This window comes from Carex rostrata, chromosome 2 (assembly GCF_964058835.1).
Source record: "Carex rostrata chromosome 2, lpCarRost1.2, whole genome shotgun sequence".
Classification (NCBI taxonomy): domain Eukaryota; kingdom Viridiplantae; phylum Streptophyta; class Magnoliopsida; order Poales; family Cyperaceae; genus Carex; species Carex rostrata.
In genome coordinates, this window is record NC_135919.1 from 8189363 (window position 1) to 8261451 (window position 72089).

A 72089-nucleotide genomic window follows, 5' to 3' on the forward strand; every position below is an offset into this window, starting at 1 on the left:
ATACTTTTATAATCGGCAACAAATACCAAAATAGATAAATACCAAGTTTGATTATTTAGGGTTCTGCAACAAGTATGGCTGAAATGGCTTAATTTACCCTTGCATTCATTCTACAAACTTCAGTGCTGATTTGGTGGTAAAAGAGACATGAAAATATGTAGGCACAGCTTCTGAATTTTGATATAATATGAAAGTACACGTGACTTGCTTTCAGTGTTCTCAATTCTTACTGGACCTAGTTAATTGCAACATTCCACAGCAGCAGCTTGTAAATACGGCTCAATTGGTTGCAATATCCTTAGAACTTGTCTAGGTATTTGATAAAGTTTCAATCTACAAAAAATTCTATAACTTACCATGCCTTTTGTGTCGGCGACTTGGCGCTAGCTACCAGTGTAATTTCGTTTCCGAGACCCAAGAAGTAAAAGAACCACAAACGTCGATCCCGAGCAGGACCTGCTTTGACCTCTCCTTCAAATCTCTTCCTCCTCAATGCCCCTGCAAAAGTTAATTCTTCACTTGTTCTCCTGGCTCTTTTCACTGGCTTATCACCAAGTATAAATTCTTGAACCAAATAAGTAAAAGAAAAGAACATTATTTAATTATCTTCATAAATGTAGTACAAAAGATTCCACTCCTTACCCAAACTTACACACAGGGTCCATAGTTAACCTCCAGTGGTACAATGAAGATATATTATTCCTTTTCCCCTCTCCTACCTTTAAAATATTAAATATTTGCAGAATTGATTAATAATTATAAATTATCAATTGAGCTGATTGAATTGATATATTGTTGAGCATCATTGATACTATACAGGCTCTACTTATCATGCTTAAATCAGGTCAGGTACTGGGAAGGTCTGATAAAGACTGTTAAACCTTGGTTCCAACTTTTGCATGGTACAGAAGAAAATCCTGCAAATTCTAACACATACCTAATGGTATATACAAATACTGGCAGAAATTAGTATAGTTGCTACAAATTGGAGGGCATATATGCAAAAAAAAGATATTTGCTAGGTTATGGGTGAAAGAACAAAGTACAGTATATACAAAAAGAGACGGAGGCAACAGATATACAAAAAGAAATGCAAATTAACTATAAAAAATGCAAACTTATTAGAAAACAAAAAAGATATACAAAAAGAAATGTATGCATTGCCAAATAGAAAAATTGTGCGAAAAAAGGTGAAATTGAGAAGGTAACAGATTTTCTACATGACTTATAACACTCTGATTATGCAAGAATGATGAAATTGTGAAATTTTCTACATGATTGGAACTTATATATGGGCTGTGCAAGAAAGGTGAAATTGAGAAGGCAACAGATTTTTGAAATAGCGAAGGCAATGGATTTTCTACATGACATGATTTCTAAAGCGCATCAGCGTGATGTTGTGACCATAACACATTTTTATTGCAAATTATTTGATATCTACTACAAGTTGAACCTGACACGACTTGATGGCAATCAGAATTTTGTTTCATATTAGATTATGAATTCGTCATTTCTTCGATCACCTTGAGTGCATCAGAATATGTTGTTTTTAACAACTTACAAGAAACTATTATTGTTATACCAATTTCTTGACAAAACAGAAATTAAAAGCAGCAAAAATATGGAATTAAATAAGTAATTTATACTGACAAATCAATAAATAAGGAATATAACTTGGGAGGATAACTTACAAAGCGACTGGAGAGATATCTCAGACCGACGGGAGAGGAAGATATAGAGCAAAGGAGGGGCCGACCGACGGGAGGGAGGGAGAGATCTCAGAGGATGCGAATTTGTCAGGGCGATCCATGAGAGGAAGAGACGATGGGAGGGAGGTATCGCAGAGATGCGAATTCGCCAAAGGAGGGGTGATCTGCGTGAGGAAGAGACGGGAGCGAAGAGACGGAGATCTAACAGAAAAGTTAACGGAAAGATATTATATATGATGCTATTCCAATTTTACCCTTTTGAAATTAACGGCTGTGATTAATTCGGACAAAAATCTGAAAAAAAATTCCGATCCATGACAGCATCACTCAATACATAATATTGAAATTTTTGAGAGGGATACATGAAATTCCCCCATTTTAATTTATGTATCAAGATACACTTTATGAATTGATTCTGGTATAATCCGCATTTAAAGATTTATGTTTTGAATTTACTTTAATATATGTCGATCTTAAGTTAGATGCAGACTATTTCTCTTCTTTGGGTGTAATGGTTTGACTCTAATACTGTTCGATAACAAATTTGAATAGTTAACCTTCTTTGCTCAATTAGTCAATTGTAGACACCTTTAACTTTTTATTAAGCTTAAATCAAATTATTCTAGTGTGTAGTTTGTAATAAATTTTCTACACTCTGGTCATATATGATAATAATACGAACTAATAAAGAATTTTGTAATGTAACATTTAATTTCTTGAGTAAATTAAGATCAATAAATAGGAAAAAAAATTGTAATTGGAAGTCAATATAATGGAATTTTTAAGTTAAATTCACAACCCCTTTCGATGAACTTATAATCATCGGGGAAATTATGGTTTATAATTTTTTTTTTCCGTAGGCCTTTACCAAAGAAACAATAAAAAACATATTCATGGGCCGGATAAACCCATACAATGTGATTTTAGCATCATATAATCTGCGACATGGGCTCACGGGTGGCGCTTTCTTCAATCCAATAATCATTTTCTTCCCCGTCTCAGGTCAAGTGATCGGCGAGCGGCGGAGCAACGAGAAGAGCATGAACCGGATGGCGGGAATAAGCACGAAGGTGTACCACGGTGAGACGTACCTCGGGGAGGCGGAGATGTTCGTCCCCCCTTGGAAGGATCAGACCCAGAACCCGAATCAGAATTTGCCATTAGGGAACAGTAGGGAGATTCGAATCAGCCACCTGTCGCCACATAGCGAGAGGTGTCCTCCTCTCGCCATCCTTCAAACCATCTCTCCCTTCTCCGTGCGCTTCAAGCTTCAGGCTAAATCCATCACCACCCATCCCCTTCTCCATCGTTTCTACCTCTCCTGCTTCCAAGAATTCAAGGTTCGTTCACCTCCCCATTCTCTTTTCTATCTTTTAAGTTTAGTATATAATTTTGTAGTTAAAAATTCTAGCAAGATAATGAACTGAGTGAAAAATTAGAGTGCGGTGTTGACTGGAGGAGATGAGGAGCTGCATCTGGTGGCAATGCCCAGTAAAGTGGAGAAGGTTTCTTGCTTCTGGTGCTGTTCTTTGCAGCAGCGGGGGCTCTACACGTCGTGCATGTCTATGCTAAATTTGAGGTGCCTTTCCATTGTGTTCGACCTTGACGAGACCCTGATTGTAGCAAACACAATGAAGTCATTTGATGACAAGATCGACGTGCTTTCCCGCAAGATCGACGCTGAGGTTGATTCTCTCAGGGTCTCCGGCATGTCTGCTGAGCTCAAGCGGTACGTTGAGGATAAAAACCTTCTCAAGCAGTTTGTTGACTCTGACGCTGTTGTTCTTGAAGGAAGCAAGGTTCTCACCGTTCAACACGAAGAGGTCTTGTCAGCAACACAAGACCAGCAGCGCATCCTTCGTCCTGTAATTAGGCTTCCAGACAAGAATGTTGTTCTCACTCGAATCAATCCTGAGGTTTTTTTTACTTCTTATCACCTCTTTTTGAACCCTTTCATTGAAGCATTGTTGATCATCATTACTGATCTTTTGTAGATTCGCGACACTAGTGTGTTCGTAAGGCTTCGTCCTGCTTGGGAGGATTTGAGAAGCTACTTAACAGCAAAGGGGCGTAAAAGATTTGAGGTGTATGTGTGTACAATGGCCGAAAGAGATTATGCTCTGGAGATGTGGAGGCTTCTTGATCCAGAATTGCGTCTCATCAGTTCCAAGCAACTCGGAGACCGTGTTGTGTGTGTAAAACCAGGCAAGTAGTAAGATTAGTTTACTTGTTGTCAACTTTTAAGAAATATCAATGATTAAATCAGCTGCATAATAAAATTCAGGGGCAAAAAAGTCATTGCAAACTGTTTTTCAAGAGGGAGGTTGCCATCCAAAGATGGCAATGGTGATAGATGATCGCCTTCAGGTCTGGGATGAAAAGGACCAACCCCGTGTCCATGTTGTACCGCCCTTTGCTCCTTACTATGCACCTCAAGCTGAGGTCGGTTTTTTTCTTCTTCTCATCTTGCTTCATGTTTAACTCCATTTTTACTTCTCAACATATTATATGATCGTAAATTGATATTTGCTTGCATTCGTTGTCATGTTTACTGTTTCATACTGTTACTATGTGTTTTCACTTTTCAGACTGCCAGTGCTGTTCCTGTTCTCTGTGTGGCGAGGAATGTTGCATGCAATGTCAGAGGTGGTTTCTTTAGGTCCGTCAAACAAAACAACACCCTTTGTTAGAATAACTTCTCTTATTTTCAATTATGGACATCATGTATCTAGTTTATTTTTGCAGAGAGTTTGATGAGAATTTAATGAGGAAGATTTTTGAGGTTTACTATGAGAATGATGTTATGGATCTGCCGTATTCCCCTGATGTCAGTGATTACTTGCTGTCAGAGGTATGTTTAGTTATATTTTATTCGTTTTCAGCATTTTAGTGTTTCAAAAACTAATATTCTTAAAAATGTTCACTCTGGAATATCTGTAATTGATTTTTAGGAATATAACAAAGATGCTATACCAGAGGGCATAAATGGAGCTGAGGTGGACCGCAGGATGAATGGACTGGTCTGATTTTTTTTTTCCTTCTACTGCCTTTTCTCCTTGCACCAATTTTAGATCTATTTTGTTTCTCTACTAGTTTTGCAACCCTTCTGTAGATTGAATGGTTGTGTGCTTGCACCAAATGCAGCTTACTAGATTATTCTCTATTTTCAATATCACTCTGCTTTTCATTTTGATGTCATTGCACTTTATCTAACTGTTGCTACCCCTCCTTCCACATTTAATCAATTGCTTTTACCAGGCAAATTATGGAGATGATCGCCAAATGCAACCAACTACAGCAAGTTTTTCCCCAGGTATCTCATTTCCTCTGTAAATCTGGCATTAATCTTAGGCTATGCAGAAAATGATTAGGTTTTTGTCTGTGCCATTTACATTTTACAGAAGTGCCGAATTGTTGCATATCTACATCAGTGTCCTTCTCATATTTCATATTATTTGTACCTTGAACAATGAAAAAAATGTTCTTTTAAGGATACTTTTACGTTGTTCCATGAGCTAGCGAGGAATATGTCTGTTCATCTCTGGGTAAATACATATTGACTTGAAACCTTAAATAATTCCTTGAAATAAGTGAACAATTTGTTTCTTCCAGATGATGAAGTAGCAACCAATCGAGCATCAACTGGGAATAGGAATACACAATCCGAAGGCGGATCGCATGCTAGTGCAGCTCCTTCTGTATATATCGCTGTATTACAAGAAATAGGGCGCCGCTGTGAAGCTAAGGTAATAATAAGGGATTATACCAGGCAAATATTTTTTCATCTTTTGTTTTGCTATCAAACCAAATTTAGTTTAGAGCTATGTCCATCATATTAAGTGTCATCCCATGTGCTTTTCTTATGTAGGTGGACTTCAGGTCTACTGTTAAAAACTTGCAGTTCTCTGTCGAGGTTTGAGTTTTATTTGTAGTCAATTTATATATTCTTCTCCTCTTTTTATGCTATAAACATAAGGAAATGTGTATTCTTGTAGGTTTTATTCAGCAGCGAAAAGGTTGGCATAGGGATGGGGAAGACAAGGGAAGAAGCTCAGCTCCAAGCTGCTGAAAATGCACTTCGTAATTTGGCCAGTAAGCACCCGCCCTACCCAAAAAAGAAAAGAATAATTCAATAAAGAAATAATTAAAAAAAAAAAACACAAAGATTGCTGGGTGACAAAAAATGAAGAGCGAGGTTATGGTAATATGCATATTACAAAGCAGTCCGCACTATGGACTTGTATATTCTTTCTCGAAGTCAAAACAGTCGATCTGAACAGCTCAACATGATCTGCATATGAAAATGTACTTGCAAACCAAATTTTATATTTTTCAGAATTTTTTTTTTTTTTTTTAGATAGGTAGAAAGTCACTTGATCTAAAAATTCTGAACCATCTGAAAGTAATGATTTTTTACCTAGTAAAATTAGTCTCCATACACATTTTCATATGGAGATCATGTTTAACGGTTCAGATTGACTATGTGAACCTTGAAAATAGAATGCGTTGATTCGTAATATGCACATTACCATAGCCTCACTAAAAAATGAATAAAAAGAAAGGCACAGGGGCTTAATTAATTCAATTGTGATGTGGTTGCAGGCAGTTACTTGTCTTTTGTTGGACCAATTTCTGGAGGGCTGCCCAATGATCTTAACAAGTCTTCTAATGGTTTTCTGGAAGATACCACCTCATAGAGGATCTGCGTACAAAACATTTCTACAAACACCTAAAGGCCAATCTACAGAAAAACATGTCATCAGCTGTTCTATTACCTGCACCACTTTAAGTCCCCACACAAGCATTTGGTCATAATTAATACCCAGTTAAGCAATGATGGGAGATAGGCTAACTTTCTTTCTCATTGAATTTTGCATCTCTTTGACTACCATGGCAAGTACAAACAGCACGTAGAATTGCGGTTCTTCTTCTGAAAAGATTAACACCCATAGAATTGTAACCAATTTGTAGAGTTCGAATAGTTTTGTGAATGTAACTCCAGTTTCTTACATACCCTCTGACTTCGGAGTAATTGCTATTTTTCACTTTTGAATATGTACGATTACTTAAACTAGGGATATTTGTTTCAAATAAACTGATGTGCTTTAAATCAATAACATGCTCAATTCTGAACGAAAATGTTGAGAATGATGTAAAACATGGATATTGTAACAATAAATTAAAGATGACACTGTCACTGCATGGTGTTTAATTTATCAACATTCTCCTACGATGATATCAATTTTTGTTTTTCCTGACAAAAGCAGCATCATCAGTAAGAAGTTAATAAAACACTTTACCAAAAATAATTAGAATTGCTCTTTTGTCATTTATTTTATTAGAATAGTCAAATTCAACTTTTTATAAGAATAAACTATTCTAATAAGACAAAAAAATTGAATTCACTATTCTAACTATTCAATCTCATCCAAACATAAAACAAACTATTCCGAATAGCCTTATTCTAAAAATAGCCAATTCTTACTTCAACCAAACATAAAACATACCCTAAGAAGTTAATAAAAATTCGTTGTCAATACAAAATTTATCTTCATATGCAATAAGAAATGTAATGTGAAATGAACTGCACAAAAGCCTCTCATTTACATGGTCTCTCATCTGCCTATTTTCCAAGGCAAATTTATGTTTGGTTAAAATCAAATCCCAAACTAGAAAAGAAACCCTGCAGTGCTCTCAAACCCGATTGCAAGTCATTTATTAGAATGCTGGCAGTTGTAGGTTCCACAATCACTTCTTCGGACGAGGTGTTCTTCAAGCTTGCTTCATCTTTCCCTTTGTAGCTCCTATCTTCATATTCATCTATGGTTATCTAATTACGAGACAATTAGATTAGAAACAAACAAAGAGCACAAATATCACAGCAAGAAGCATGGACAATTTACAACCCAGTTGCAAACCTTTTTCTTTTTAAAACAATCTGCTTGCACAAACTGCCTATAAAGGAATAATGCAAAATAGAAATCAGACAAGTTTTAGCATGTTAAAGTACCTCCTTGACTAAGCTGTAATTTATATCTCCAGTTTCAAGTGGATCAATCAAATCATCTTCCTGGGTAACAGCTTTTACAGGATTCAAACCCGGAACCACAATCATTTCTCCCAAATTGCTTTCACTGTCGGACTCGCTGCCCTCTGGCCCAGTGCTTGAAATAATCCCAGAGTCAACATCTCCTTGCACTAACTCGGGCTGGGTAACAGCTTTTACAGGATTCGAACCCGGAACCGCAATCATTCCTCCCAAATTGCTTTCACTGTCGGACTCGCTGTCCTCTTGCCCAGTGCTTGAAATAATCCCAGAGTCAACATCTCGTTGCACTAACTCGGGCTGGGTAACAGCTTTTACAGGATTTAAACCCGGAACCGCAATCATTCCTCCCAAATTGCTTTCACTGTCGGACTCGCTGCCCTCTGTCCCAGTGCTTGAAATAATACCAGAGTCAACATCTCCTTGCACTAACTCAGGCTGGGTAACAGCTTTTACAGGATCCAAACCCGGAACCAAAATCATTCCTCCCGAGTTGCTTTCACTGTCAGACTCGTCCTCTTGCCCACTGCTTGAAACAATCCCAGAGTCAACATCTCCTTGCACTAACTCAGGCTGGGTAACAGCTTTTACAGGATCCGAACCCGGAACCAAAATCATTCCTCCCGAGTTGCTTTCACTGTCAGACTCGCTGTCCTCTTGCCCCGTGCTTGAAATAATCCCAGAATCAACATCTCCATGCACCAACTCAGGATTATCTCCAGTTTTGTTGGATTGATCAGAAGTACCACAGTTGCAATCAGGACCCGGAACTTGAATTTCATCTTGCATTACACTGGATGCTGATGATACTGCTACTTCATCCTCCAACGATATTTTCTGGTTACCAGCAAAGTCCCAATCCTCCCACACTGTTACAGTGCTTGCCTGTGGATCCATGCTTGTAGTTACCTGGTCAAGTAACAATACTCTGTTGGGTCCTGGCTGCCAGTGTACTTCTCCTGAGAGACGTAGCAGCACAAACTTGAATTCAACCTTCTTACCCATGGGCACTTCCTGTTCATCACCAGACACCATCCTTTTCAAAGAATCCAAGCCACTTAAATATTTTATAAAATGAGTAAGGCTATGGTACTATGCATAGCGCATATTGGTCCGTACTATGGATCAATATATTTGTTTTCAAAAACCAGAAAGTTGATCCAAAATTGTTCAACATGATCTCCATATGCAAATGTACTTGCATCTAAAATTTCCATATTTACAATTTTTTCTTTTTTACTATTTTTGTGGATAGGTAGAAAATCACTACTTTTGAATGATGTAGAATTGGATTAACAGGTACATTTTCATATGGAGATCATATTGAATAGTTCAGATTTGACTAATTGGAATTTAAAAATGGAGATATTGATCCATAATACAGACCAATATGAGCTATGCATAGTATGTAGCCTCACACTTATAAAATAAAGGAAATCATCCTTTTTTTCAAACGAGAAAAGGGAAATTAAGAGAAAAGTTGTAATAAGGAGAGTAATATAGAGCTATAAATTGAGCCGGTATTTACCAGTCGAGCAGACCAGATATGACCATCAGACCAATCCAAGGGTATTCCATTGGAAGGATTCCAAAGTCCGAAAAAGGGGTCATCACCGATGAGATAAAATCTTTCCCCAAACATGCATTCCATTTGCAACACAAATCTCACATGCACTAGCATCGAGTCTGATTCTGGGAGAGCTGCATAGAAAAGTTAACTAATCATTGAACAGAACAAAATTTCTCTCTTTCACAAAAGATTTATCATTGAACAACACAAATCTGTGCTCTCACCTGTGGAGAAGATGGCAGAATCAGATTGTTCTTTATCAACCTGCAATGATCAAATTGAACCCAAAATTTTATATCGATCAAAGCTCTAGGCTTAAGCAAGAAATAGGTCTATTTGTTCCAGTTTAGAACAAGATGTATAGTACAGTTCAGAATTTCAAACAATGGTAGGCATTCAATTATCTCATATATGCCTGAACTGGGTCCTGATTCGCTTTTTATTTTTATTTTTTTTAGCACTTATTTTAATTTACTGTTTTTGTATTTCAATGAACTCAGCTGTTTTGAGCTCTTTTACTTCAAATCAATTATATATAGTAAGAAACAAAAGAACCAACAAGTGAAGCTCTAAATGAAAAAACTTGTAAATTTTACAAGATTAAAGAAAAAAAAAACCTTAGGGGATATGGAGAGGGAGCAAGAAGGTGAGACAAACGACAACGGAAGTGACATGGGTTTCTTCTTCAACTCAAAGCTGAACGTAGAGCTGGAGCATGGAAGCTGCTTCCAATGGGGGATCTTCAACCTCCCAAGAGTATCCATCCCTGAAAAGAGGAAGCTGGAAGTATATTTCCAAGTTTTTGTTTCTTGGTTTTTTATTTTTTTTGTTGCTTGTGACTCGTGTCCCCTCTTCTAAAAAGTTCCACCAAAATGGTCAGGAGGACCGCTGCTGTCACATGTCAGGAGACCCACTGCTTGTTAGTTTACTGTAAGGAGAGATCACCTGAAGAAATAACAAACAGGGGTCGGATACTCGGATGTCTGAGACTCGCTACAGGATTTGTTTGGTTTGTACCTGCCGCAGAGATACTGGGGTGCGAATTTGTGGTCTAGAATTAAAGTGTGAAAAATATGTTAATTTTGTGTTATATGAAATAATATGAATATTGAATAATAAGAATAATGCTAATGGAGCAAATTGTTGAGTTCCGCAAAATAAAGATTAGTGATATAAGAGCATTTACATCCCTGAAACTCTTGACAGTTTCTAAACCAGTTTTAGGGATGCAGATGAGTTTCTTATTTAGCAACTTTGCTTCAAAGTTTTTTAATAAGAAACCGTTTATAAACTCTGACGTGGCCAAATAATTCGCTGAAATTCTTCTCTCTTGTAATTTATTTGCTGATGTGGCAATTAAGAAACTCTAATTTTAGTTTCAGGGATGTGAGGATTTAGAAACTTTCAGAAACAAAATTTCTAAAAATTAGTTAACAGTTATTTATAAATTCCAAGAGTTTTACGGATGTAGATGCTCTAAGGTTATACGAATATTAAATTTTAATATTTTATTAAAAATATATATTTAGATTATTCTCTCCAACATAGAAACTTTTTTTTTTATATATATCCATAAGAACTTCTTGGAGATTATTATCAAAATTAACTATTTCTCATTTAAACTCACATATATATATATTTTTTTAATATAATCAATTAAAATAAAGATTAATATTAAGAATTAAGAAGACAATTATTTTTTCTTACCTTCAAACATTTGTCTTAATTTTACAAAATTAGTAAGTAGGGGAAACAATTACTAAATTGGACAATATCTTTTCCGATCAAACTGACTTTAAACTTGTTTACGTTCTCTGCTTCTCTCCATTTCCAAACTTCTCGTTCCTTTTTTAGTCGTATTTTCTTTTCTCACCCCATTATTAGTGATTTATTGTCTCTTTGTTACCGCGTGATTTATGTTATATGATGTGGCAGTCGTAAGCATAGTGACAAATGAATTATTCGGATTCGGTTCGAAGAGATCAAAAATTCGTGATTCGGGTATAATTCGGGAATGATTCAGAATTATTCGGATCAGAAATCTCAGTCCTGCAAGGGAGCAAAAAAATAATTATTCTTGGAAAAATTTTAGGAAAAATTCGTGAATAATTCGGAAAATTCGGAAAAAGTTCGTAAAATTCGGGAATTATTCGGGTTTAATTCGATCAAAATTCGGTCAACCGAATAATTCGGCGTTCGGTTCGGCATCGCCTCAAAAAAGAATTAAATGGATATAATTCGGATATCTTGTCACTATGGTCATAAGTTAAGTTTTTATATACTGTGTTACTAAAATCGTAAAGAATGATCACAATATATTGGTAACATCATGACCGATCACTTTTATTAATATCGTTAATAATGATCACGACACGTCCAATACTGTGATCAAACGTTATATGACTCGTTACTTTTGAACATGTAAGTCATATTAGTTACCTGAGGAGGGATCCCCTTACATCTTTTTGGTGACACAGAATTATATTCTTTATTTTTAAAGTTTTCAAATTTCAAACAGTCGATATAAACCATTTAACATGATGGATATATTAAAATGTGCTTGCAGATCAAATTTTATATTTTTTTGAATTTTTTTACTATTTATTAAGTATTTTACAAAATCGTTATTTTTAGATCATTGATTTTTTGTACACATCTTAATAAATATTAAAAAATTTCATCTGCAAATACATTTTAACATATCCATCATGTTGAACGGTTTGGATCGACTGTTTGGACTTTAAAAACATAGAGTGTAATCCGATATCACCATAAAAGAGTGTAATTGTATCCCTTCTATTGTTACATTGAACTATTTTTTATTTATTTTAAGTTTGTTTAAGGAAAAAAAATTGAAAAATAAAGAAAAAATGTTAACAAAAAAAAGTGTGTATATATAAATTTATTACCTAAATTTGATTTGCTGTGTAGAATAAATAATAATATAAATTTTATGTTATTTTAGTAACACATGTTGTATCATGTGCTATGTTACCCTGACACTCGTAGAAAGCCATTGTACCCGTGTCCGATATGTATTCAACACCGACACGCCTCCGACACGCGTACGATACGTATTAGACATGCCAGCTGGCGTGTCCCTACCAGTTTGATACGGTCTCCGACACCTGGTTGACCCTGCCGATATGGCTTGATACGGGCGGGACACGCCAGCTTGGTGCACCGTGAGCTGTGAACCGCGTGTAGACCAGTGAATTAATCAAAAAATGGTGCTAGCTGCAGGGATCGAACCTGGGAATGGGGTTAAATGCAACAAACTCCGAACCACAGTACCAACTTATTTTTATGTTATAATGCCGCAAGTATTGTATTTAACTAAATGTTATACGAAATTCTTTATTCATAATTTTTAATATTTAATTTATAAAGAAATTAATAATATAATTAAAATAATAAATATATAATAGCTGTGTTGTATCCTCTATTTTTGAGAATTACCGCGTCTCCGTACCCGTGTCGTATCCGACACGATACCCGTACCCGTATCCATGCAACGTAGATCATGTGCTATGCTGTAATCATATTGGTTTGCGTATCGCGTCGTATCATTTGTTGAAAGGATAATCACATTAAGTGGATAGACGGCCATTTTTTTTAATACCCAAAAAAAAAAATTATAAAAATAACCTCCGATTTTTTTATTTTTTATATATGCTCCGACCACTGGGCTCCGATTTTTTTATTTTTTAATAGCCCGGGCATGACGCGGCTTGCTTGAATTTTCGCCCGCTCCACAACCCAGCGGTCGGGGCATATATAAAAAAAAAGATAATCGGAGGTAATTTTTATAATTTTTTTTTTTTTTGGGTATTAAAAAAAATAGCCGGTGGATAGACATCACACCCAAGTTGCGACACAATGAATATACATATCGTACCGTACCGTACCGTTTTATCTTATGACGTGTCCGTCTCACTTTTTAACATCCTTATTTTAAATAAAAAAAAGTTGGAATCATTGCACAAGTCAACTTATACTTTTATTTCCCTTTTGGTTTTTACCTTATTTTTGTTATTTTATATTTAGCAAAGCTCATAAGTCATAACTATCTAGTTGTTAAATTAAGTGAGCTAATATTCTACAGAAAAATAGCTAGTTTCAAATTTGTGATGAAAAAAAAACAAATCTAAATCAATAAGCTATGATGTCTATATATATATATAAATTCCTCTTTTTCAGAGAAGCCGTCGGCTATCCTTTGGACATTCTATATATCACCTGCTTTATAATTAGCACCATGAAACCAATCTTGGAACAAGCTAATAATATCTTTTAGTCTTTTGATATTCTGAAGATCATTTCCTTTATATTTAGTTATATACCACCATCAAACTAATCAAGTTAGCAAAGAGTAATATCTTTACTCTCTTGAGATCCTGAAGATATCCGTACCATGTTTACCAAAATCTATGTTTTTTGAGAAAACTATAAGGGCTTGTTCGGTAACAACTAAATTTTGTAGGAATGAGAAATTTTAATATGGGAATGGGAATTTCAATTTATCAAAATCAAAGTTATTTAATCTATGGTAAATTTTAGAATATAGGTGTTCGGTCAATACACAGGAAATTTGTTAGGAAGTTGATTTTTTTTTTTATAGAAGATGTAATACTAAAATTAAATTATATTAAGCGTATTGATACTAATAACTGATTATGATTAATATATACACTTAACTTAAAAATTAGTCTTGTGTTTTGTTCAATTAAAAATTTCATGTACTTTTAAATTATATTTTGTTTAATTATTTTAAATTTTGTGTTTAACCAATCATTATTGTACTATTAAATGCTATTTTTGTATTTAAATGACTTTAAGCTTTGTGTTTCAATTTTTGGATTTATGTATTTAAAGTTTTAAACTAGTTGAAATGTTATTCGTATATTTAATTATGTTAAGTTTTGTGTTTCTATTTTTGAATTTATGCATTTTAAACTAGTTTAACCTTTTACTATTACAAATCATTTTATATATTTTTGCTTTTTATTTTTAAGTTAAGGTCGTGAAAATATACTTATATGCAACAATGCAAAACAGTACAAATTTATGTCTTTTCGCAATTAATGTTTTCTTGTTAGCAAAAAAAAAAAAAAAACAATACAATAGCTTCAACTCTTGGGAAAAAAAACGGAGCCTTGATATAATTTTTTTTTTCCTTACAAGTGATGAAGAAAGAGAAGGGTGAAAGAACCATGTGGGTATTGAGGATGGTATTACAACTAGCATCCGAACAGACAATGGGAAAAAAATATCGATGAAGTCATTTTTCCTCCCAAATCCAGCTACTGCCGAACATGGCCTAAGCATGTTCGGCAACAAGGGACTTTTGTGAAAATGAGAATTTTTAATATGAAAATAGGAATTTCAATTTGTCAAAATCAAAGTTATTTAACCCATCAGAAAATTTTAGAATATAGATGTTCAGCAAATATATAAGAAATTTGTTAGGATGTTGGTTTGTTTTTCTTAATCACTGATTATGATCAATATAATTGTATATATCATATTCTAAAAATAGAGATGAAATTACTAAGCTTATGTGGGATGATTATATTAGACATCAGAATAGAAACTTAACTTAAAATTAGCTTAATCTATTAAAATTAAGTGTTGTTAGTTAATTATGCTTGTTTAATAATTTCTTGTATTATTAATTGTGCTTGTTTAGGATATTAAATTTTATAAAAGATGTAATACTAAAATGCAATTTGAATTATTGTTAGTCTTGTATTTCAACTTTTGTATCTATGTATTTTAAACTATTTTAGCTTAATCACAATTTAAATACTTATTATTTTCTTCTTTTCATTAGTGTTTTTTTTTTTATTTTTCAAATTAAATATAAAAAAAGGAACACTAGACCACACTATTTTTTTTTTCCTTTTTATAGATTACACATGATAAAATAGAGGGCTAGTAGTATATGTCAAAAATTTATAAAAAAAATCATTGAAGCATCTGCCAAAATATTATTTTGGAGCGATCTGTCAAAATTATTGAAGCATCTCTCTAACCAAGATGCAGCTCTGCCAAATGGGAGAAAAAAAAACAGAGCTCTGATCAAAGTTTTTTTTTTTTCCCATGCATACACACAGTCAAAACAGTAAAGGATAGCAATTTGAAGAATTTAATTGGATAGAATACCCTTGTGCCGAACGCTTCCAAGGTAAAAATACCAATATATTACTTTTACCTTAAAAAACCCATGGGAAATGTTCTACCGAACAGGCCCTAATAGGCATAACCAAAGCCAGATAGCAATTTCAGCCTCGGAATACAAAGTTCAGCATCAATCTTACTAAAATTCGAGTAAAACACATTAATTATGGGACAATAAACTGAGAAATTTAGAATTCAATCCAGTCAGATATGAGCACAATATTAACATTCAGTCCAGTCAGATATAAGGAGCACAATATTAACAGTACTTCTCGATCGTAGCATAACCAACTCAATACCAGAAAGATTAGTATAGAAAGTAAAAGTTTGTCCTGGAAACTACAAATGCATATGCATGATAGTTAAAAACAATTATAGGCTCAACTAGTAGATATCTTACATCCAAAGAGTGTGCCCAGTAAGATGTATCATTTGTAGAGACAAGAAACAAGGATGTGAAAAACAAGACATGGACAAAACAAGGGTAGTCTATTAAGTTGCACTAAATCATGCTATCGATGGCCAGGAAACATGTTCTATTGGGTTCATCATTGAAGAATAAGCCGTTCCAGACAAGGAAAAATCATGTATGTCCAAAGATATACGGGTCCTTAAGTACTGAGTGAATAATGGCAGGTAATATTTAAAAGAGGAAGATGTATTCTAATTATGCATAGTTGAATTCAAGTCCTCAGTTAAGAACTCCCTGGTACAGCGACCTGTTAGAAGTCACCGACATGTGGATTCCATAGAATAATAAAAGCCCGTGGAGGCCATCCATTGCTGACTTGTAATTGTGACTGTGCAGGGGAGCTTGTAAGAAAGAACTGGACTTTGCCATATCCTGGAATTGACCACCTAATCCTCACATACTTATGATGAAACATAACAATAATAAATGACCAGTGAGTAGCTTCTATGTTAAAACCAGAAAAGGCCAAAGTGTCTTGGTTTGTTCTATACATACCAAAAAAAGTCTAGTTTCTGAAATGAATTATGACCATTCACAGAGACAAGAATAGGGGGCGAGCCTTAGCTGACAACAAAGAGTGAGAATTTGTTTAAACCCCCCCAACAAATGAGAATTTGAACTAATGAGGTATTACAGAGTTGCTCATCCAACAAAAAGAATCATAGGCAATGTGAAGTTCAGAATATACAAGGTTTATATTCTGAACCTCAGTAATTTCAATCAGTTGTAGTTAGGAATCATTTCAGTTGTAATCAAATATCACAACCTGACTATCTGAGAGTCTTTGTTTTTCTCAAACCTTCAATTCAATATGCATCAGAAATGTCAAACTAACACGAGCGAGTTCAGACAAGCGCGCGCGCACACACAGACATATCCACAGTCCACAAATAAAACAAATAAAATAAACTAACAGAAACAATACATACATCACCAGAAGCAATTAAATGCATGAAAGATGAAACCCGTGTGGCAAGAAATATACAATGCATCAGAACTTAAATAAGCTAGAATTAATTAACCCGAGATCTACACAAAATTATTGTAATGACAGTTGTTTTTGTAATTTCAGCATAAGAACACTCACCACAAACACACACTCACACGCACAAACACAAAGAGAGAAAAGACAGAGACCATAAACGGACCTAGGAGTTTTGGGACTGGGAAGGAGGGCGACTGTCATAATCAAGCACCTCATTGTCAGTGACAACAGATCGAGAGTGCTGCACAATGGAGCGTCCGATGGCGTTGATCCAATCCTCCTTCTCCTTCTCCGAATCAGCGATGAAGTACATGGTGTCATTCGAGGTCGAGAGTTCAAACGCGAACTGCCGATTCAGCACATCTTCAGCACCCTTCACTGTCAGACACAACGCAACCGGGATCACGCCACGTGCCACCGAAGCGCGTGTCACCACCGATTCCTTGAACCAGAAGAGCTTTCCTTGCTTCAGCACGAACCAACGGCGCCTCCACGTCTTGATGTACTCTCCTTGCTTGTTCAACCAACCTGACCGCTCTGGATTGTTCCAGAATTCTACACCTCCGCTCGCATCCTCTCCAGCGCTTGGTCCACCTACTATAGCTCTCCACAAGCTCACCGCCATGAATGAATTCTTCGTCTACTCTTTCAAACTCGATCGGATTCGATTTGGATCGATCGATTCGACCTCCTTCACTATCCAATTTTAATATCAAACTGTCTGAGCGTACGACACCAGACAAGGTCACAAGAGGAGGAAAACTAAATAGAGATCACGATTGCTGAATTTTACTTTTGTGCAGAGACGAATATAAGTACGAATTCGTATCCCCTCAAGTTATCTGCTTGAGTAGAATTGAATCGGACGGTCCGAAAATGGATTTGCACGCATTTCAAAGCACAAATAATCCTGCCCCTCTGTCATCCCGAATCCCGACCGGCTAAGAGTAAATCTGAACCGTTCATTTCAATTGTGTTGAGTCAGGTACCTGGGAGGATACGGATCCATATACGATTGGGGAATTTTATTTTTGTACGGGAGCAGGAAGAGATAACTGCAAACAGAACTTTACTGTTCAGACCGACTAGGAGAAAAAAAGGAAGTTGGGCTTTTTGGGCCATTTATGAGCACTTTCTTTTTTTCCAAAATCTAGGCCCAAATTGATTCGGTGACAACTGCTGGGGGAAGAGTTTAATAATACAGGCCCAAATAGTTCCGGTCCATCTCCTCACATCTACATATCGGACCGGGAATTTTTTTCAGTAATTGGAATTCAGATGCAGCGCAATACTGAGGAGAATGAGATCTGAGTCATCAGTTACAGTTTGATTTTGATATATATCTCAAAATGGACCCCCTTCAATATTTCAAATAGACACCAAATTAAGTGTTTTGTCCGGCCCTATTTTTGCAATTATATTATTATTATTATTATTATTATTATTATTTAATAGCATGTGGTGTCATTTTTAACAAATAAAAAATGGCACCACATTATTATTATTCAGTAAAAAAAAATCGGAATCAAATCTACTGAAATCCCCATGGAATTTAGGGAACCTGAAATTCAATATCCAACTCTCAAAGTTTTTTTATACATGAATCTCAAAGCAGACAGTTTTTTATGCACGAATTTCGAAACATATAGACGGTTAAATTGATAATTTCATAATCCTGAAATCCTGGGGATTTCAGCAGATTTGTTTCCAAAATTTTCAATCTACAAAGAAAGGGGTGGAGCCGTGGAGGGACTAGTATCGCTTTGATGAATTTTAAATTAATTTTCGGCCTGATGAATGTGAATGCCCCATGCATCGTGCGGTGCTCCCATTAGAAGTGTTTTGTGTTGGCACCTGCTTGATTATATTTCAATATTTCTATTCACTGTTTAATCAACTTCACTTCATTTTATAGGATGCATCACAATAAAATATATATGATTCACTGCACATGTGAGAAAATAATACTTTAATTTCTACAGCGGGGGAATTTGTAACATCAATATTGAAATAAAATGAATCCGACAGGAAGGCATAGAGCCGCATGGCAACCAAATTGTTCAGATTATTGTTTGTATTTTAACCTTTATTTGTGATTTATAGACTCGATTGATTATTATTTTCCGACAGATCTTGCACAATAAATGAAAAACGAATTTGATATCCCTTAAAATAATACAGCAATATAAAAACCAAGATTCAGTTAATGTCCACTTGCAATGGCAGAAAATTCAATGGATGCGTTGATAATTGATGCATGTGGAAGAAGTAAACAATAAAAAGTATGGGATTTGGAGGTTTAAGCAAATCAATGTGGTGGTCATAGTCAGGGCACATGTGCATGTGCGCCTCGTAACAAGTGGGTTTGAAACACATTTGTGAAGTGTGTTACAGTGTCCATTCTGTAGTAACATCACACACCATACATGTAGTGTACCACGTTGTTTAGGTTCAACACTTCAACAGCACATGGATTATATATTGACCTTTTGAGGAATCAATACATGATTTTGTTCGTAGCCATGCAAGCAATAATGACAAGAACCGACCCACTCACACACACTTAACACTGTTCGGTCGCCAAACAAAAATGTTTGAGTGAGTCTATGCTACTATGCATGTCACGGTTTGATATGTAATACGGCTCAATTTTTTATTTTCAAAATTCTAACGGTACATCCGAGCCATTCGACATATTTTCCATATAAATATGTACTTACAGATCAAATTTTATACTTTTTTATACTTTTTTATAATTTTTTAAAATAGATAGAAAATTCCTTAATCATAAAATTCTAGACCATCCAAAAACAGTGATTTTCAGGGACATATTTATATGAAAATCATGTTGAACAGTTAATCCGTATTACGGACCAAATCGTAATATGCATAGTACCATAGACTCACTCAAAATGTTTTGTTAAAATATTCACCGTTTGGTGATCTTTGCAATTACTGCGCTGGATTAGATATGAAAAATGAATACCCACGCAAAACAAGAAGTACAACTTACAGGCCATAAATTTACATAAAGATATAATTTTTTTTTGCTTTTACTTTGCTAAAATAAGAAATCAGTACATCCATTTAGTAAATTACCAAAGCAACACCACATCTCAAGCCAATATAATATCTGTAGCATAAGAGGTCAATTAACAAACACAAGAGACCACCATCACTATCAATATATATTGAGAAAGCCAATCAACACTCAAAAAAAAGAAAAAAAAAAAAGATAAAAAAAAAGAAGATAACTAGCGCAGCAGTTGCAGATGGCCGGCCGGTGGAGGTCAGTAGGGACCCACACTGGATTGCTTCTTCGCCTTCTGTTATATGTAACGCGTCACCAAAAAGGGGCAGAGCCGCAGAGTTGGGCTTGATGAAGACTAACTAACTTTAGAGTACTGGTGAGTAAATTCTGAGTATTCTCGAGACAGGAGGGAGGGAGAGGGGTGGTTGCTAGTGGTGGGACAGGGGAGCTGCAGCAACAGGTTCAGGCTTTGGGCATTGATAACACTTTGCAAAAAGCCCAAATGTGTCCACTTGTCTTACAAAATTGGTAATACTGGCCCACCCACCCAAGCCGAAGCCCACTACCAAGACCCACCCCACAATAAATGTGTTTAACACAAACATCCATGTCCAACTTGGAAAGAAGAAGGGGGGCTTCTCTGCAGCATTCTGCAATTGTAAATTAAGAAGTCAATATACTGCAGTAAATATCACACAGTAAAATAATGAATCTTTATGCATACCAATGATTGGTATCCTGAATTAAAATCAATGAAGAGGACTTTTGATTTCGGTTCTATAAATACATGTTTAATAAGGTGACAACTGCAAAACAAACAGTTTGCGTTTAATAAAAAAATTATACCAATAATTCAATGAGTCTATCTAAACCGTTTAAATTTGATAAAAAATCCGAATTCAATCATGATACGACAAATCACTTAGAAAATTGAAGCAAATTAGATCAAATAATCTGAATATATCACAGGACACTTGAGTTTTTTGAAATATTTGTGGAAGGGAATTGTTGAGCCTTAATTAGATAGAGAGAGGAGAGGGGAAAGGAAAGGTGCCACCGTCACCATTAATGCAGTCACAGTCCCAAGCCATGCCTCTTAAGTGGCACACTGGAACCCACATTACAAACACAAAGAAGTGGAGGAAAATAAACGAGTGGATAATAGTGAATACGATTCAATTCCAACATAGATTGACAGCCACACACCACCTTCGATGGATGTAGCTTTCACAGCATACACCACTGACCACCATTATCTCAAGTTACCAGCAGTGATTTTCCGTTTCAATTCATAATTTTTAGACTTTATACTAACTTTGATGTTCTTACAGCTCTCAAATTTGACACCATTATCTCAAGTTGTGAAAAAGCTACATCAAATTTGTTCAACATGGGTACTTTTAGCATTTTTATTGTTTATGAATATGGTTGATCTGTTATAATCCTGAAGGACCAGAGAAAAGGATGAGATTAAGAGAGAAAATTGTGGGTGTGAGATATGAAAATAGATAATTATAGGGATAATGTACTGTTGGTACTATAGATACTGTAGATAACAGGAACCAAACAGGAACGGGACCATCCGCTACAAAAGGAGAAATTTAGGCCCACAGCGCACAAAAGGACAAGTTTACCTAATACATCTTTCCATTAAAATTAACCCCCAATACAAATGAATTAAATGATTGCTACAATAAAAGAACAGCTGAAGCATATAATTATTCTCTTAAGCTAAGTTATATAGGCCAAAGTTAGAGGAAAGACATCTATCTAATTACTGGTTGGTGGGGTAAAACAGCTGATATGTGATTTTCTAACACACTTTGACAAATCATCAAGGCTGCACTGTCTGACATTTAATCATTGGCCATTGCATTTAATCACACCTTTACCTAGCACCACCAATGTATTGATTAAAGAATAATGAAGAGAAGGAACGAAGCCCAAACCTGTCTAGCAACGGCACTACGATATGTCAACATGTGGGCAAGAGAAGGGATGATGTAAACAGTGAAGCTGACAAGGAGGGCCCCCACAGCAGAGTTGATTGGTCCAAAGAAGGGGAAAATAATAGCCAAGAACCAGATCGGTATGACCACGGGAAGCCTGGCTAGGGCTCGCAAGCAGATGCTCCTGGTGTCGTGCATCCCAATCACTTTTTCCCACACAAAATAGAGCGGGGTGCATGCAAATCCAAAAGTGATGAACTGGTGTATGAGCATCAGTATCACTGCAGCATCACGAAAACCATTTTTTGGTAGCAGGGAAAAGGCGTTGGAATGGGTTAACAACATGTCACCGAATGCCCAATACATGGCTGACGCTGACGGCAAGGTCAGAGTAAACACGTACAGAGTTGCCATCAAATATATGTTCTTGAACTTCTGTGGCTTCCACATTGCATGCATTATCTCACTGTAAATTAAAACAAAATTGTTAGGTTCCAATATATCTTGATAATGAAAAAAAATTAACATCATTTTCAAGTTGTAATATATAAACGTATATATATATTCTGAGCAAGAGATGTATGAGAAATGTTTAATAATAAAAGTGAAGTGTTTTGTCAAATATAGTGTCTGGACTGTGGAGTGTGGACCAGTGATGAACTGGAGCTGGTGGGACAAATAAAAAATAAATTAATCTCCACTAAAGAAATATGGCTGAACGAACAAAACGGCCTCATGCACATGCTTGCCTGATTATGCAATTTGCTTGTGTTTAAAAAAAGCTCAAAAGTAGTTAATGCTTCTCTTTGTAAAGGTTCCATGTACATGGCCAGAGGAATCTTGTCAACTTTCACAAAATCTTATCATAATTGTAAAAAGTACTGGATCCAAAGCATAAAGCCGTTAGATGAATATAAAAAACATATTAAGTAAGATTAATCTTTTTTCACTTTGTACTCATCTAGCTGTAGTTCAGTGCTGGAAAACAATAAATTGAGAAAGATTGTTTGTGTAAATTCAATGCAATGGTTAGCAATCTTATGTCACTCTTTGAGATAAGAAGTTGTGGCGGATCCGTGATGTTTTTAGCAAAAGCAATATAACTAGTGCTGTCATAAACTTGGGAATTTTGGGATCAAATGGTCCCCAAAATCTACTTCTAATTAACCAATTAAAGGCTCAACCACAAGGCTAAGCCGAAAGACTGATCCACTAAGAATTACTTTCTAATAATCTTAAACACCTCGCACTATTCTTGTTCGCCACTTCATCACCTTTTAGTTGGTGCCTATGATCAATTGACGAGAGCAACAAGAATAGTTTAAACCACTTGCTTGGCCATATGAGGTTTCATTTCCACACTAATTGTTAATTATTACCCCTTTATAATAATAAAAACAAATTTTGAATAATTTATTTCTTGCAAAAACAGACTAGATTAACCAGCCAAATGTCCAATCAGCTTTGATCCAATGGAGGGAATAAAAGTATTATATAACAAATCCTAGGGATAGATGTACAGGTAATTTAATAAATGGCTACAGGAAGTTGGAACAGATGGAATGACATTTTATCAGAGGTCACACAAGTGAAATGCAACCAGCTGTATTACACTTGCCTAAAAAACTAGGAATTAAAATACCTCTGTGAGAGTGGTTCAAAGAAAAAACAATCACAGCATTTGGCTTTTCTACAGGAAAATGGGAAAAAAAATGGGGTAGGGGACCGGAAGGATGAAAACCAAATCTCTAACAGTGAGAGGGGTGAATTATGTCATCTGCTCCACCCAGCAAAAGCTGCAGCAGATGAAAAGCCACACTCATTTTTCACCACCACACTCTGTTCTTCTGTTGTCATAGAAGGGTGGGAAAGCTACAATAGAAAGGTAATTGGAAGCAACGGGATAGCACTAGTTATATTGCTTTTGCCAAAAACACTCTGTTCTTCTGTTGTCATAGAAAGGTGGAAAAGCTACAACAGAAAGGTAATTGGAAGGTCCATCTTGGTAGGGGTGTTAACGGGTACGAGACAGGTCGAGTGGAAGCATTTTCATACCCTTATCAATATGTTTAAAAAAACTTTATCGAACACCCTTACCGATATCTATCTTATCGAATCCGGTACACGTCGGGTAAAAAGTAAAACAGATAAAAGGGTGCCTTGAAATAGATATATAGGCCATAAATCAAACTATATTATTTCACGCATCATCCTCATATAAATATATATTTATATATGTATATTTTATAATTTTTATTATTAATAATTACTGTATAAGATAACTGTGTACGAAATACTCTTTATCCAGATCCTTGTCATGTTAACAGATGAAAAAAAAACTTCACGCTTACCCGTATTTGATAAGCTAATAAAAAATCTTAACCGTACCCGTCTTATCGAATACGATATAGGCCAAGTAAATAGGTAAAAGAGTACCATTGAAAGTTTGACACCCCTACATTTTGGCCTCCTAGAAAAAAACCAGTTGAATGTATAATTGCAAAAGTGAGCACTTGATTCTAGCTCTCTTTACCTCATGAACATCCCAGACACTATCATAGACAACAGGAATGGATTGCAGTATGTCTTTTTCTTGTGGGGGGGAAGAGTATTATGAGATTGTTTTTACAAGAAAAAGGAAGAGCATGCCAACTTACACAGTGACAGCATGGCCGCCGAAAGTGTATAAAATGTTGGTAGCACCGGTGAAGTAGAGCACTAGCTTGTCTGGACCAGAGTGTTTCACACCTTCAACCTGACATCATCATTATAAATTATACACCATTATTACAAGGAAAACATTAAAAAAAATTAAAATGTCTTATACCCTTCTATAAACTGGCTACGGAAGCAACAAAAAGTAAAACAGAGGATGAGGGTCAAGAACAAGACAAAGTTGAGGAGGGGCTCTGTATCCTCTGTTGTCTTGATTCTGTTGTGCAAATATATTATATGCATGTAAATTGAAAGTAAAGCTGTATATACCTGGCCATGTACAAGGGCAGCAACGGTAAGATACCAGGCAGTGTAGGTGGTCATAAACAATCCAAGGAATGACCATATTCGGTAATTGTGGAATGAAGGTATGAACACTGTCGTAGCACAGCAAGCTCCGAATATGTATGTCCACGTTCTCTTATCGAGATGATCATTTATGTAGTATATGTTACTGCATGAAATCATTCAAAAAGATAATCAATCTATTTTGATTAACAATTTCAGATCCAATCTCGCATGCAATGTAATTTAACCAAAATGGGGATCAAAATGCAGTACCTAGCACAACCAATCAACTGAATAACAGAACCAAAGAGAAGGAAGGTACAGTTGAAGGCAAGGCCCGCTGCCTTCCAATAGGGACCTAGAAGACCATCCAGCACCTCAAACCACTGTTCACATTTACAAAACAGAGTCAAACAAGAGGACATAAGGTCATTTCTGTAATTTCACATACAAAAAATAACTCATACTTTGCTGGAGGCTAGCATCATACATCATGCCTCCAGGAATAAAATAAAGAAAAAGGATAAGAAGGAATTTAATTCCTCCTTTTAGCACCCACTTACTAAGGGGAAAGAAAGAAGAAATTAAAGAAAAAAAAAAGGAGAGTGATAAAAGAACTTGGTAGCAATGGAAGAGGGGCTTGGAGTAAGTACCTGGATAACATGATTCTTGAAACTGACTCCCTCCTTCTCTTTACGGGTACGATACTCGATATAAAGAACACTGATCAGATACGCCGTCCAGCTGCCCATGAACCCGTAAAACAGCTGCAACAGAATACCCGACAGCATCCCGAGCTGTGAGAACGAATACGGCAGCGTCAACAGCACTTGCGCCACCTATTTTCATTTTTTTCAACATGCATTTAAATTACAACTTCTAATTTTAAGAAAAATTTCACTTATTTGCATAGGGAGAGAGGGGTTATTAGTTATTACCTGATTGGAAGCACAACTGAACCAGGCATCCCAGACAGATCCACCATGCCAGAGGATACTCTTCATGCTGAAAGAACCATGTGCTTCCTCATCTCCACCTCTCTCTTCTCCCTTGTTGCTTCCATCAATCTCCATTTCACTGGTGGTAGGAACGATCGCCTCCTCGGCTTGCTCTTGTGGCGGCATCTTTGATCTCCTCTTGAGTAATTGTTTTCTTCTGGTTAAGCACCACTAGATTCTTAATTCCCCTCTTAGTGTCAGTCCCAATCTGGGTAACAATGTAAAATATAGACACATCACCGCATGAAAACGATATAAAAAGGGAAAAAAAAAAAAAGAATTTGAACATACTCCACCAATAACTTTTGGAAGAAATCACCATCTATAGAAAACAATTTGAAACCAACCTTTGAAGATAACAGGGGAAAGAGTCAACAAAAAGAGACAGAGAATGGGACGGATATATAGTAATCAAAGCGTAATAAATACATATAAATTGTTACAACGGAATGTATCTTGAATCATTTACTGCTAGAGATTTTATTTGATTTAATACATAGCTTCCGAGGAAGGATGCACAGTGAGTTGTACCTTTACTGTAAGCGGAAATAGCGGGGAAAGAATTCACTAATTATAGCATACACGCAGTGAAAAGAAAGCACTACAGAGGTAGAACAGAGCTCACTAAATAAGCAAACCAAAACGACAAAATTGAAGAAATAAATTGTACCTGTTTTCCTCTGGCACAAAAATAAATGCGCCGGAGCAGAGATTCTCACTTTCTTCTCACGAATCTGAATTCCAATACGGCGCAAAGCGTCTCGAGATGAAAAAGAGTGTCGGAGGGAGAAGAGGAATTGGAAGGAGAGACAGAGACTGTGCTATTGCGTACAGTCTACAGCGCTTTTTAGTGGGAAATGTGGGCACCAAGGCGGCGTAAAAGGGGCTCGAGAGAGAGAGAGCGCAGAAGAAATGCTTTCTCAGTTTCTCCTTTTTTTCAACTACACACTGCGCGCACGCACTGCCTCTTATTTTTTTTCACTTAGCAGATGCGACAGTACAAGGAAAAGGGGGGAGAGATGGTAATATGGTATGGTATGGTATGCTGTTAATCAGTGAGGGAATGGGAAGCTAAGGAAATATTTCAGATCAAGGGATAACCATTAGGCTGGCCTCTTATTTATAGCAACCACGCTGGCTTGTCAGTTACCTCTCCGCATTAAGAAATGGAGCTTTGTGTTATGCACCTACCGTTGTACATTTCTCCGTCCAACCCCATTTTGTAACTTTGCATGAACGTTCCTGTATTTGGAAGTATACAATATAATTATGAGATGAGCTACAGTGAGTCATAGTGAGTCATGGAGTAAAACGCGTTTGTACTCCACGTCATATTTTTATTTTGAAAATTTAAACGATCGATCCGAACCATTAGAGGTGATCTCTATATTGAAATGTGCTTGGAGACTAAAATTTACACTTTTTGAAATTTTTTTACTATTTATTAAGCAAATTTGAAAATTGCTGTTTTGCTGTGAAATGTAAAACAGTAATCGGATCAGCGATTTTAAAAATTGCTTAATAAATAGTAAAAAAAAAATTCAAAAAAAATGTAAAATTTGGTCTCCAAGTACATTTTATTATGGAGATCATGTTGAACAGTTCGGATCGATTGCTTGAATTTTCAAAATAAAAATATAGTGTCATGGAGCACCAACTCGTTTTACTTTATGGCTCACCGTATCTCATCTCATATAATTATTATATAATTTGTTGAACTCGGGGGGGGGGGGGGGGGGGGTGTTGCTGAGTTCCTCTATAGTTAGAGAAGAAAAAAAAAAATGTAAATTCCATGCTTAGCTTCTACTATTTTAATAAAATTATATAATTGGTCTATCAATGAATTGATTGTTTAAATAAAACAACAAATATGTTTAGCTTTAAATATATCTTGCATAATATTATTTTTTTTGTTAAATTCAACCCCCGTGGTAGTAAATTTTTAGTTTCATCCCTGAACACTATTACTATAAAAGACTTAGTATTGTTATTAAAATTTATAGAAAACAAAAATATCACACGTGCATTAAATAAATATCATGATGATCTCAAGATCGGCAAAATATTCAAAAATAAAATAAAATAATAGATGCTCGATCTTCAATCTTATATTTCAATGCCAAGACCATCGTCTAGATTTTCAACATAAAAATCAACAATCGTAATTATAATTTGAGTTCTTGCTTTCAAAATTTTCTTATTAAAACTTCTTTTGAATTACATCTCTACTAGTTTAAATCAACCTAAACTAACCTAATAATTTATGTAGTTCACAAGTTGAATTAAATGTTAATTAATTGTTCTAAAAGAAATAGTATGCCATTGTCACAAATAAATATATTACAAAATCACATTGGATACTAATTTTCGTTGGTTTTAAAAAGAAAATCAAGCAGCTGCTGGGAACAATCAAATAATCAATGAATGAACGACATGAGATATTGTTGGACAGGCGAACGGTTCTCCCCAGTAGGAGACAATCACTGACAGGGGGTTTTCTTTCTTTTGTTTATGTTTGGTGTATATGAACCCGTTGCATCGGTAGTTAAAAGCCCGCGTGCAATGATGTGACAGTTCTCTATCTTCGGTGTATGAATAAATTATAAATATATTATATACCCTCTAGTAATAAAGTCGCAGTCTTTTCTTTTCCTCTCTTTATGGCGATGATGAACCCAATTAATAATAAATACATAAACCATCTATCTCAATTCTCACATTAAAAGATATAGAATTAAATTGAACTTTATATTTTATACAAAATTTATTGGAGATCAGACGGACCCACAATAAACGCTTCTCATGGAGAATTCAGATCTAGTACGGTACCTTACCGTGTACAAAGCGATCTTCGTCGTCCTTTTTAATCTGACACGAATCTCAAAGCGCATCCGATAAATTTATTGGAGATCAAACGGACCCACAACAACCGCTTCTCAAGGAGGATTCAAATCTAGTACGGTACCTTACCGGGTACAATGAGATCTTCGTCGTCCTTTTTAATCTTACAGGAATCTCAAAGCGCATCCGGTAATTTTATTGGAGATCAGACGGACCCACAACAACCGCTTCTCAAGGAGGATTCAAATCTAGTACGGTACCTTACCGGGTACAATGAGATCTTCGTCGTCCTTTTTAATCTGACACGAATCTCAAAACGCATCCGGTAAATTTATTGGAGATCAGACGGACCCACAACAACCGCTTCTCAAGAAGGATTCAAATCTAGTACGGTACCTTACCGTGTACAATGAGATCTTCGTCGTCCTTTTTAATCTGACATGAATCTCAAAGCGCATCCGGTAAATTTATTGGAGATCAGACGGACCCACAATAACCGCTTCTCAAGGAGGATTCAAATCTAGTACGGTACCTTACCGTGTACAATGAGATCTTTGTCGTCCTTTTTAATCTGACACGAATCTCAAAGCGCATCCGATAAATTTATTGGAGATCAGACGGACCCATAATAAACGCTTCTCAAGGAGGATTCAAATCTAGTACGGTACCTTATCGTGTACAATGAGATCTTCGTCGTCCTTTTTAATTTGACACAAATCTCAAAGCGCATCCGATAAATTTATTGGAGATCGGACAGACCCACAACAACCGCTTCTCAAGGAGGATTCAAATCTAGTACGGTACCTTACCGTGTACAATGAGATCTTCGTCGTTCTTTTTAATCTGACACGAATCTCAAAGCAAATCCGGTAAAAATAGTTAATGGGAATTCTAGTGGAAAACATGGATGTGATGCTGGATTGGATCTAAGGTTGGAAAGATCGCATATATGCCGTTGGTGGACATATAACACATGTTTGTGTGGAGCATGCTTAGAAATAAAATGCTCTTTGTGCTTTGTAACACAATTGTAGACTGTCATGATAGCCTTGCTATTTTGACGATCAATTTAAGTGATGAGCTATCATTATAGAAGAGAAAGATAAGATTAGAAGCTATTGAAAGGAAGAAAAATAAGTTTATGATAATGGCATCTTAAGTGGGTTAGTGCGTCTTAGAAAAATGAAAAGGACTCATGCCAGACTCATTAGATTTGACGGCCAATCTTTCCTGGCTTTGTAATGAATTTTCTGAAGATATGATTTTGCTTTTTCATTCTTTTGTCATCTTTTTTTAATACTTTTCATCCTGCCTGATAATTGACAAACAAGAGCACATGCCACAGGCGAATTTTTTTTTTTTTTAATAGGAAAACGATATATAAAAGTTTGTTACAAATAGTAAAAACTATATGTTAAATTTACATTTTTTTTAATAACAAAAAGAAGTTTAGCCTGTAGTCTCTCTTAAGTTTCTGTTTGATTGGATTGAGACTATGCTATTTTTAGAATTAGGTTATTTGGAATAGTCCATTCGGTGTTTGATTGGGCTAGAATTAGTGTTTGGTAAACGGGCCGGGCCGGACGGTCCGGGCAAAATCCGGGCACGGGCACGGGCACGGGCACACGGGTACAACGGGTTCACGGGCACGGGCGTCACGGGTACAGGTTAACGGGTACGGGGGTCCGGGTATGCACGGGTTTTTTTTGAAAAATCAAGTCCGGCCCGTTTAATACCCGTGCATACCCGTGACAGGGGCACGGTCCGGTTCGGGCACGGGCACGGGCGGACCGGTCCGGGTTGAGCCCCCGGGGGCATTTACCAAACACTAGCTAGAATAGTTAGAATTGTGGATCCAAACTTTTTATCTTATTAAAATAATAGTTAGAATTGTGGATCCAAACTTGTCTTATTAAAATAGACTATTCCTAAGAGCCATTCGGCAATAAAGGATTAAGAGCTTAAGGAGCGCCAAGGAACAGATGTTTAGTTATCTTAATCTGTAGATGAAAGCTAAGGAAACTAAATGAAGGGGTAGAGGTGCCTTAAAATTTCGGCAGAGGATTAAGATCCAGGCAAAAGAAACTAAAGGAGGTATTCTTAATCCACACTAAGGAATCGGTGTTCGGCAGGATTAAGCGGCCAAGGAAGTTAAAGGACGCGGATTAAGTCTTAAGAAAGTGTAATCCTTTGTTGCCGTACAGTCCCTATAAGAGTTTTGAGATTTTACTAATAAAACAAATAATATATATTCTTAATTTGGTTATTCTAACCATTCTTATTTTGAAACCAAACATATCCTTAGATCACTATACCAAATTTTTCTGTACAAGAGCTGGTTAACTATACTTAGAAAAAAATTAAAGAAAAATCTAGAGAGGCGAATAATTAGCTCCCAGCAGTCCATGATGACCTACTTTGGCGAAATTCTTTTGTTAATAAAATAATAAATAAGGATATTTTTCCGGTGTAATTAAGAATTAACACCAAACCCTATTGGATGGCTACGTGCTTACTGCTTTGCTTTTGGTGCGGGTCCCAGTCAAGCAGTCAACACAGTATTTTCCACATTTGGTCGATTTTGTGTTATACTAAAATTATTAATCAGAGAAATTGTATTAATTATATTAAATCAAGGACGACAATATTCTTTAAACCATAAACGCTACTACCAGCAGTGCAGAGAATCCGTATCAGGATCACTCTCACTTTACGCTTTGAGATTAATCTCAACCGGTTTGAAATTCGGGTTTCAATAGGGACAGTATTTTTGTGCTTTCAGATTCGTACCAAGTTAAAAAGAACGGTTCAGATCTAGTAGGTGTAAAAGATTCCCTTATCAGGTATTGAAGAGGATGTGAATTTCAGTGGAGAAAGGGGGCCAAAACCCTTGTAATTCGCATCCTCTGAGATATCTCATATTTTGCGTGACTTTCTGTAGAATCACAACCGTTCAAATGTATTCCACACGAATCTCAAAGCTCAAATAATACTGGCCCCCTGCGCTACCCCGAATAGGCACTGGACACGTCGGTCACGCAAAATATGAGATATCTCAGAGGATCTGCACTCAACACCCTTGAATTCGTATCCTCTGAGATCAAGCTTTGCGTGACTTTATGGAAAATCTCAATTGTTTAAATACGTTCTGCACGAATCTCAAAGCACACATAATACTGACCCCCTACATCACTCTCGAATAGGCACCGGACACGTCAGTCACGCAAAAGTTGAGATATCTCAGAGGATACGCACTCAACACCCTTGGAACTAATTTTTTTTTTCCCTTTAAACCTTTTAATTTTTCGAACACTTTTTTTTTCCTTTTCAGCGAAAGACTTATCCTATTTGAAATAACAAGTTTTGTTTTTTCCGGAACATTTCTATTCATAGCACCTTAATTTTTTTTTTTATTAGGTGACGAACTGAAAGAGATCAACTTAACTTAAGTATAATATAATTTATTACTATTATTTTTTAATCTTTGCTGAGACTGCGAAGTGGTGAGAGAGGTGTGAATTTTGAACCGTCCTTACTAAATTTGTAAACAATTTTTAAAGCGAAAAATATTCTCTCTATAAAAAGTTTCTTGTTTAAAATCTTACTGCACGACTTCGTAGTCTCTGTGAAGATTTAAAAAAAAAAATTACTGAAAAATTTATTGAAGTTAGAGATTTGACTATCATTTCTTTGAACAAAAAGAATACTCATATCACATGATTATCTGTTAGTGCAATATATATATATATAGAGAGAGAGAGATTACGATGCTTTGCAAATTAAAGTGAGTGTTTTAATTTCCGCTCATATCTCTAGTTTCAAATATCAAATAGTTAATTTGAACTTCTCAACATGTTCTTCATATTGAAATGTGATTGGAAACCAAATTTTACGTTTTTTTAAAAAAAATTAATATTTTTTTAGAATTTTTGAAAATCAGTGTTTCATTAAATAAAATAATAATAAAAAAACAGAAAAACAATATACTTATAAATTTAATTTTTTAACTTTGCAAATTGATTTAAAAATATCATCAAAATTCTTGAAAAAAAATCATTATCTCAGCGATGACTCTTTTCTTATGAAAGCGAACCGAATTAATAAACTTTCTCAACTATAGCTAGATTAATTTGTCTAACATATGCATATCAAATTTAATTCTCCCACAACTGTTCTTCAATATTACATACATGTGAGCCAATTATTAGGTCAATTAATCAACTTGGTTCTTTGATTTGATATAATAAGACCCACTTAATTGTCCTTTAATGGATTGGAGATATGGTTCGAATCCTATCCAATTCCTTCACTTTCCAGGGATTTACAATAAGGAAAAATATAATATATTTGTCAAGGAATTTATGGCCGCCTTTAAGGACAGATAATGGCATGTTATGGTCTTTATCTAGCCTAACTAAATATTTAATTGTTATTAAAAAAAAGGAGAGATTGGCTTGTAGGCTTGTAGCTTCTCTCATGGTGCACATAGGCATCTTAGCTAAAGGATCTAAGAATATGTGTAGCTTGTAGCCACAATTGATTGCAAAGTGATATACACGCCAGATAAAATATAATTAATTAAGCTCTTACTATAAATTCTCTTATACAATCCTTGGGAATTTATTTTATAAAGTATAATTAGAAAAAAGATTTTTTATGAAACCAACATGATTACTTTTTTTTTTACAAAAACCATAAGGACTGAAATGATTAATTTCAGTCCGATTTTTTTTTTTTGGACCAAAAATGGCAATTCGGTCCTAAGTATTTTCAAATTTTTCAGCGTAGTTTTTTTTCGAAATCTGTGAAAACGGCTGGAATCAAAATGACAATTCGGTTCCAAAAAAAGAGACCGAGATGGTATCTCGGTTCTTATGGTTTTTGTAAAAAAACAAAACAATCAAGTTGGTTTGATAAAATTTATTTCTTTATTCATGGTTTCTAAAAAATATTCTCCTTAGAACACAAACCCTGTTTCTCTTGTATGTCTAATATTTTTATTTCTAGTAAAATAAAAAAGGATTTGTAAATAAATAAACTAATTAACCCCACGGTTGCCATACAAGCAGGAGATGGTCTGCTTGGTGGCTTCCTGGTGGGACCCTCCAACTCACAGCTACAACAAATTAAATGCTACTTTTTAACCTTTACTTCATTTTTTTAGCTTTGAATCACCTGGTCACCTCCCTTTTCAAACTTTTTTTTTTCTTTTTCTTTATGCAAAAGGAATAAACTATTGATTAGTTCAGTTAATGAGAGAACGCAAATTGCATTGCTTTTTGTTTGATCAAATAATAAATCATTAATGGCATTTGCTCGTGCATTGTGCGTTGACCGCCATCCATGGGCTTTCCAGCAAAAAATCAAAAAAATAAAAAAAATAACCGTTGACCATTTTCTATTTTTTGTTTCTTTTGAAGAAATGCTGGCCATAAATTTTTAGAAGAGTTGAACATGGATCATTACTTATTATTATATGTTTAGAGCAGGAACGGAGTCAGACTTTTAAACTATGAGAGTCTAATATTTATAAAAGTCAATTATATGAAAAATTTATATAGAAAATGGAGTTAATTTTACAATTTTGTGACATTTTACTATAATATATATATATATAATCATCTATAAATATAAGAAAATTTTCAAAAAAATGGAGGTCAATTGACCACTATATCTACTTCTTCCATCCGCCTTTGATTTAGAGTAGAATATGATAATGCATGTGATAGATCGACCGTGTTGTTATGGATTATATTTTTGTTCTTAAAATTTAAATATTTAATCTGAATTTTTTAAATATGATATCTATATAAAATATACTCAGAAATTAACTTAGAAAATCACTTTTATCTGAAAATTTTGAACCATCTAAAAGGGATAATTTCTACCCATCTAAAAATGACAAATAAAACTCTAAAAAAATGTAAAATTTGATTTCATATACATTTATTATATAAAGATTATGTTTAATAGTTTTGATCAACTATTTGAACTTAAAACACTCATATGTTTATGCTTTGTACAACTTGCATATGTAGTACCTATTTCCAAATATGGAGTAGAACTAGAGTGTTCTTAAGTTCACCAAGCCTCTTGGTGAACTCAAGTCTAAAATCCATCGAATCGGCTTGAAATGACAAATTCAAACCATTGAAACCCGCCTATCTTATGAGTGATACATCTACATGTGAAAATTTTAAACATTTGAATTAATTTATTATAAAGTCAAGCAGTCAAAATTAGAAGGTTAATAAATTAATTTTAAAATTAAAAAAGTTTACATGCAAATGCATCACTCATAAGACATGCGGGTTTCAACGGTTTGGATTCGTCATTTAAAGCCGATTCGATAAATTTTAGACTTGAATTCACCAAAGAACTTGATGAACTTAAGAATACCCTAGTTCTACTCTCCAAATATGGTTATTAATTACTATCTAATAAGGCATCTACTCTTTTTATGTATATGATCAGAGTAAAGATAAAAATAATGCTCAAGTACCCCAAAAAAACTTCCAAACGGCTCTTTAGAAAACGATATATTTGACATTTTCAGAGAGAATAATTTCTCAGATATAACGCATTTGGCAATTACATTTTTTTTTTCCAACCATTCTTATCTCTTTGGTTCTGAATAATGATTCCTCCTAATCACATTTTCAGAGAATAATTTCTCAGATATAATGCATTTGGCAATTACATTTCTTTTCCAACCATTCTTATCTCTTTGGTTCTGAATACTGATTCCTCCTAATCACGCTTGATAGGTTTGTTAATTACTTCTTTTTTAAAACCAGAGTGAAAATAAACATCATAAAATTTCTCATGTTGTTTTTTTTTTTTTATCATTACAATACTCATAACAGTTTTTTTTAAAAATTATAAAACATGCAGGGTCAAAACTATAAAATTTATATTTGAGAGGATGGAATGTAAATATATAATGTGTGGTAGTCGAAAATTGAATTCGTCTTTATGATCACAAAGTAACTTCTAATTAATATGCTGCACGCACCCGTTAGAAGTTGATGATAAAAGGCTGAACAATATATAGAGTAAGGCTTGGGTGCTATGGATAGCATAGAGGGCTATGGTGCTACGGCTCAATATTTGAGTTTTCAAAATCCTAACGGTCGATCCGAACCGTTCATCTTGTTCTCCATATTAATATGTGTTTGGAGACCAAATTTTACATTTTTTGAAAAAATTTTACTATTTTTTTAGATAGGCAGAAAATCACTTGATCTAAAAAATTCTGCACCATTCAGATATTTGATTTTCTACCTATCTAAAAAAATAGTAAAAAATTTCCAAAAAATGTAAAATTTGGTCTCCAAACACATATTAATATGGAGAACAAGATGAACGGTTCGGATCGACCGTTAGGATTTTGAAAACTCGAATATTAAGCCATAGCACCGTATGCCTCTATGCTATCCATAGCACCCAAGCCTTACTCCAATATATATATATATATATATATGTGTTACATTCCAAAATTTTAAAACTTGATTAAATTGATCAATTGGCTTAAATAAAAAGTTTAATCAACTTAACAATCGTTCAGAAATTTTCTGACCGACTAAAATGAAACTAAAATTTCGAAATATAAATAATGTATGAAATTATGTATAATAAAATTTAGAGATTTAGAAATAAAATAAAATATAGCATTAGGAATAAAATTATAATTATTCGGTAAATTAGAAACTTAGAAAATCCGTTACAATTCCTTTTAATTTTCAGAAAAGAAGAAATTGATTTAATTAGATTCGTGTAAATAAATAAATAAATTGAATTCCAAATAAGAGCATAATTATACGAAATTATTCGTACAATTGGATTTTTGAATTTATAAAATTTGTTCATTTAGAAATTTTAGAGATTTAATGGAATATATAAAATTTATATAAAGGGAATTGATTTATTCGAATCTGAAATTTAGAATTTAACACCTGAAATATTATAACGAAAATATGATAAATTTTACGAGACTTGATTCTAATTTTTGTAACATAGAACGTATTAAAATAACTGATTGGGACCACATATTAAAAATCAGAATTTTTAGGACCATTTGATCTTGAACCAACACGGATCCTGAAGCAACCCATTTAATCCAACCCCTTCTCCCTTCTCTCTTTCTCTCCTCTCCCTCTACGTGACAGAACCCCCCCTCTCCATCCGACCCCTTCCCCTTTCTACGCCAAAAACAGAGGGGGTTCCGCCCCCTCCCCTCTTCCCTCCTCCGTCGCCGGCGAGCCGCACCAGCCCCACCTCTCTCTCCGTTTCTTCTCGGTCCGACCCGCCAGACCCGCCAGAATTGCCAGAAACCGCCCCTCTCTCTCGGTTTCTGTCTCCCCCGCCCCTCCGCACCACCCCTCTTTGTTAGTTTGTAATAATCTAGAAGTCAATAATACGATAATTTATCATAAAGCTTTGTTCATGAATTGAATGTTTATTTATATATCATTTTGTTGCCTTGAGTATTATTGAATTTATGGATCATTTCGAGTTCATGACTGAAATTGTGAAACTCCATAATATAGATGATATATACTCTTAAAAGGTCACTGACCAAGGTAATTAGCAGGAACACTAATTACCGCGATAAGGTTAGTATGTGGATTAAAAGATGGTTAAGTTTTACAAACCACCTGACACGAGATGTCATTTTAATCACATAGATACATGTTCTAGGAACATGGTATTTGACAGACCCCGAATGAAACATTAAATAGAATTGTGTTCGTGTCATTTATGTTTTTCATTCAGTGTCACGTTCTACAGTATGAGGTATTTATCGTTCACACTGAGAAATATGTATGTGTGATTGTTATCCACCGCTGTCCGTAAAAAGCAGTCATAACGGTAGCTTTTCCATATGTATAGCTTAGCTGAGGAAGTGATAGTTTACCAAGAATACTATTTGTCCCTCGTATCTCTATACGAGCTATAGCATCACTGGGCCCCTTGATAGAGTAAGATTATCTGCTAGCGGTATAATTACAAGAGTAATTATATTTGATAATCTGCTCAAGATCAAGAAAAGATTAAGTTAGCAAGGATGACACACATCTACCTTGAAACTAATCTGATAGCTATGAGACAGAAGAACAGACACAAGTAAATTGTTTACTGGATCGTGATATTGTACAGTACAGCATCATCTGTGTAATTGGATGGTCATGATGTGTTGCTAGATGCCACCCATGACTAACAGAAGTTAAAACAGTTTTAACTCTGTTTACCAACATAACACAGATCCTATTGGGTCACACCATATAGGAGCTACTCGGAGAATCTTACTGATTAATTATAAATTGATTATAATTAATATTAAGATGGTTATAATTAATTATACGTGTTATAATTAAATTATAAATGTTATGTAAAAATAACAAGCAAAAACATTGGTTAATTTATAAACGTGTATGACACGTTGTATAAAAGTTAACCGGTTAATTTATAAATGTGCAGGACACATTGTATAAATTATCGAAACAACAAATAACCGCAAGAAAAATATATATATAATTATTCAGAATAATTATACGAATATTATTTGTGTTCGGGCCGAGGGCATTCGAGTCTTTTCAGATTCGTCCTTATCCGCATGACACGTCATCGATCCTATCCAGATGACACGTCATCGATACCGAAACAAATAACCGAAAGAAAAATATATATATAATTGTTCAGAATAATTATACGAATATTATTTGTGTTCGGGCCGAGGGCATTCGGGTCTTTTCAGATTCGTGCTTATCCGCATGACACGTCATTGATCCTATCCAGATGACATGTCATCAATCCTATCCACAAGGGCAAAATGGTCATTTCACACCTATGCCACCTTGCATGTGTAGAAGCATGGAGAAGAATGTGGAAGGGTGTGGAAGGGGTATTTTGGTCATTTCACATATAAAAGGATGAGGTGTCAATGGCATATCTTGTAAATAGGCCGAACTTGGAGGGCATTTTGGTCTTTTGCAACCGAATCTAAACACTATAAATAGGGGTGGAGGGGTAGAGAGAGAAAGAGATATTCACATATATATATGCACATTCACATGTATCTTTTCGTGCAGAAACGAATCGGTATTTTCTCTCTTTCTCGGTTTCTCTCCCAAATAGTGTTTCGGTTGAGAAAAGAAAGTTATACGTAGTTGACGTATAATCTTGCGGGTTGTTGTGGAGTATATTTACGGGATCGATGAATAGTGTTTTACCGAATTTAGCGGTATGTCAGTTTTGCATATTGATGAAACTGAGCAACCGAAAATTCGTGTTTACGGGTTTTCGTCTTATTCCCGTGAATAGTGTTTTTGCAGAATTCCGCGGTTTATGGTATTTCTGGCAGAAGAAATAAACCGCTCTCCGGTTAGTCCTGGTGGATAACCGATAGAGGTATCACACGTGTGATACTCCGAGTCGATTCCTTCCCTGGTGAGGCTCTACTCGTTCGGTCTGCATTCCAACTATGATTTGGAAACAAGGTATAAATATGCTATATTAATCTATTTAATTGGTAAGTAGATTAAAGCTTTAGAAATCAATCATGGAGTAGATCTGTAAAAGGATTAAATTGGGTTTTGATGCCAAAGGAATACTGAAGGTGGACCGCCTTGGAAAGTTTCCTGACATACCCAGTTTAATCCTGAGCTTAAGTTGGTCATAGAAATTTTTGTTCTACGGTCATTCCGCACCTTAAGCCTAAAAGGGGTTTCCGGTTAGCACCGCGTGAAAACCCCAACACTCTTCTCTCTCGCTGATCCCCGCCACCACCACGAAAACCCTTCTCTCCTCTCTCTCTCTGACCCGGAGCACTAATCTCTTGGATTCTTCGCAATTGCCGCTGATTTTTGCGAGCTTTCGAGAAATCCTAGAAATTAGGGTTATGGTGCTGAGCCGTGTTGGTGTTGATTGGTGCTGCCTCGGTTCGATTGGTGCTGTCCCGGTACTTGGAAGTGCCCATTGCATGTGGTGCTCGCTGATTTTAGACGACCGCAAGGCGAGGCGAAACCCTCGGAACCGATCACTTGTTTCGACATTTTCTCTTTCGGTTAATTTCTAAAATTCTTGATTTGTGTCTTGATGAATTGATTAATGTCGTAGGATGTGAATTTGTTGGTTTCGAGTACGGGTTGTTGATTTTCCTGACTCGATCGAATTGCTCGAATTAATTAAGTATAAGGGGTTATATTGCAAAATGATTTTATTAATGGTCGGAATTGTAAAATATAGAACCATGGTGATTGTATGAATTAAAGGGACTAAAATGTAAGAAATGATTTGTTTGAAATGGTGGCCGGCCATATGTGAAATTATATGAATTGGATTATTCGGTACAAATGTATGTATCTATCTTATGGTTTGTGTAGTAATATCTAGTTTAATTGAATGCTTCTTTTACTGATATAAAATGAATTGGTTTCTGAATAAAAACATATATATAACAAAGTCTTCATGGTTTTATACTACATGGTGTTTATTAAAGCGTATTACACACTGTACCAGTGAACCTGCCAAAGCCTGATCCCGGGTCAACTTGAGAAATATTTTTACAAGAGTATGAATGCACAAATCAAAGAATTAAAGAACCATGTGAATCTATATGGAATGATAGCCGTGACTTTGCTGTTGGGCTATACTTGAATTAAATTGAAATGGTTGATTGTTTTGGGCCTTAGTGAATTGGACTTGAAATTAAAATGATTATAAATGAGCCGAAAGGTATAAAAAAATTGACGAATTAAAAGACGGCTTTTGGAATTTAAGTTTTGAGAATGTAACTGAACTAAACCAAGTAATCGTATAATATAGGTGTAGGCTCAGTCGAGCCAGATTTCGCGAGGCAATTCGAGACGCCTGATCTTTAAATTAAGCGGTACGCTCGTCATAATAAGGTGCGGGATTCTTGGACTTGTTTGATACTTTATTTTCAGGAATTAAACTGTTTATTCGTTTGTCATGTTGAATGATTAATTGTTGCATATTTTGGAATTCATGTTGTAGATTGATTCTTGCATAACTGAGAATGATTTAAATTGTTCGGTTAAGATTACTTGGCATGTTGGTATGGTTATTATTTGATTAGTTCTATAAATTGTTCTTGATGTGAATGAATCTGCCAGGCCGACCTGTTTAGGTGGCTGGATAAGGTGACGGTGACCTATCTGTTGACCTGTGTTTATGAATTTGCCAGACCGACCTGTTTAGGTGGCTGGATTAAGGTGACGCTGCTGACTTATGCGTTGACCTGTTAGAATTTTCCAGACTGACCTGTTTATGTGGCTGGATTAAGGTGACGCTGCTGACTTATGCGTTGACCTGTTAGAATTTGCCAGACCGACCTGTTTAGGTGGCTGGATTAAGGTGACGCTGCTGACTTATGCGTTGACCTGTTATGATTTTGCGAGACTGACCTGTATGTGTGGCTTGGATATATATATATTTGCTTGAGATTTAGCAAAGTTGACCTATATAGGTAACTTTGATTCCATGTGATTGCATTTGTCAAGTTGACCTGTATTGGTGACTTGTAACCGGACCTTAGGAAATGGTTAAGCCAAACAGCAATTGCAGATGGGTGTCTGATAAAGGGTCCAGCTTGGTTGGCCATCTGTAGGCGTCTGTAACCCTACAGATGTGGGTTTGATAACGGTTCAGCTCGAAAGAACATCTGTGGTTGCTACCAGTCATAATGAAATGAGTTAAGCCAAAATATATGTTGTGTTTTGAAATCCATCTTGGAAATTCCGTAAACTGTGTTTCAGGTTGATTCATTGTTGTCGAGCATCGGTATTATGTTATTTATGATTATACATAGAGTAAAGCTAGCGTGTGACATGCTCACCAAGAAAGTTTGGTGAGCATAACTCCAAAAGTATATCGGATCGATGTCAAATGTCAAATCCAAACCGTTGAAATCCATGTACTTCATGAGTGATGCATATATATACAAAATTTTGAAAGTTTCGAGTTTATTTGCTACACGGTCAAGTGGTCAAAGAAATGAACATTTTATTATAAGTTATTTTATATATTCAATTTTTATTATTTCTTTGACCACTTGACCGTGTAGCAAATAAACTCGAAACTTTCAAATTTTGCATGTATATGCATCACTCATGAAGTATATGGATTTCAACGGTTTGGATTTGACATTTGACGTCGATCCGATATACTTTTGGAGTTATGCTCACCAAACTTTCTTGGTGAGCATGTCACACGCTAGCTTTACTCTTATACATATATCTGTTTGAACTGTTATTGTTTGGGTTTCATTTTTGAATATAGAGTTTGATTGCAAGTCCAATAATCTAAACTGTGGCAAATTTCGCACTGAGAATTTATTCTCACCCCCTCTCCCCGATTATTTTCAAGTTCGTTACGCGGACGTAGCAAGTGAGGATATTGGTAATGCATATAAAAGATCCACTGCCTTGCGTGTATATGTGACGCTTGATTTATACACGCGGCAGGCTGTCAGACCCCCGTGGATTTGGGGTGTGACAATATATATATATATATATATTTTGAATAAAGTGGGGATACCACCAGTTTTATTGCGAAACTAAAATGTTCATACAAAAGCAGAGAAATACAATATCTGAAATAACATACTATACAAAATATCTAAACATGGAATAAGAACCGTAAAGACTAAGTAACTGCATAAAGTCATAATAGTCCACTAAAGCAATTATGAAGTGTCACTAATAACTACATCACTAATACTAGCAGAGGAACTAGAAACTTCATTGAGAAAGCTAGCAGCAACATCAATTGCATCGCACTCAGCCTTATCATGCAGATTGTTAGAGAGGTCCGACCCCTCTAAACCAAAAAAAATGTCATCTTCGGAATCCATCAGAGAGCTTTCCCTTTCCCGAGTGCCTGTATCCGAGAGGATTATCAAAGAGTCTGCCTGATTCAAAGAAGTAATATCCATATGTAGAATCAAAATTAATTTAAAGTACAAATCATCTAGTCTTGCCTTACACGAATAAGTAGTTAAAACTATAATTGAAGAGCCCACAGAGCTAATGGGAGGGACTAATATATGTTGAAAACAAATATTATTTTCCGTAATTAGTCAAACCAACCATAAAATTGGCTGAACAATATAAATACTTAAAAGAAACAAATTAGATTTCAATAAATATGACTAATTTTTTTGAAATCAGTGATTAAACACACATAGTCAAACAATATATGATTTTACAATATAACTCTTTCTTTTTCCTTTTCTTTATTGAACCTGGGCTTGTACCGATTCAAGAAGACTATTGAATTGAATTGAGCTCTGGCAAACAACCGGCTGAACCGATCGGTTTGGTTTAAATTGAAGTAAAATTATCAAATTAAATTTTATTTCGGTTTTCAAAAATAGAACCGAACCGATTAAACCTACTAACTGATTAAGAACCGAACCGAATAAATCGAAGTAAATTTCGGTTTGTTCTATTCAAACCGAAATAAACTTATTCGTGCTATTATTAACGTTGTCATACACAACAATTGAAGTTCTGTTTGGTTTAATGAAATCATTATAACACCTATAAAATTAGAGTCGAACTAATATAAACCAATCAGTTTGATTTAGTTAGTTTTGAGAAGTATAAACCGAACCGATCTATTTAAACCGAAATTATTCAAAAATTCAACTGAATTGATCCATTTAAATAAAAAAACGAATCCATTTAAACCGAAATATTCCAGTTCAATTACCGTTTGAACACCCCTACAACCGGGGGGAAGCATATGACCGTTAAGGGGTGTTTGACTGTTAACTGTATCATCCTGGAATTAATTAATGCGAGAAATTAATTAAAGAAGGATCATACATTCTTACCACAAATTTAAACAAATATTATCATGAGTGGGCATAAATAACACAACGGCAGCGGATAATAAATTAAATATTGTTGCCACCAACCGCTGATTCCATTGGATGATTGGAGGCATTCCATCTTCCTTTTGTTGCTTGCTTTTGATAGTGGGTTTTGTTACTTAATTCCAAGTCTAATTATTTGGTATTAGCAATTGGAATGGCTTTGTTTAATTAAATCAACGTAGGAATATTTTAAAAATGCAAAGATTTGAGATGATGGAAAATGGAATGGAAGAGAAGGTAAGGTGGCGGGACCCACTGATCAAGTGATGATCCTGCGAGGACGGGAAATGCCTTTTTGGACTAACCAGGAATCATTGCTTCCACTTCCATTCATTCATTGCTCATAACACTTTGGAAACTATTTTACTTAATCTGGGTATACGGATTACGGCCTTGTTAAAAGAAAATGAAAAAGGAGAGAATAAATTAAATAACAGGTTATTTATTGGTTGAGTCATAGGTAACATTTTAGTTTAATTAGGGCTTGTTCGACTGTCAAATGGGAACGGGAACGGGAATGAGTTTGGATTCAGGTTCAATTTGAATGACCGAAACACTGTACGCGTCTGAGTAATTTTTTTTTTCCGCAAAAACAGTAAAAGCCGAACAGGCCCTAAATATGATAATTCACCCTGAGGAATTTTTTTTATAAATCATTATTAAAAAAATCATAAGTTAGAGAACCAACATAATGTCTTCTTTTTTTTACAAAAACCAAGTGCCAATAGGCTATTCGGTACTTCTATTTATGTCTAAGGAGCATGGAATAGCATATTATTTGATACCACTCAGTTTTATCTTTTTATTTGACACTGTCCATAAAAGAAACTATAGCATGGAAGGTATTGAATATGCTATTCGGTACCTCTTGAATTTAAATGGCATGTACTGAATAGCCTATTCAGTACTTGTGTTCTTTTATTTTGTAAAGAAAATAAGCCATCATGTTGTTTTCCTAACTTATGGTTGTTTAATTATGGTTTATAAAACAAATCCAGCCTGAGTGCCCCTCAACTCTAAAAGTTATAATTTAGATTTTAAACAACAAATTCAAGCCGTTCAAATTTATCTGCTTCACAAAAGTTAAAAATCTTTTACACGTAAAATAAAAAGATAAAAACATTCTTATGGTTTATGTAAAAACTAAAGCAGTCAAATTGGTTTGGTAAAATATTATTTTTTATTTATGGTTTTTAAAAAAAAATTCTGCATATGTAGTACGTATTTCCGAATATGCTTATTAATTACTATCTAACAAGGCATCTACTCTTTTTATGTATCTTGAGTAAAGATAAATTTTTGGATCCTGATAACAATCCCCGCAGTCTCAATCCTGCAAAAAACCCGCACAAACTGCCAAAAAAGTCATGGGGGACCGCTCAATCATTAATACTCCGCAGAAACTGTTAGTATTTAACTTGAAGCATCAAAGTATTTATCTTGAATCTGCAAAGTATTAATCCCTATGCAATGATCTCTATTAATGACTGAATAAATCAATCCATCAATTGTCCCCGCACAACTGGGGACCATTAAATAAACAATCCCCTCACCCAATGATAAATACTTCTCAGACATAATGATAAATAATTTATGCTACATGGATAAATACTTTATGTTACATGGATAAATACTTCACAGACATAGCTGCAACTTTTAGTAAAACATCAATGATAAATACTTCTCAAGCATGATGATAAATATTTTATGTTACATGGATAAGTACTTTATGTTACATGGATAAATACGTCTCAGACATAATTGCAACTTTCAGTAAAACATCAATAATAAATACTTCTCAGACATAATGATAAATATTTTATGTTACATGGATAAATACTTCACAGACATAACTGCAACTTTTAGTAAAACATCAATAATAAATACTTCTCAAGCATAATGATAAATATTTTATGTTATATAGATAAATACTTTATGTTACATGCATAAATATTTTATATTACATGGATAAATACTTTATGTTAGCGGGAATTGTTATTAAAGGAAATTATAATTAATGCAGGGATTGTTATTTTATGACAATATAATTAATGCTGGTATTGTTATTAGAGGACATCATATTTAATGCAGGGATTGTTATTAAATGACAGTCTAATTTAATGCGGGGATAAATGGAAATTATTAGCGAAATAAATGGGGGGATAAAGGTTGTTAAGGAAGTTAATATTGAGGAGAGAGAGTGCGGGGAAAAAGGGAGACAGGGGTGAGAAAATTAGTATAATTATTATGTATCAGAGAGAATAAAGTCTAAACCCTAAACCCTAAATCCAACAAAGCAGCTACTCTTTTTATGTATCAGAGAGAATAAAGTCTGATTCCTTTTTGCTCATGTACCCCAAATAAACTTCCAAATGGCTCTTTAGAAAACGATATATTTGACATTTTCAGAGAGAATCATTTCTCAGATATAACGCATTTGGCAATTACAATTTTTCCAACCATTCTGGACGAAAGACTGATTCTTTTTTATTGCATTTCTCAGATATAGCATGGAAATCAGATTTTTTTTTTTTTTAGGTAGGAATAAAGTCAATTTTGGTGCAATGAAAAAGAACATTTGTCAATTGACTTATCCTTGCTATAGTTTCTTTTTTTTATTGCATTTTTATATATTTTTCTATATAATTTTTTTGATATTATAAAATTGATTCTCATACTACATAGAATTTTTTTTTTTTTTTTTTTTTTAAAACTTGACAGAAGCTGTCAAGTGACATAGAAATTTATTATATAATTGATTCTCAATGTGTATTTGATACTCATAATTTAAAAGTCTAATTCTGCTTCAGATCTTTAACCGTTGTATTAAAGACTTGTTCTCATGTATAAACTATGATTTTAAAATCATATCCTAAACCCCCATCCCAACTAAATCCCAGAGCGGACCCAAAATTACAACATAATTTATTATCATACGGTCCAATAAATACAACACACACACACAAAAAAAAAAAAAAAACATTTCATCCGGTCCAAATTTTATTATCATGCAAAGGAGCTCACAAGTAATCAAACAAAATACAAAGTTAATTTGCATATAAATGATACAAAGTTAACAAATCAAACAAAATGATAAAAATTAAATACATTAAAGTTAACTTAATTTTTTTTATTTACCGTTTAACTCTGTATTAAATTAACTCGAAAATTTATAAATTTTGCATGTAAAGCTATTGCATAACCTTTTTAACGGGGTCAACAATTTTCTAATTAAGTATCGTATAATTATAAATTTATTATTAATAATGAGGGTCAAATTAGCGAATTTAGTATAAAAAAACGAGGGTCAAACTAATACCTATAAAATGTGAGAGTCAAATTATGAATTTTAGTATAAAATGTGAGGGTCAAACTAATACTATAACAAAATTTCCTTGAATTACACTAAAAATCATTTGATTCATTCTATCTAAAAATAATACTAATTATCAAATTTTGAAAGAAAATAATATATACAGGGTCAATTTATCTTTGGTATGCATAACATTTAAATTCCAAATAGTATTGGAATAAAAGACTTTTAAATAACCCAGATAACATATTCTTGTTTAGAAAGACAAATAAAATAATGGACCTTATTAATTATCTAAAAGCACAACATAGCAAAAACAACACTGGTCATTTGAACATTCATTGCTGTTTTTCAATTGATTGTTCGTTTCATTTCCCCGAAATTTTTATTTATACCATTTAAAAAAAAAAAAAAAATCAAACCACCTCAAATTATAAAGTTTTCGAAAAATACAAGATCCTTCAAACTTACCTGCAACCTCATACTTGAAGGGCTGCAGATTGGTTTGGAGTAGAGGATTAATTTTATCCGCCTAGGGCATGCCCGCCCGTGTACCCGTGCCCGAGCCCGGGTATAGGTCGGGTACTCGGGTACACGGGTACGGGCAAAAAAAGGGCCGGACTCGATTTTTTGGGCAAATACCCGATCATACCCTGACCGACCATACCCGTACCCGTGTACCCGTGCCCGTACCCGTTGTACCCTACCCCGGGTACCCGTACCCGTTTAAATTCAAAATTTCAAAATTTTCAAAATTCCCCCCAACCCATTTAAATTCTGTTTTTTAAATTCTGTTTTTTAAATCTGTTTTTTTTATTTTTGTTTTCTAATTTCTGTTTTTTAATTTCTGTTTTTTAAATTCTGTTTTTTAAATTCTGTTTTTTAAATTCTGTTTTAATTTCTGTTTTTTAAATTCTGTTTTTTAAATTCTGTTTTTTAATTTCTGTTTTTTAATTTCTGTTTTTTTAAATTCTGTTTTTTAAATTCTGTTTTTTAAATTCTGTTTTTTAAATTCTGTTTTTTAATTTCTGTTTTTTAATTTCTGTTTTTTTATTTCTGTTTTTTATTTCTGTTTTTTAAATTCTGTTTTTTTTATTTCTGTTTTTTAATTTCTGTTTTTTAATTTCTGTTTTTTTATTTTATATGTTAGATTCATTTTTAATAGGTTAAAAAAATTGGTTTTTTAATTTATGTTTTTGAATATGTGAAGTAATTAGATTTGTTTTTAATAGGTTATATTTTATTTTTGAAATTCGGATTTATTTTTAATACGTTAAAAAAAGATGTTAGATTTATTTTTGTGAATATGTTGCATTAGATTTTATTTTAAAAATGTTAGATTTATTTTTAAATAGATTAGATTTATTTTTGAAAATGTTAGACCTATTTTTGAATATGTTAGATTTAGGTTGAATAGGTTAGATTTATTTTTAAAAATGTTAGATTTATTTTAAATAGGTTAGATTTTTAATTTATATTTTATTGTTTTAAAGTAATTGATTTAAGATATTTTTTATTTATATTTTATTTAGCCTATTAAAAATAAATGAACGTTTACAAAATATATTATCAATTTAAAATGAACGTTTAGAAAATATATTATCAATTTAAAATGTAAACTAAAAATTTCAAGATATAAATAAATTGTGAAACTATATAGTTAGAATGAGAATTTGAAAATAAAATAAAATGACTCGTGTAAAGAAATAAATAAACACATTTGTACTTAGCCGAATAAACATACAAATTTTCGCAAGAATAATTTTTATATATAAGTTACAAATTTTATTTATTTAGGAATTATAAAGATGTGACTTGATAATTTTATGTATATATATATACACTATTTGATATTGAAGTATTGAACTATTTATATTTTAAAAGTCGAATTATAAACACGTAATAATATTTATACGACACTGTTAACAAAAAAACAGAAAAAAAATATCCTAAAATTAAAAAAATATATTAGAAATTGATCAACTTTTGATCTATAAAATAGTTCTTTTAGACCAAATCAATTGTCCTAATCTGAAAATAGTTTAATATTCTAATTCTCAAATGAAAAAATCACTTTTATGCCTGAATCTCTATCTTTGCTCTCTTCAATGATGGAAATTAATTGTTTTGCTAATATTTTGTTTTGAATTTATTTGATTAAATATTAAGTGATATTTGACAATTTTCAAATTAAGTAATCAAAATGTTGAGTTTAAGAGTAGAAGAAAAAAGATAACAAAAATAAACTCAAATATTAGTTTTAGTGAAACTAAATAATTTGTCAAATATCACTAATTGACACAAATGTGATACACTAGAATTGCATAACACTTTTTATTATAACATTAAAAAATACACAGAATTGACACAAATTTCAATTTATTTGGATTTTTCTACAATTAGTTATAAATTTTCAAAGTTCTACCGTAAGAAAAAACTTCAAACATCTATAACTTTGGCTACGAGTGTCGGATTCATGTGTTTTTCGACTTTTCGGAAAGGGGAGAACGAGACGGATCCGATTTTGCAATAATAATTAGAATGAGAATTTAAAAATAAAATAAAATGACTCGTGTAAAGAAATAAATAAATACATTTGTACTTAGCCGACTAAACATACAAATTTTGGCAAGAATAATTTATATATATAAGTTACAAATTTTAATTATTTAGGAATTATAAAGATGTGACTTGATAATTTTATGTATATATATACACACTATTTGATATTGAATTATTCATATTTTAAAAGTCGAATTATAAATACGTAATAACATTTATACGACACTGTTAAAAAAAAAAAAAAAAAAAACCAACAAAAAAACCAGAAAAAAAACAGCAAAAAAAAAAAAAATACCCGTACCCGCCCTACCCGTCAAGGGTACACGGGTACGGGTATAGGACGGATAGGGTATGATTTTTGAAAAAAATACCCGACATACTCGTACCCGAGACGTACCCGTGCCTATGCCCGGGTATACCCGGAGTACCCGTACCCGCCCGACCATTAATACACTAGTTTGGAGGCTCCTAAAAAATCTAAATACCAAATCCTTCAAACCAACCTGCGGCCTCTACGTCCCTTAAGAATGAAACCCCATATTGATTTAGAGACCCTGGTATTTTTCGAAATCCCTCAAAATATGATTTTTAGTTTATTTTTTATTTAATATGGTATAGATAAAATTTGGGTTCATTTGAACACAACCAATCAATGAGAGTGTGAAAATATATAATTTTAGGATCCAACTTGTTATAGCTGGATAAATGCGCCAGTTCCAACTTCCAACCATCATGACTAATTTCATGGACTCGGAAATCACACAATTTTATTCTTTATTATTCCACCACTCTAAGTACCAATTAATGGTGCGTTAACAACTTATTTCACTTCAGAGGAACTTACAATAGGAATGAAAATAACATATAAATTCGTTACTTAGATAATAAAATATTTAATTCGCTAACAATTAGTAAAAACTTTCCAGGTCAAAGGCAGGGCGAAATTAGGAAAATAGAGATTTAGGGGCTGAAATATCAAATATAGTGTAATTTTATTTTATAAAGGGGTTAAAAGATATTAATGTAGAGTAGAACTAGGGTGTTCTTAGGTTCACCGAGCTTCTTGGTGAACTCAAGTCTAAAATCCGTCAAATCGGCTTCAAATGACGAATCCAAACCGTTGAAACCCGCTTACCTTACGAGTGATGCGTCTACGTGTGAAATTTTTAAACATTCGAATTAATTTAGTATAAAGTCAGGCGGTCAAAAAACGTTCAAAAAATGAATGCATTAAAATTAATTTATTAACCTTCTAATTTTGACTGATTGACTTTATACTAAATTAATTCAAATGTTTAAAAATTTCACATGTAGACGCATCACTCGTAAGGTAAGTGGATTTCAACGGTTCGGATTCGTCATTTGAAACCGATTTGACGGGTTTTAGACTTGAGTTCACCAAAAAGCTCGGTGAACTTAAGAACACCCTACTTCTACTCTATTAATGTATGTACAAATTATAAAATTTAATGGACCAAACTACAAATTTTCCCACCACTATATATGTTCCGCCCCTGATCAAACGATATGTCAAAAATTTATATAATGAAGCTAGGTTCCGCTTAAAATCTTGCGAACCCAAAATTAATAGATATGTTTATAATTTACAATTTCAATCGCCAAATCTTAATTATATTTAACCTCATGACTAATTATGTTGTGCCATTTTGTTGCTAACTACCATACATTCTTAGCAATATTGATACATAGATTCATTCACATTTTTATGATAAATTCATAACTAATTAGATCTAGACCAATCTTTCAGTAAAAAAAAAGGAAGAGAGAGATCTAAACCAATCTCACCTCAATCTTCATAACAACAAAAGCATTTTTTTTTTTTTGGAGAGAATAACAAAAGCATTTGATAAACCTTGAATGTCCTGGGTTATTAAAGGAGGTTTAATTTTTAGAATTTGAATTTTTAGACTCTTTCTATATGAAACACAATGTCTCAATTACTGTATCAGACGTGATTTTTAAAATTTAATTTTAATTAAATAAAAATATCCGGTTCACAAATTTCTCACAATATTATATATTTCGATTGGATTTTAACTTAAAAATCCTCCAACACAACTGACTGTACGAGATTAGCTAAATTCAAGTTTAAAAATAATTCCAACATATTTGAAATATAAAAGAGGTCACTCTATAATTTGTACAAACTAACATTAAATGATTTAATCTAATCCGACGAAATCATATATGATCAAAATTCTCTGTATAGCGTTGAAAACCAAATCCAAAACAATCGCCAAATCCTGCGGCAAGTCATAAATAAATAAATAAATAAATAAAACACAATCGCCAAAAAGGAAGCCACGTGCATACGCTTAGTTTGTCAACGGTATGGCCGTGAGAACAGCTAATTTCCAACTGAAAGCGAAGAAAACGAGTAGCTGAAGGTGCAAGCTTCGATCGTTGATTCGTTTCTACTATTATTAATTATTTATCTGATACATACATACATACATACATACATACATAGTATATAATCATTTACGGGAATGTAAGAAAATAATAAATAAAGTCAATGGAGATTGATACAGCTCACGTGCGGCTTATGTGGATGAGGAATTAATGCCAATTTATCAATTTGCCATCTCCTTCCTCGACGCACGAGATCTCTCAAAGTCAACACCTCAAGCCTCAAGCCTGAAGTTATTACCGACTGTACACACGGATCCGTATCCTCCCAGGTACCTGACTCAAGCAAATTAAAACTGACGGACCAGATTAATTCTATCTGGATCAAACTCAATCCGGTTCATGTAAAGACTGTAGGGGTCCGTTTTGAGATTCGTGCCAAGCTAAGAGAACCGTTCAATTGTAATTGTCCTCAGTCAGATAACCTGAGAGGATATGAATTATGTACACACTCCATGGCCTTTCCAGAAATAAATACAAGAAACAAAAATAAAACAAGTGATTACTGTATATTTCTTATTTGTTGTTTGTAGGACTGCAAACGAATCAAAATCAAATCAAATCAAACTTACTCTAGTTTGAGTTTGAATAAGATTCGAACCAAATTAGTTTGATTTGTTTCAAAACGAATTTTAATCGAACGAGTGAATTGCGATTTTTTTTTTTGAATCGAAGTCAATTGAATCATGAACTATGACATTTTTTGATATCCCTACCGCCTTAAGTTATTTTTTGAAAATTGGATAGGTTAAACTAAGCATTGCATTGGATCTTATCTGATCATATCAGGTGCCTATTTGTATCTATTTGAAATGAAACCTTGATTTTGCACTGAGCCACTGGTGTTGTTCTAATTTGAATGGTATATGCTAATTTGAGATTCAAACCTAAATAGTTCGCGAACCAATTTCGAACAAATTATACCCAGATTGAGTTTGAGTTTAAATAAGATTTAAACCAAACTGGTTTGATTTGTTTCAGAAAGAACTTCAATCGAGCGAATTAATTGCTGAATTTTTTTTAATCGAAGTCAATCGAATTATGAACTGTGATTCTGTGAGCTTTTTTGACTGCCTAGTTATTAGTGATAGCAGCTTCAGCAACAAAATAACAATGCAGTTAGGATACTTTAGAGGTTTAATGATTCTGTTAGAAATGTTATTACATAATTAGTTAAATAGTTAGTTACAAGGACTAGATTGTCTATATATGGCCAACACTGTAAGGTCTTGTTCAGCTGTCAGCCGGGAATGAGAATGAACTTGAATTCGATCGAAATTTTTAAAAATACCATTTTTCCAAAAATGATAAACCAAAAGATTATAATTCTGTGAAATATCGAAAAATCGCATGGCTGCATCTAGAAAATGCGGCCACTTTTTTGGTGGCCGCATCTAAGGGATGCGGCCACCTTTTTTTTTTTTTTTGCCTTCTCGTGTGGCAGTTCAACCTGAAGAAAAAAAAAAGGTGGCCGCATTTAGGGGATACGGCCCGAAAAAAGGTGGCCGCACCTAGGGGATGCGGCTATGTGATTTTTCGAAATTTCACAGCATCGTGATCTTTTGGTTTATCATTTTTGGAAAAATGGTATTTTTAAAAATTTCGGTGAATTCGAATCCAATTTGAATGACTGAAACACTGTGCGCGTTCCCACGATAACAGTAGCAGTTGAACAAAGCCGAAATGTAATAAACTCTAGAAAGTGACTACAATCTATTTCCTCTATGATTTGCCCTTTTCTGTAATTAACATTTGCACATCAATAATATTTATATTTTATTTAGAAGTATTCATATTCAATTACAAAAATATTTTTAGTTGTTACAAAACATGTAATAGAGTTGAACATACAATCGTCTAAATTTGTATATGCATTTTGAACTTACATACAGCAATTAAACGAATTTTTTTTTTGCTATTAAATGTAACTACATTTACAAAAAATATAAGTACTTGTATAGGATAAATATCATGATTCTAAATAGCTAGTTATAGCTACGCAATAGCTGTTCTATAGCTTTTTCGGATCTCAAAAGCTATAACGCTATTAACTGTTTTTCTTTTATAATGATTAAAAATAGCTAGCTATGGTTCCGCTATAGCTGTGCTATAGTCTTTTCGGACCTTAAAATTTTTTTCGGACTTTAAAAGCTATAGCGCTATAATCGCTATTTAAAACCTTAATAAATATAAAGAGTGTAAAGATAGTTTCTCAGAAAAATATACTTGAATAGAATAAAGTATGATGTAGATGTTTCAATCTTTTTTTTCTCTTTTATCTCTTTTTTTTTGTAGTGAGAGAATGCTTGATGACTGCATAACCAATGGATTTTAGAGCGCTTGTAATGCCGCAAGAAAATGTCATAAATTTGGATTATCTGATTTGATCCAATGGTCCCAAAGGACTTTATGAAGATGGTTAGGATTAAATGTTACAAATATAAATTAAAAAAGATTATCGATTTAAAATTAAATGTTATTGTGAATCAGATCAATTGCTGAACTTCACAAAAAAGAAGATCAATTAATTGCATTCTGTTGACATTATATTTCAAACTAGAACTCCTGATCAGTCCAAAAATTATTCGCCGTTTATAGTGCAAAATTTATTTTTATGGTGATTTTTGTCTTTGTTTTTACCAGTATTATAAAATTTTCCGTTTAGGCCGATTAATTATCCCATCAGTCGTTGGTAGTGATCAAACTGTCACGGATTTTCTCGGATAATCGGCCAATTATTTCTGATTATACCTGATTATTCTTGAATAATCACTTAATGGTACCATGTCCGTCCGACGAACGTATACCATTATTTACAACACTGGTTATTACTGATGCAAATCATTTGAATTACCAAATTCGAAAAATTTGCAATAGCTCTGAAGAACTATGAAAAGTTATATTTGTTTTCATATAAAATATCATCCTTTGATCCAATTTTGTTATCATATAACGGTCCACCAATGAAATGCTCAAATGACCGTTGCTTATTAATAAATGCACGGACGGTGATCAAGTGCTTAATTAATTTGACCAAATAAATGTGAAGCATTGAACTGGCTACAACGGTCGTCGTAGGTATTAAGCAAACGGTACAATAATTAATATTTATTAAGAGAGAGCTGGTGATAACTCTCCGTGTGTCTTTTATTATTATTAGAAGTTCTTAAATAGGAGTTGCATAAAAGCCCGTAGTTCGTGGCTCGATTGTGACTCGTACTTAACTTGTTCATTTACAACTCATTCGTTATTAGACCGAGCTGTTAATGAGTCAATTTATTACTAGCTCGGTCTATAATTAACGAGTTCAAGTTAGGGTCTAGCTTGCTTACGAGCTAGCTCGATTCAGTTCGGTCCAAAAAATTTGTAGAATTTATTTTCTTCTTAAAACAAGATCCAGTCAGATCCAATGAGGCAGCTCATCAGCTAATCCGGTCCAGCTCGTAATGATTTCAAGCTGAGATTTCAGCTCGAACTCTTAAAATCAGTCCGCTCGTGACTCGGACAAGCCAGCTTGTTGTGACCCTTAATCTTAAAATAACTTTTTTTTTTTTTTTTGGAACACTTGATTGATGCAGCTAAAGTGACGCACTTAAATATCAAGTATCAACACAGCGGACAGCTTTTTGCTAAATTTAATTTTGATTTTTTTTTTATATAAAATAGTAATTACAGTCAAACCACCTAAGTGGTAATTTAACAAACTATCTCAAGCAACAGCTCAAGAGAAGTCGACAGCAGCAGCTCAGTCAACTGAATTAGTTAGCAAAGAGATTAGTTAGAATAGTTTGTTAGACAAGATAAGTTAGACTAACAAAATCTGTAACAGATTGTAACTATTGATTAGCTGTTGTATTGCTCTCATTATACAAAGGGCACTAAGCAGTGTATAGAGATTAATGAAGAAATCAATAAAAATTCTTGCATTCAAACCTTTCCATTCACTGCTTTTACAATTAATTGGTAATTTTATTTGCTTGCTTGGCAAATTAAATGTGCAAATTTATTAACATGAAATGGTAATCATTAATCGGAAAATTGATTAGCACAAACTAATGGTCCGTCCATTTCCAGGTATCAATCTCACAAAACTAAAATATAGATAAATTTATAAAAAAATAAATGTTTCAAAATAACACAAACTTTGATTTACTCGTGTTGAAATACTAAAACTATCTTAAATTAGAAAGAGGGTTCAAATACCTTTATCTTTTAATCTTTGAATAACAAATATTTTAAAACTTCAAAACAAAATCATTAGATGTGATTTATATTATTTTTTCTACATGCACATAAAAAAAATTACTTTTTGATAATTTTATATAACAAAACAATGAATTTAAAAATCAACATTCATAAATTAACCACATTAATGTCTTTTTGCAATCAATTAATATTTAATAACAATCAAGACAAACTTGAAATATTATAATCTTTTATATTTGTATAGAGAAAAATAATATAAATCATATTTAACTGCCTAGTTAGCAATAGAGGATTTACAAAAACAATTCGTAAGAATCATGAGGTAAAGGATCAATAATTTTGGTGTATCATACTAAAATAATGAAATTACTACAATGATATAGCGTATTGTACCGATGGAATTTATAAATAGTGAAATAAAAAAAATAAAAATTGCTAATAGGAAATTTAGTATGTAATATTTTTTTCCAAATTTTCCAACAACCAACATACATATTATGATATTAATGACAATATTGTATTTGGTAGGTCAGTTATTATGAGAAAATTTTTATCTATCTCACCTTTTCTTTTTCATTCTATTTTAAGCCGGTCCCATGTAAACTATAAGTGGTGGATTTTGAATTTAGATTGAAAACTTCATTTTTCTGATTTTGCTAATATAAGTACTACTGATCATGAAAGCATTAGATATTCTTCAAATGCTTATCAATTTATTTTGTAAATTTTTGAATCAATGGAGCCTCAATTTTCATTCAAATGAAATGATCTGATTATTTTATGACCATTGTGACAACATCACTGTCTAGACAGCTTGCCTTGCAACCAATTTCTGTACAATCCTCAGTCCCCCTATATAAGGAACCGGTATATAAAACTGTGGTGCTAAGGTGCTAAGTGAAGTAAAGAGTTACCTAGATCACACCTCTTTGTTAGAAAAATATTTAAAATTTACAAATCTGCACAGGTTTTATAAAGTTTATAAAACTGCTCAAATCGGAAAATTATTTTCCGAATCTAGTCTATAGATCAGGAAAATAATTTTTCGGATTTGATAAATCTCTTTCAGGGAAATAATTTCACGGATATGAGATTTTTTTGATTTTTTTAATTAAATAAAAAATATTATTATTTTTTTATTTTTTTTATTGAAATATTAGAAATATTTTTATACTTTTTGAAAATAGATGGAATACATAATTGAATTTAGTGTAAATTTCGTCAGAGGTCACTAAACATTGTCTTTTGTTATGAATTGGCTACTTAAGTTTGATTTGTCTCAATTAAGTCACTGAATTTTTCATTTGTCCTAATTAAGTCACTCTATAACTTTTTCATCCAAAATGCTAACGTAATATTCTCATTCTGTTAGTATTTTGAACGGAATATGCTCATTATATTAGTATTTTGGATGAAATGATCATGTTTCATTAGCATTTTGGATAGAATGGACATATTTTGTTTGTATTTTAGACGGAAAAGTTATAGCGTGACTTGATTGGGACAAATGAAAAATTCAGTGACATGATTGGGACAAATCAAACTTGACTGACCAATTTGTAACAAAGAACAAAGTTTTGTGACCTCCAGCAAAATTTACTTTTCAACATACTAGAAAGACCGCGACAAATACCGCATATCTACATTTTTCAGGCCAGATTTATTCCGGTTGTAAGAAAAATTAAAATATTTCTTTATGTATTAGTGAATTTTTTTTTTGGATTTGAGTTATTGATTCCGGTTCAAAAGTCACTTCTGAATAAATAAAGAAAACATCGTGGTCCTTATATTTTTGAAAAAAAACATAATTTGATCTGACATTTTGACAGACTGAAATGATTTCATATGAATTTTTTTTTTCATGGATGCAGTATCTTAGAATTTCAATGTACTAGAAGGACCATGATATTTCTTTATTAACTCAAAAGTGACTTTTGAACCGGGATCAATAACTCAGATCCAAAATATATATTTTTTTTTCCAGTAACACAAACAAATATTTTAATTTTTTTTTACAGCCGCAAAAAGTCTGTACTGTAAAATGTTGATCCGAATTATTTTCGCAATCTTTCTAATAAATTCAATTATATAGTATTCCATCTATTTTCAAATAAATATAAAAATAATTCTAATATTTCAATACAAAAAAAATCATAATATTTTCTGATTAATTAAAAAAAGTCATAAAATCCTAAATCTGTGAAATAATTTTCCGGAATTGGATTTCTGCGAATATTTTTTCCGAAAGTCAAGCCTAGATCCGGGAAATTATTTTGCAAATTCAGGGGTTGGGTTCGGAAAATTATTTTGCTGATTCAGGGGCTGGATCCGGAAAATATTTCTCGGTTTAGGTAGATTCTGAAATTTTTGCAAATGGGGGTGTAGATTTGAAAATTTTGATTTTAAAAATTTCGGAAAAATAATTAATAATCTCTGTTTAATACTACACGATCAAACTTTACATATATGATATATGTTATGTTCGTTAGTATCTCTTCTGTGAAAAAGTGAAGGTAAAAATATTAATAACATTGTAGAACATATATATTAGTATTTTTTTTTCAGATATAGATCTACGTGGTAGTTTTTTAATTTTTTTTGTAAAGTTCCAAAGGAGATACGAGGTACGAAATAGTCGTAAAATGTATTCAACAATTTTGACTGAACATAAAGAATTTTTTCTATCAACCTTTATTAAAAAAAAGAACATGATTGGGACAATTTTTTACAAAAAAAACATCAATCAGTATCAAACTTTGGTTTCCGTACAACCAAGGGTGTATGGAGTGTATACTGAAATTAAAATTCGGTACGGATGGTTTTTGAAAAAAAGGAAGTGGCTCAATCATGTTCTTTTGTTATTTTTTTTAATAATAATTAATGAAAAGTTCGAACATAAACATTTGTAGTATTAATTTTTTTTAAATGTTGAGGATAAGAAAATAGATTTGAATGCATATATATTGAGGAGAGAAATTGATCTAAAGTTTAAACAAAACGAAGTGTTTAATATCTGAGAAAATTATAATGGAGCTATAACCTAACTATTTAATCAACCAAGATATAACAAATATCACCGTAGAGTTGGTTTCTACGTCTGGCATGCAGCACACAGGAGTAGGACTGGCAAAAAAGCTCGTGGCTCGCGGCCCGCTTGGTATTCGTCCGTGACTCGATCGGTAACAGCTCGTTCGTTAGTGGATCGAGTTAAAATTAGCTCGCTCGCTACATACTCGAGCCATAATTAATGAGTTTGAGTTTAGACTGGCTCGGCACGAGCTAGCTCGGTCGTTAACGAGATATTTAATATACATAGTTTAATAGTTTAATCGAATCCGTTCACTTCAAATTGGGAATATTATGATCTATGGATATTATAGCCAGTGTTATGGCAATTGCAGTTTGGACTATGTTTAAGTTAATTAGTAAATTTATATGGAATATGTGTGAATTAATTATAAGCAATTAAGTTAATTTGTATGAATTTGTTTGATTTGGTATGCATGAATTTATTATGTGAATATATTTGTATGAATTTAGAATTTTGATATATTTGTATGTATGAATTTAGCTGTAAACTTAATTTATAGTAGTTGATTTGCTTAATTACAATTGAATTAAGAGCATTCTTCGGTAATTAGTCATATAAATATTATTTTGTTTTAGCCATAATTGATAAGATGTGTTATGAAAATTTAAGATATAGTAGGAAAGAAAATTTACAAATTTATACATTTGCTAAACTAATATCGAGCTAGCTCGGCTTGCTCGGACAAGCCACGAGTCGGTCTTGAGCAATAGTTTTAGCTCGGGACCTAAAATCTAAACTCGCTCGCTCTTGATACAATAACAAGCCGAGTATGAGTGTGGCCTAGCTCGCTCTTTAACAGCTCGTAGCTCGATCGTAACTCGCATTTAATTCGTTTGCTAACAGCTTGTTCTTTACTGGACTGAACTGTTAACGAGCTAGCTCGGTACTAATTCGGTTCAGAATTAACGAGTCTAAGCTGAAGTCTAACTTGCTCGCCAGCTCACGAGCTAACTTGGTTAGGCATCAATTTGTGAACTTGTATGAATTTGTGTGCATTTTATATTGTTCAGCTCGGTCCAAAAAATTTGTAGAACTTATTTTCTTTTTAAAGCAAGATCTAACCAGATACAGCGAGTCATCTCGTTAGCTTGCGAGCTAGCTTGATCCAACTTGTGATGATTTAAAGTTGAGATTTCAACTCGAACCTCTAAAATCAGCTTGCTCATAACTCGGACGAGCCATCTCGTGACAAGGTCAAGCTAAACTCAGCTCGTGACGAGCCAACTCATTGCCACTCCTAGGCATGCTTGATCATGTACACAATTACAACACTCATAGCTAGAATTATTTAGAAGAGTGGAGGTGGCATGATTTTTAAATAAGAATCTTAACAAATAGTCTGCTGATAAAAAGACGAAATCAAGTTCCATCAGTCGTCTCAAAAAGATGCTTCTGGGAACATATTTTCTAAGCAAATCCCATAATTAGGAAAACTAATATGACCCAACTCTCCACCTTCTCTGTTCTGTGTGTGATTAATTAGACAAATAAATCCTCTTCTGATTCTATTTGGTCTTACTAGTCAGAATTGTCGGTAATGTTATGAAAAAGAGCAGCGCCTAAATGGGCTCAGGTCATGTATTATAATAAATAGACAGCGAAGCAGATGTAACAAGTGGTGGTGTCGGTGGGTCCGGCGTAAGATACGGCAGATTTAAACTAAGCAAACCACCTCTCTCTCGTCTCTCTATCAATCGTATACTCTAAATTCATAATGCCCCACTTTGTCATTTCTCTAGGATTTTCTGGTGTCATATCCTAGATATTCAACTTTACCTTTCAAACCCCTCACCAGTTGGAAGCATAGTGACAAACGAATAGCTCGAGTTCGGTTTTGTGGGATCAAAAATTCATGATTCGGATATAATTCAGATATAATTTGCAAAAGATTCGGTACAATAAGGAAGCACAAAAAAACCCTCAATTTTTTTTCGCGTTTTTCTCGCGAATAAAACGTATTATATGTCTTTTGCGTTTTATTCGGAGTTTGGTTGGGAAATTTATTGCTATCATGTTACTATAGTTGGAAGTGGGTGCGGCCCGATATTCGACTGAGGCTGTCCAATCTGCATCAAGAGTCGCATACAGTTATCTTTACAAATTTTAAATTTGTTTGTGAAAATCTTGATGCGGATCGGATAGCTCTGACCTCTTATCAAAGATGGATCTTAAGATAGTGTAAGGATACTTAGCTACCCCCATATTTAAACAAAAATCTTCAATTTTTTTTTTTTTTTATCATTAGTATAAATATTAGTTGATTTTTTTTTTATAGTTTTTATATAGTGCAATTCCCTCGTAAAATATCTAAATTTTCTACATCGACCCTTTTCCTTGTCTGGCATGGAACCAACCTAATTCCGACCAAATGCACTCCTATCTGTTTTCATCTTCAATTTTACCACTTTTTGGAATCTTACTTGTCATGTTGTCACTTAGAAATGCTGGTAGTCGCTTTACATGTCGCTCAATGGATCATATGTTGTGTCTTAATTATGTTAATTTGTCTAGATTTTGAAAATGCATCAGAAATGTTGTAGGTGAGCAAACTCAATTATTGCAGAGCCTCTTTGATTTGAGGCAAAGGCATCCTGATTCGATTCTTTTATATTCAAAGGACCCACCATTCATAGGAGAAGATTAATTAATTTGTTTATATGTAAGAGATTTTGGTGTTTATAACCAGAGAGAGGTCTTTGGTCTCCCTGGATCTAAGCTACTTAGACTAATTGGACTAGTGGCCAATTTAGTCTGAAAGTTTGACCAAATTTGCCTTGTCAGAGTACTGCATGCTATCTTATATAATGTGTTAATAGCCGTTAACCACCATTTTTAGTAAATATATATTTGTAAGAGTACCAAATTGCTCCATGTGCTGTTAGTTTTACTTTGACTTGTATGAACTCTTCCTTTCAGGATGGTTTGTTAAATATAGATGCTAGTTGCGCACATTGTTTTTCTAAACTGTTTCAATTTAATTCCACAAAGGAACGGAATTTTCAAGTATTTCTTTTTCATTTTTTTGGTCAGTTAATTTGGTTAGGTTTGAGTAAGATCAGGGGCGGACTCAGGATTTTCATTGGAGAAGAGAGGGCAAAAAAATATCTTAAATCCGTTATCTAATTAGATACTCGATAAAAAATAATACTTTAACTTATACTTTCCAATACTATGACTTATAATTTCTGATTCTCTAATTTATAATTTTAATTATCAATCATAATTCAAAATAATTATTTTAATTTTAACTCTAACTTTAACCCGAATTATAAATCAAATATCTAGAGGGGTGCAAAAAAAATTCAGGAGAAGACAAAGTTGATTGGAACGTCCAGATTTCCAATAAAACTCTACATGGATTCGCCCCTGGATAAGATCTTTATTTTAAAAAAAAGGCAGTATGATCTATAACAGCCAGAAACATGGAATGGGTACATACTACAATTCAAACTTCTCATTACTCCGGAATCAAATATGCTGCTTTTCTTTCAGAAAAGAGGCAACATGCTCTTTTTTTTTTTTTTTTTTTTTTTCTGAATCGTTGAAAATATTTGAACGGTTGGATTAAGAGCAACAGATTCTTTTACTCCAAGCATGGAAGAGATTGTGAAAATGCAATCTGAGTTCTTCCTTTTGCATCAAGATCGGTTTTGATTAAAAGTCTGCGGTTTGCAGCTCTTTATTTCTCTCTTTTTGGATATGCAATATGATCAATGTAGAAGTCTGTAAGGGGCTTAAAGATGAGAATTGACATCCCCTCAGGTTATCTGACTGAGTACAATTAAATCGGACTGCTCAAAATTGGCATTTTCAACTTGGCACGAATCTCAAAGCACTAATAGTACTGCCCCCTCCATCATTCCAAACAGGCACTGGCTGATATTAAATTTGGACCGTTCGTTTCAATTTTTTTGAGTCAGGTACTTGGGAGGATACGGATCCTAAATATGATGGATAACGGGTAAAAGTAATTTATGTAAACAGTCGTGATGCCTCGTGCAAAAACTTATTGAAATCAATAAATTCATTTGTTTATGAATATTACAAATTCTAAAATGAAGATAAGTAATTATACTGATAATTGCTGGATGGAATCAAATTTCTTGCCTATATGTCCATCTATTAGTGATCTGGACAGTCATAATTAAAGTATTTCAATTATGATCGTCCAGATCATAGATGGATGGACTTTGTTGGCAGGATTTTCTTGCCCACATTTGGTTCTTTGCTAAATATATTTGACATTTCACTCAATGATGAAATATAATTAATGAAATAATAAATATCAAAGTTTTACATAATTAACTCCGTGAGCGAGTTATGTAGATGTCTTTTCTAAACTGTGTCATAAAATAAATTACTGGTCTTCAGCATGCAAATTAATTGTCAATAAATTATTTTTTGTTATTTTTTTTAATTTAATTTTCAGTAAATAAGTTGGAACGTGGAATTATCAGCATTTTGCTTCAATCATTTGTGCTATGAATAAAGAATAAGATTTGAAGGATTCGGTGATAAAGGTTTAAAAGTTTTATTTTGTTACGAATAAAAATATCCGTAGCCGAAAAGGTTAAAAACAATATTTATTCCTAAGAAAAAGCCTAATCTTTTCAAATTAGGTATATTAAATGCTGATGTTTTGTTTAGAGACTTTAGGTGGCGATAGGGGCCGAGATTGTTAGCTGGGCCCAGGAAGAGTCACGGGGCTGGGCCCACAAAGTTGCATTAGATTTTTGAACAAACATGCGTACGTCCCTCGTGCTTTTCACGTGTTAGTCCACACCTACTATGTATGGTGTATCTTAAGTCTTAACCAATAACTATGACCTAATTCCAATATTTTTTTTTTATTAAATTGATTTTGTTGTTGTTTTTTTAGTAAAGATTTGAGGTCATACCACTCACTTATTTAATATTTATAAAAGGTTATTTTTTTGAGTTTTAAATATGTGACCTCTCACGCTGAGAAATTTTGTTGTTGTTTGTTTTGTAGATAGAGAATGCTGAAGTTTATTATCGTATTATATCTCTTAAAATTTATCCTAATGGTAAGTACTTGTCACAGAGACAAAACTAGATTAAGTGGTCCAATAAATAAGTGTATCTAAAGAGTTGGCTTCGGAAAGAAGCGCGTGAAAGTTAGCAATCTACATATCATAATCATGACTTAGGAAGTATTATTTAAGGTTGTTTAGGAGTAGTATATATTATAGCCTTTAGACCATATGACTAGATATTTGGGTCAAGGACGTAGAATTTAGGACTTTGACCTCTATGATCTATACTGTAGTCATAATATAGTTCGTATATTATTAATATTATTACTGTTATTATTTATATCATTATTACTATTAGTATTACTACTACTACTATTATTTTTATTACATTTTATTACTATCTATTTCATCTTGCATTACGATTGGATTTTATTTCTAGCCTATCGATCTTAACTTGTTTGAGACTAAAAGTTTGATGGTTGTTATAATTTTATTTTATGAGAAAGACTAATAATAATAAAAATAAAGGATGGAGATAAAAAAATAATTTATCTCTTTTTTCAGTATCTACTTTCCCCCTTACTAGTCCGATACGATATGAGGATTTAGGATTTAATTAGAGTTAATAAAGACGTGTTTGATCACGGGATTGGATGAGAAGAAACTTCATAGGTGTGGGATCTCACAATACGGATTGCGAATTCTCTCTCATGAGCAAGAAATTGTATGTAAAATGTATAGGAAAAAATGGTTTGGATGCAATGTGAGAATCATCATGATAATTATCTCAAACTTGGAAAAATTATCATTTTCTATAGGAAATCGTGTTATCTATTTAATTACTTGAAATTAAATCAATAATCTATAACCTGTTGTAATTAAATATACTAATATTTATGCATAATGAAATGAAGTTCATAGTATGTTTTTTTTGCTTTTAAATAACAATTTGTATTTCATTAAGAGGTACATTAAACATTAACAAGGGCAGACTCCCCTTAATAAACCACCATCTGTAATTCATCCTCTGGGTGCCAACTATTGAGAGGGATCTCATCAGTATCCACTGGGAGCCAGATAGCTGCTTCATGTTGTATCGTTTGCCTCACATGTCCTGACCAATATTGTATCAAAGATAGTATTAGAAAAATAATTTGTCGTGGTGTTTTAACTGTATCGGTATTAAAGCAAAGCTCATTCCTGTGTTTCTATATGGTCTAGCATACGACACTAACTACCAACAAAAAAGCAAGTTTAGATTGAGAAGGTAATTTGAGTGCAAAATGAATAATGCCAGAAAACTTATGCCAAGAAGGACTTAGTAGTTGGCAAGTGCCCATCCAAAAAACCATATCTTCTTAACAAAGGCACAATGAACAAACAAATGGTCCAATGTCTCTGGCTGATCACAAAATTGGCAAGTGTTTAGGCTTGTCCATCCCCTTTCAGTCAGTTTATCCTTTGTTAGTATTTTCTTTTTATGAGAGAACCACATGAAGATTCTTATTTTCAAGGAAATAGGAATAGAGCACCATAACTAACAGTGGTTAAGATGGTATTTTCCCTCTATAGTTAAGAAATTTATACAAGGACCTAACTGTAAATTTACCAAATTGTTCCCATCTCCAACTCAGTTGGTCAGTTGTATGAGTGTAAGATATTTGGTTAATAATTTGTAGAAGTTTCAATCATTATCTGTAAATGATATCTGTAAAATTTCTTCGAAACCTAATGCATTGACTCTTTATTTTCCTTAGTTTGCGTCATTAGATAATTTGCCTCTTATCATTTAATATGAACACCAAATCAAATTAAAGAGTGAAAGCTATGTCAGCGGAGAAAATTTTGGGTCCGATGTCCATCGAAAATAAATTTTGATATGATGGACATAGAAATCGTTTTATCCACTTTAATATTCACGTGCATTGATTATGATGTCAATTGTTAGAAATTTATTTTAACATTAACGGTTTAAAATTTTATGAATTATAGAGCTAATTTTGAATTAATTCTTTTAATTCAGTTTCTACATAGATGCTCATTACTCACAGCCTCAGAAAATCAAATCCAATATATTTTGTATATGAGCCGTGTATGTGGCATCAATGCACTTTGCGCAAGCAATTAAAATCAAATCCATATTTTAAAATATTATCAATAAGCGATCACGAGAGCATAGAAGTTAAGTTGTTTAAACTGGTCAAAAAAAAATAATATCAATCTTTGGCATTGATAGAAAATGTTAAATAAGTAAAGATGCGAATTTCAATACAAAATTTTGGTGTCACAGAGTAGTAGAGTACTGCCACAGTTATTTTTTGTATTTATACTTCAGAGTTTCAAAATTTATAAGTCTAATATATATATATTATTTTTTTTTAAAACCTGATAGTGGCTATCAGTGATAAGTCTAATATGCTGATTCGTTCTTTTCACGAAAAAATGTCCCTAGAAAAAGTTAACAATTTGTAATGCCTTTTGAAAAAGATCAAGTTTATAAAATGGCAAATGCTTCTGTGCATACAAGGACCTATTTGTAAAATGAACATATTTTTATTTTCAAAGTTCAAACAGTCGATCCGAACCGTTCAACTTGTTCTCCATATTAATATGTGCTTGGAGACCAAATTTTACATTTTTCTGAATTTTTTTACTATTTATTAAGATGGGTACAAAATTCAATGGTCTGAATTTGATATTTTTTGTACTCATCTTAATAAATAGTAAAAAATTTCAGAAAAATGTAAAATTTGGTCTCCAAGCACATATTAATATGGAGAACAAGACGAACGGTTCGGATCGACTGTTTGAACTTTGAAAATAAAAATATGTTCATTTTACAAATAGATCCTTGTATGCACAGAAGCATCACTCTTATAAAATAGATGAATCTCTAGAACCGCGCAATTGGTACGGCTCCATCATCTTACAATTACATTGATAAACCCATCAATATTGCAATTTCATTTATTTTAAAATAAATAAATAATCAATCTTTCTTTTTCGAAGAATTGATTTATTTTATTTGTAAAATGTTGCCACAGAAAACAATGAACCAAAGAATCAACAAATCTCCTTTACATCTCTCTCGAACTCACCATTGGTTGGGATGGCGGACAGATTGTGATATATCCCAGGAAACCTGAAGAGTGGGGTCCACTTATTTCTAAGCAAAAAGGACATGAGAATGGAAACACAGAGACAGAGTAGGCCGAATGTCCTCTTCATATTATTATTATTATTATTATTATTTTTTTTTTTTTTTAAATATGACTTCTAAAACATATTTCCTAACATTTTACTTCAAAAGTTTATCAACCAACAAAAAAGAGTTCACATATGTACAACAATTAGTACATAAATCGTTAATGACGTGTTCAGCAGACGGACGGGGATAGAAATAGGAATGAGATTACAAAATTTTTGAATTAAATTTTACTGTTCATGTGGGAAAAAAAAAAATTCAATCTGAGTGGATTTTTTTTTTCCCACGTAAACAGTAAAATCCGAACACGCCCTAAAACATCTACGTACCCGAGTTTTGCAAGTTTTGCTGATAGGAAAAGGTTTGAAATGTAATATCAGTAAGCATATGATATGTTTTTGGGTCAGTGGGATGGTGTGTCTTACAAGTAACAACTTACAAGTGAAGGTTTTTATTTTTGGGGTACTGGTGTCATGTGTAATCAGGTTGAGTACTTTGTTGTGTTTCGTTTCATAAACATCAGTATCTATCTGTAATCTTTGTCCTCAATATAAACTCAGCATACTGACAAAGGTGGAGACGCTGACCAATGATCTAAATTTTGTTCAGATTCATGCAGACTTATTGAGATTTATGCCAATTTTTCTTCTAATAATTTAACGAATAGTTTTGTACTTTTCTGCTTCAATTATGCTATATATATAGAGAGAGAGAGAGGGGGTGTGACTAATGTGCATTCGAATGTATATGGACCGAAATACATACGGTCCAAATTAGACTTTTCAAAATTCAAACGGTTGATCCGAACCGTTCATCTTGTTCTCTATATTAATATGTGCTTGGACACCAAATTTTACATTTTTCTGAATTTTTTTACTATTTATTAAGTATTTTACAAAATTGTTAATCCAACAGCGATTTAACAAAATAAAGTGAAATACAACATTTTTTTACTCTGCATGTAGGAAACTGATAATGTGATATAGATCGCATGTTATGTATTTTTTTTATTTGAACTTTGGACATTTTATTATTAAAATTTAATAACGTTTAAGCATGATGGAGACGAAAGTAGAAACAATTTAGATGTAAACCTTCTGATCGGATTATTATTAATGTTATTTTGTTAAATACCACTAACTAGTTAATTCTAACTGAGAAAAAATAAACGATTTTTTAAAAATAAAATCAAATTTAATAATTTTAACGAAACAAGCACTATTGATTTGGATTCTACAAAAAATGACTCCACCGATCCACAAGCACAAGGATGTTTACTCCACCGATCTACTAAATCAATAGGGCCATTTTATGACCCATCTATACAATCTGACCACATAAATCAATAGCAAATGGCTCCACCGATCTGATTCGCAAACATGTTTGTGCCTCCACTGATCTGTAAGATCAGTGGAGCTGTTTTATTTTTATTTTTATAAAAGCTAAATTAATAATGTTCTATTAAAATATTTAAAATTGGTTCTATTTAAAAAAAAATAAAAAAAAATATAGTAAAACATCTATTATATTTATCTAGAGAGGGTTCAAATGCCTCCATTTTTTTAAAACTTTAATAACTCAAAATTTAAAACTTAAAAATCAAAATAAAACCATTAGATGTGATCTATGTTATTTTCTCTATGTGCTCATAAAAAATTATCACATTTCAATTTTATTTTTATGTGAATCAATAAGTTCAAAAATCAATGTTTAGAAATCATCCATATTAACGCGTTTTTTACAAGCTCTTGATGACAATCAAAATAAAATTGAAATGTCATAATTTTTTACACGTGCATAAATAAAATGACGTAGATCATATCCAATGGTTTCATTTTGACTTTCAAGTTTTAAATTTTGAATTATTAATGTTTTTAAAAACAGAGACATAATGGAGGCACAAAAAATAGAGGTATTTGAACCGTCCTCGTCTATTATGTTATTGCTTGTGAGTTGCTAGTGTTGGTCTCCAGAAATACATCAAAATTAGGGGTGCTATTTAAAAAATGACCGTGTTATATTATTGCCGAAATGGACTTTGTGTGACTGTGAGTTGTAACGTAATTTCTGCTGATTTACGGCCGTACGGGATCAATAAATTAATCCTTGGAACTTGCAATTTTAAAGCTGATTTGGACCGGTACCGGTACCTCTAAATAGAGTTATAGACAATATACTATATTTGATTCTTTTCCTGTTTGCTTTATGAATGGCAAGTTAAAATAAGCGGCGATTTTTATTAATATCTCTAAAACAAATTAAAATTTTAAAAATGCTCTTGCTCCCAATTTTTTTTAAAAAATGCCCTGACCGCCTGGGCTTCGGGCAGCCCAAAAAAGCCTGTGAGGCGCCACCCCCTAGGGCGGCCCAAAGCACAAGTGAGGCGCCACACAGCAGGGCGCCTCATGTGTGTGTGTGTGTGTTTTTTTTTTTGTAGAGAAATGTTAGTATTTTGATTTGAATAATTTTGTGAAGAAAAACGGATTAAAATTCATAATAAATCCAGGAATTTAAAATTCAAATACATTACTAAATAATACAGTACCGTCGAGTCCATAGAATAAGGTAACATAAAATTCATACAGCAACAACCAGTTCAAATATCAATTATACAAACCGTTACAGTTAAAACATAAAATACTACAACAACATACAATTGGGGTCTAAGCCTTACGAGACGAGGAGCTTGCTCCCTTTTTTTCCTCAGCCCGACGGACGCACGCAGGACACTCCCACGTAGTGAGACGAGCGTCATTCAGCAGATCTGCATGCGGATCCATGCAATTGGGATGAACAGCTTTGCCACATTTATAACAGAAGAACATATCCACCATATCTCCGTTCAGCTCACATAAGCAGCACTGTCCCCATCCAGGTGGAGGGACCCTGTCCACCCAGCCTTCCATCAGCATTTTTCTAATTGATGGATCAAGAGTGCTCAGAAATTCTTCATTATTTTTGGGTGAAAACAATCTTTCCAAATTCCTCATCGCGTAGGCTTCAGCCGTCCAAAAATTATTAATGAGTGCTCTTTTTGCTTCGCGTTCGGTTTCAGTTCTTCCTCTATTTTTTCCAACTTTGGGTGCCATTATAACTAGGGTTTCAAGTGACAGCAATTGATTAGGAAGGCTAATTATGTGCGTAATTAAATACTAACTGTACAGTAATCAACGGCTAATTAGAAAATAATTAGAAAATATATAAAAAATAATTGAAATAAATATTTTAAAAATAATTAAAAGAAATATTTAAAAAATAATTACAAAAAATATTTAAAAAATTATTAAAAAATTATTTAAATTACCTGTAGCTGTAGTCGCCCAGAAAATCGTCCGAAATCGCCTTGAGCGCTTTCTCCCTTCTTTCTGCCTTTGAGGTGGAAGGTAGACTGATGTTGGAGTGAGAAGAGAGAGAGAGAAAAAACGAATAAATAGGCATCCCTAGTGGACCGCCCGTGGCCCAGGCGGTGAGGACCCTAGCAAACCGCCCCTGTCACAGGTGGTCTGCTGGGAGTGTGGGTCGCAAATAGTGAAGAAATTGTAATTACTTGAATATAATTTCTTAGTTTGAATGTAATTACTTGAAGTATACATGTGCTGCTTTTAATTATATTGTTGAACTTTAATTGTATTGTTGAACATTAATTGTATTGTTGAACTGTGTTATAATAATGAAATGTAAAGTGCAAACAACATAATACCAACATGAACATAAAATAAAAAAACGTAATGTCAACATAATACAACAGTCCCATAGTCAAAATACTACAGTCAGAAATATATCACAATAAACAAAAACTCTACAATCATCATCTTCGTCTCCTTCCGGATAGAGACAACCTAGGAGCCGCTACGCCCTTGCCATGCCTGTGCGGCTGCACGCGCCTCTGCGGACTCACATCTCGGAGTGCATCCTCTCCCAAATCCTCCTCATCGTCCCCCATATCCTCATCCTCGTCCCCCGTATACATGTGCTGCGTACCTGTCCTGGTTGCCCGTGGATCAAATCCAGCAGCTGACTCTGCATTGGCGGGCTGTGTACGCAGCTCCCATGGATCTTGCTCCCAGCTTGCAGAATACGTGGAAGGAGGCGGTGCGCCAAATAATGCAGAGACAAAGCCATCTGCAGTCTGAGATGAACTCCCACCAGCCTCAAAGTCATGCTCCATCTCCACTCCATATCGTGGTCTGTGGGAGCCATACGCCTCTGCATCTGTATCTGCCGGGTCCAGCTCATTTATGCTAAATATGGGATCGGCATTCCAACGAGGTGCTCCATCCTAGATTAAAATAATGTTAGTTTTGCTACATACAAAGAACTCTGCAACAAATAATGGTATAATTTAAAGAGTGTAATAGTACCTCCTGACCGCCTCAATGTCATCAGTATCAACATCTATCTGATTATGGAAGAAGTGAGACCGGAGTGCCTTTAGAGAAATGCAGTACCCGGAATAACGAAACTCCTCCTCCTCCCCCTTCTTCTTCTTATATTTCTTCTGCAGAGTCTTCGGATCACACCCTAACAACTCCGGTATCATCCTCTGCAGCTCTGGATGGTCTGAGATGCCGCCTATGGGGTCGCCATCGATACGTAAAC

The 72089-nt window shown here is 33.6% G+C and overlaps 4 protein-coding genes across 6 annotated transcripts; 1 reads left to right on the forward strand and 3 right to left on the reverse strand.

The window, feature by feature from the left end:
* Positions 1-2587: 2587 nt before the first annotated feature.
* On the forward strand, positions 2588-6764 carry LOC144572672 (RNA polymerase II C-terminal domain phosphatase-like 2). The gene is made up of 12 exons (XM_078322337.1): positions 2588-3049; positions 3149-3625; positions 3704-3914; positions 3994-4151; positions 4298-4368; positions 4455-4560; positions 4661-4729; positions 4968-5022; positions 5322-5455; positions 5578-5622; positions 5705-5801; positions 6312-6764. The coding sequence occupies exons 1-12, from the start codon at positions 2603-2605 to the stop codon at positions 6404-6406; spliced, it is 1965 nt and encodes a 654-aa protein (XP_078178463.1). The 5' UTR covers positions 2588-2602; the 3' UTR covers positions 6407-6764.
* Positions 6765-7092: 328 nt separating this feature from the next.
* On the reverse strand, positions 7093-10175 carry LOC144572655 (Carbohydrate-binding-like fold). Of its 3 annotated transcripts, XM_078322326.1 has the most exons (6): positions 9943-10175; positions 9550-9589; positions 9284-9456; positions 8225-8769; positions 7720-7798; positions 7093-7539 (listed from the first exon to the last, which is right to left on the reverse strand). In XM_078322326.1, exons 1-6 carry the CDS (start codon positions 10087-10089, stop codon positions 7351-7353), a joined length of 1173 nt encoding a protein of 390 aa, XP_078178452.1. In that variant the 5' UTR covers positions 10090-10175; the 3' UTR covers positions 7093-7350. The 3 variants fall into 3 exon arrangements, with proteins under 3 accessions (XP_078178452.1, XP_078178436.1, XP_078178445.1); XM_078322310.1 differs by having other exon boundaries at positions 7720-8769; positions 9943-10173; XM_078322319.1 differs by lacking the exon at positions 9550-9589 and having other exon boundaries at positions 7720-8769; positions 9943-10083.
* A 6712-nt stretch (positions 10176-16887) lies between these two features.
* On the reverse strand, positions 16888-17720 carry LOC144572682 (Pleckstrin homology (PH) domain superfamily protein). Its single transcript, XM_078322345.1, has one exon. It carries the CDS (start codon positions 17585-17587, stop codon positions 17126-17128), a length of 462 nt encoding a protein of 153 aa, XP_078178471.1. The 5' UTR covers positions 17588-17720; the 3' UTR covers positions 16888-17125.
* A 2271-nt stretch (positions 17721-19991) lies between these two features.
* LOC144572689 (auxin transporter-like protein 1) lies at positions 19992-26894 on the reverse strand. Its single transcript, XM_078322355.1, has 8 exons — positions 26614-26894; positions 25884-26151; positions 25599-25784; positions 25219-25331; positions 24928-25111; positions 24600-24697; positions 21943-22408; positions 19992-20643 (listed from the first exon to the last, which is right to left on the reverse strand). The coding sequence occupies exons 2-8, from the start codon at positions 26067-26069 to the stop codon at positions 20422-20424; spliced, it is 1455 nt and encodes a 484-aa protein (XP_078178481.1). The 5' UTR covers positions 26070-26151; positions 26614-26894; the 3' UTR covers positions 19992-20421.
* Positions 26895-72089: the final 45195 nt, after the last annotated feature.

What these genes read in the sequence shown, in the direction of transcription:
- LOC144572672 (XM_078322337.1), top strand. Translation starts at nt 2,603, where the DNA reads ATGGGCCGGATAAACCCATACAATGTGATTTTAGCATCATATAATCTG. An exon ending in TACAGCAAGTTTTTCCCCAG is followed by an intron (nt 5,023 to 5,321) that starts GTATCTCATTTC and finishes TGTTTCTTCCAG; the next exon opens with ATGATGAAGTAGCAACCAAT. An exon ending in TGCACTTCGTAATTTGGCCA is followed by an intron (nt 5,802 to 6,311) that starts GTAAGCACCCGC and finishes ATGTGGTTGCAG; the next exon opens with GCAGTTACTTGTCTTTTGTT.
- LOC144572655 (XM_078322310.1), bottom strand. Translation starts at nt 10,089, where the DNA reads ATGGATACTCTTGGGAGGTTGAAGATCCCCCATTGGAAGCAGCTTCCA. An exon ending in CCCTCTCCATATCCCCTAAG is followed by an intron (nt 9,590 to 9,942) that starts GTTTTTTTTTTC and finishes TGATCATTGCAG; the next exon opens with GTTGATAAAGAACAATCTGA. An exon ending in ATTACAGCTTAGTCAAGGAG is followed by an intron (nt 7,540 to 7,719) that starts GTACTTTAACAT and finishes TCTCGTAATTAG; the next exon opens with ATAACCATAGATGAATATGA.
- LOC144572682 (XM_078322345.1), bottom strand. Translation starts at nt 17,587, where the DNA reads ATGGCGGTGAGCTTGTGGAGAGCTATAGTAGGTGGACCAAGCGCTGGA.
- LOC144572689 (XM_078322355.1), bottom strand. Translation starts at nt 26,069, where the DNA reads ATGCCGCCACAAGAGCAAGCCGAGGAGGCGATCGTTCCTACCACCAGT. An exon ending in TCAGTTGTGCTTCCAATCAG is followed by an intron (nt 25,785 to 25,883) that starts GTAATAACTAAT and finishes AAATGAAAATAG; the next exon opens with GTGGCGCAAGTGCTGTTGAC. An exon ending in TCAAGAATCATGTTATCCAG is followed by an intron (nt 25,332 to 25,598) that starts GTACTTACTCCA and finishes AAATGTGAACAG; the next exon opens with TGGTTTGAGGTGCTGGATGG.